The sequence below is a fragment of the Cricetulus griseus genome, chromosome 2 (genome assembly GCF_003668045.3).
Source record: "Cricetulus griseus strain 17A/GY chromosome 2, alternate assembly CriGri-PICRH-1.0, whole genome shotgun sequence".
Taxonomy (NCBI): Eukaryota; Metazoa; Chordata; class Mammalia; order Rodentia; family Cricetidae; genus Cricetulus; species Cricetulus griseus.
In genome coordinates, this window is record NC_048595.1 from 318,536,499 (window position 1) to 318,608,587 (window position 72,089).

General features: G+C 42.7%; 1 long non-coding RNA gene across 1 annotated transcript; it reads right to left on the reverse strand.

Annotated features, from left to right (window-relative positions):
* Positions 1–16,005: 16,005 nt before the first annotated feature.
* On the reverse strand, positions 16,006–39,830 carry LOC103161543. The gene is made up of 3 exons (XR_003482525.2): positions 39,741–39,830; positions 39,535–39,620; positions 16,006–16,378 (listed from the first exon to the last, which is right to left on the reverse strand). It is a non-coding gene; the product is annotated as an uncharacterized LOC103161543 (long non-coding RNA).
* Positions 39,831–72,089: the final 32,259 nt, after the last annotated feature.

Genomic DNA, 72,089 nt, shown 5'->3' on the forward strand with positions numbered 1-72,089 from the left:
CAAGCCCATTGTCTGCAGCCACCAAAGAACTGGGGACCCAAGTCTAAGCATCACAAGGAAATGAACTCAGCCCAGAGCCTGGCTGTTGAGAAATAGACCTACCCCAGCACTCCCAGAAAGAAAGCACAGCCTACCCACATCAGAGACTCCACCGAGGACCCGACTGTAGAGCAGCGTGCCCAGGCTTCTGACTTCTAGAGCGGGAGGAAATTACTTGGAGCTGGTTTAAATCACTAAATTTGTGATGATTAATTTGCCAGAGCAGCAGAGAAAACGGATGCACAGATGTCCCTGACAACCACATTACATTAGCACGAGAAGCTCATCCTTCAGGAACATCCTTCGCATCTGGCCACAGAATGGCAGAGTCTGGCCTGGGGATGTGCTCTGTTTCTGGTCACTTCTGTTTCTCTTTTGGCAGCCAGTATATATGAAAAGCACAACAAAAGGAAGACATCAGCAATGACAGTAGGGAAACAGGAAGAAAGAAAGGAAAACTGGGCAGGAAAAGCAGGGCAAGGAAGAAGGAATGGCAAGAGTAGTGCCTGGTGTTGTCACCCTGCTTTCATAGGCATCTGATCCCAGGCCCCATGAAACCCTCTTCAGAATGAAGAAATGTTAGGCTTCTGCCTGGCCATATGGAAGACTAGGGGACAGGAATGCCCCAGGACATTTTTTTAATCCATGCCCTGGGACATTTTCTAATCCAGCAATTTAAATGTCTGCATAGAACATCCTGTGAGCTGCCCCTTGGCTGTGAAAATGCTAATGAGCCAAGCTTGCTGCCAAGTGCCACTTGGGAGGCCCAGGTGGTGAAGGAGGGGCTGAACTCTCACTCCCGCATGGGAGAGGAACCCAGAGCTTCTTCGGATGCCTCCTCTCTCCTTCTCCCCATCCTCTTGTCTCACCTGTCTTTCAAATCCCATTGTATATCCTGTCCAGGATGACAGGAGACCCTCCTCTCCCCATCTCCTTCTAACCTTGTGTAGTAAGATTACACCGTTGTTTTTTATTCCTCGTGAATAGGAAAAAGAATGAAGACAGAATTTAAGCTTCACCCAGTTCTGAAATCCTCCCATGTGTACACAGAGCCCTTGCCTCACCCTTCTACTCCACTTCTAACACCTTTTGGCAAGCTCTTGTTTGCAGTCTAGGTTCCAAAGAGGCAGAGTCCTGGGGGAGCAGAGGTGACCAGGATGATCACCCACCATGGAGAAGCACATTTGTGGTCAAGAGAGCCTTTAGGCTCCCAAAGATGGTTCTTTCGTTGGGTAAAATAACGATAATGAGTGAACTCATTCTCCAAATGGCACAAGCACCCAGCAGGGACCTGCACGCCACTTTAAACTCAAAAAAACGGAAAGCTTGGGAATGGTAGCTTGCCTGAGCATCAGTGGATGACTCATTCATGGACTTCACAGAGGAGAGAGTAATGCATAGGTGCTTGAGAGCTAAAAGAGTTTGTGTTTCTAGTTGCTCCCCTGTCCACTTCATCCATCCACTTTGGAACTAGTACTGTGTCTAACACCCCACTTTACTCCTACAGCCTAAATGCTATCTCAGCCACCAACTTTAGCATCTGGGACTGCCATATGAAAGACAGCCCTGTTTAAAGAATCTGCATTCTCAGCACCAGCTAGAGAAGGAAAAAGGCACCCACCTCCAAGACTCCAGAACCAGGCTAAAAGCAGATGTTTGAAAAAGGGAAAGAAACAGGAAGCTAAACCAGGCCCTGCTGGCCAGTCCCATCTATCCGGAAGCATACCCCTTAGCTTCAATGTACTCTTCAGGATCCATGGAGTCCCATCTCTGCCCCACCGAGATGCTACCACCCAGCCAAGCTGATCCCAGAACTCAACCTTCCGATGAGATTTTACCCTTGATCCTGGAGCAGGGAGCCTGGGCTAGCACAGAGAAAAGCCTGTCCTTTAATGCAATCATTTTTCTATCTCCAATACCTTCTGTTGAAAATTACTATTTTTCAGAACACAATCTGTCATGGTATTATTTTCTTTTTCTCTCTTTCTTCCAAGCTTTATTATATGTATGTGTAAAATTCTTCAAAAAAGAGAATTTAGCAACTGAGTCCTGGCCTCACCAAAATCAGCAGTATAAGTGAATATTTAGCATCATCATGTGTCAAGCTCTATAAACACTTGGCATGACTGAATTCATCCAATCTTCCCCTCAAACCTCTGAGAAATATCCTCTTATTGTCTTTATCTTACCGTGAGGATACTGAGGCAAAGGTCATTAAAGGACTTACCCAGAGCCTTAGTTTTTATGCAACAAATCTGTTTCAAATCCTGAGTGCATAGGTTTGCTTGAGTCTCAGTCACTGTGCTGGCAAGGCTCTCCACAGCATGTGCTGGGTCAGTCCCATCACACAGTGGATTTTAACCTTGACTTCGTGTTCCCCTGGCTGTGTGGGTACAGACATGGGGCTCCACTCCTTACCTGATCCTTATGTTCTTGAGTATCTACTAGCAAAGAAGGCGATGGAGCATTTCCTTGCTGTGCTTTGGAAAACAACCATAGACGGTATGGAGAAAAGAGGCAACCTGATCTCAACACATCCCCTCATTATATTAAATGTAGACAAGAGAACCTTTTGACTTTCAACATTTGGGACACCATGCTAAGGAAGGGCTGTATATTTTCTTTATGTGGTTTTAAAAAGTGTTTTTTTAAATCATTTTTAAAAATTATGATTTGTCTTTTGGGGTCCTATTAGAAGATCAAAGAAATATGAGGGTGCTGGTGAAATGTTTTATATCTAATTGAGAACCATGTATCTCACCAGCACCCACACTGCTGTGACCACAATTCAGTTGTAGTGCTATTATCCATACCAGCACCAGTCAGTATTTATTTCTCCACTGACAACCACATACTCAGGAGCTTAACAACTAGCAACTCCAAGATGTCAATAGTGGGATCTTTGGTGCCCACCCTATGGGTCTATGGGTCAGCTGGCTGAGCCCTAAGCCATAGGTTGTATTTAGGTCTAGTCTGTGAGCCTCAGCCTCACCGACTGGAACGTTTCTGGAATATTCTTTACATGGATGATTGCAAAAGCCCAAACAATCAAGTTCAATGATGAAACACAACTATAAATGCAAAGATCCTTTTGTCACCTCTCTTAGCCCTCCTTTGACCAAAATCATATAAATTCCAGCTTCAGTGTGACGGAGAACACACTGGTCCTGCTCAGTTGGGAGGAACACAGAGTTACATGGAGTGGAGTGTGGGTGTGCAATTATACACCCTGAAGTAGTAGAGACTGGGAATAACACAGACTAGCTCACTAACTTTACAGCTCCATATGAATTTTCTCCCCAGAGTCTTCGTCAGCTACCACATTTCAAAACCTCAAAAATTAAAAATTAAAAAATATTAAATGGAAGTTGGCAACACAGAGAGCACTGGGTGGAGTAGAAGTATGGACACATCTCAGGGACTCAAAACATTGGCTGTGGTTTAGCAAAATCAGAGCTGGACTTTTGGCAAAGTAGCAATATAGTGTGGCACAGGAAGAGAAGGGAGAGGGAAAGAGTGAAGGGAGTGAGGGCTGGTACATTAGCCTGCAATTAAAAATGGACGAGAAGGGCTAGAACCAAAAATATCCTTTGAAAAAGAAAGGAGATTTATAATGGGACATAGTAACCCTGATCAACATTATTACTAATTACAATGAAACCAAGCAGATCTGAAAGTCCTCTGTTCTGTTTCTATAAGCAACCACAGAAAATTGAATAAAAAGAGATGAACCAAAAGATAGCTCCCCTGTCAAGATACTGTATTCTGTGATTTGAACCAAAATTTTTATTATGCAAATAATAATATTCCTATAAATATTTTATACATATAAGCTGGAATAGTGACTATTATCCTGTCGGTGAGGAATAAATACAATTATCATTTTAATATTCATCTTGCATTCATTTTCTGTATGTATTTCTTAAATTATAATCCTACTGTATACACTAAAGCAGATAGCTGTTTTTCTACTTCAGAGACAACATTCAAGTGTTTAGTGATGCTTAGTATTCTACCATTCAGTAACCATGGGGCATTCCATTTTTATTGTGTCCCAAATTAAATCTGACAATTTATGATTAGACATTTGTGACTTTTAAGCATCTCACTGTTATGAAGAAGGGGCCAAAAGCATCCTAGATTGTAAATCTTTGTGCATGCTCCCTTATCATTCTTTAGGATGAGTCAGTTGTTAAAATGGCTCCAGAAAAGGAGGATATTTCATGTCATGTGGTGGCATGGGTGGGAGAGAGAGATCTCCACCCACCACCCACCCCCACCCATCAAGGCCTGAGGCAGGTGGAAGAGCTGGTTCTAAGGTCATAAGAGCGGAAGAGCTGGTTCTGTACCTCATCAGCTGCCACAATCTGGAGAAGTCCTGGAAACACAGTGGAGCTGGCCCTGGTGGTGTAGGTTTGGGAGAACCAACCTTGAGGATGTGAAAAACTAGCCCCGCCCCTTGCTCATCAATGCCAGGGGTGAACTATTCAGGACAATGTTGAAGAACTAACCCTGTTGGTGAAGACAAAAAGACCTGGCCGACTGACCAACCCTACAACTACCCAGACGCAGAACAAGAAAGGAGGGGGGAATCAGTCCTGTGGGCCCAGGCCTGCATGATCTCCCAGACACAGGGAAGCAATGGGATGTCCAGGAAGAATCCCAGTTAGGGTCCATCGTAAATAGTACAGCAGAGACCCTGGACTTTGAACCAGACCAGTGATTCTTTTCAATAAACATCTGCATGCAAAATGTGTGGGTAGAGTTAAATTAAGTCAGTGAAAATGAGAAATATTATAAGGTCTTGAGAAGAAAAGGCAAAAGAGAGGTGAGGTCAGCCATGTCTAGTCAAAAGGAGAACCCAAACAAGAAGGCAGAAACAGATAAAATAAAAAAGAGTCAACTTATAATTTTATACCCAGCAAAACACTTTTCTAATAAAGGTGAATAAGACTAGCTATAATGTAATCCAGGAATTCATTAATTCCTTAGATTCTTATTAGATACATGTCAAAGGGAACAAAAAAGCATACATCAATTCAAAATGTGGACATAGGTGTTCATACTAACAAAAATAGAAGTGCCCCCAAATGTCCATATTGAATAACAAACACCATCTGACATATTTGTACCATGAAACATTGTTCGATCACAGAAAGAAATAAAGTGCTAATGTACATGACAATGTGGCTGAATCCCAGAAACAGAAAGCTAAGCTAAAGAAGCCGGTTACAAAAGATTATATTGGAAAAGACGTTGTATTGCCCAATTTTGTTTGCATGAAGCTTCTAGAGGAAGAAAAGGCACTGGCAGGGTATAAATGTGTGGCTTCCTGGGGCTTGGAAAGCTTTCAGAGAACAAGAGAGGGTTGCTAATGGGTACAGGGTTTCTTTGGGGGAATGATGAAAATGCTTTAGATCCAATTGCAGGGGTGATTACTTAACTGTGAATATCCTAAAACCACAGAATTGTACATTTTTAAAAGGCAAAGAGGAGGAACAAAAGCAAGAAAGTAAATTGCATAGCATACGATATACACTTCATGAAAGTTGTGAATCAAGTAAAATAACAATGCTTCAGATATAACAAAGCTGTAAAAAGAGAGAGATCAGTGATAGATCAACGTAATAACTGCTAAAGGGAGTTCTTAAAAAAAAAAAAAGCAAACCTGCAAACCTCCATCTATGGGTTGGAATGGACATCATGAGAAATGTAGCCATTTGGGTAATTGTAAGGCTTTTTACTTATTACCTGGGCCATTTCAAAAGATGATGTACTGTACTGTTTATATTTACTTACTGAGAAAGAGAGAGAGAGAGAGAGAGAGAGAGAGGTGGGAACAGATGGAGGAAAATGTTTTCCTGTCTGGAACTTTCATACAAATAATTTTTGTACAATACAGTCTCTCTTCCAATATGAAAAAGTGGTTTCTTTTGCTTATCTTTCTGCTTTTGAGAGTCATCATGCTGTACTGTGGCCTCGAAGTCTATTTCCTCTGTAACCAATTGTGTGTGTGCATGTCCCACAGTACAGGTGTGGGGATTGGAGAACAGCTTGTAGCAGCTGGTTCTCTCTTTCCACTATGTGGGTCCCACATATACTCAGGTTGCAGAACTTGTTGAAAGTGCCTTTACCCACTGAGCCATCTGACCAGCCCATGACTTACTATTAAACAATAAAACAGTAGGCAAATTTTTGATGTTTACAAAGATAGCCCTATAATAGCACAGAGGTCAGAGGGTGAGAAGCTGGAGTGTGCTCTAGTGAGGTTGGCACGTATAGTGAAGTGTCACACTGTCGCTGACAATATAAAAACTAAAATAATTACATATGCACACTCGTGTGTACACACACACAAACAGGGTGGGGGAATTTTAACTAATAAGACAACAAAACAAGTAGATGAGAATCAAAAAAGGGAAGGAGGCAGGAAAAAGAAGAGACCTAAAAGGTAAACAAAACAAATGAGACCAGAGTGGTGGTGCTTGCTTATAATCCTGAGACTTGGAGAGAGGAGTCAGGAGCATCCCAGGTGTAAGTGAAACCTGGATTACAGAGTGAGACCCTATATCAAACACATGGGAGGGGAGGAAGAAGAGAGAGAGAGAGGGAGAGGGGGAAGGGAGAGAGAAGGTGGGAATGGAGAAAGGGAGGGCAAAAGGGGGAGTTGAAAGTGAAGAAATTTTTCAAATAAGCAAACAAGGACAAAATGAAAGCTTTAAATTCAACTGTATAAATAACTACATTGAATATAAAAAGATGTAAATATACTAATTAAGGTGTGGGCGGGGATATCTCACTACAGGGGAAAGGCTCAGACACAGAGAGTGGTTTCGTTTTTTTGTGTTTTAAATAAAGGTTACCATATTTGGGACTCACTTACAAGCCAAAAGGGGAAGGACTGAACTGTGTGCAGTGAGTCTAATTGGAAAAGAATGATGACTCTCTTGAAGACCAAATGTAGGTGGTATGACTAGTTCCACTGAGGTTCCCGCCAACAGCCATTGTCATCTGCTGCACACAAGAGTGATTTCGACTTTAGTCCGTGGCTTGTGGAGAACCAAGTGTGGCATAAATACACCATCCCTAGCAAACGAATGTTCTGTCACCCCGTTCTGGCTAGTGGGGTCATTTGGGAGCAGGGAATCTCAACTGAGAAAACACACCCACCAGACTGACCTGTACTGCTTTTTCTTGATTGGTAGTTGATGTAGGCGGGCCCAACTCATTGTGGGTGGTGCCACCCCTGGGCTGCTGGTCCCAGGGTGCTTTAAGAAAGCAAACTGAGCAAGGTAAGAAGACAGAAGTCAGTAAACAATATTCCTTGGGACCTCTTCATCAGCTCCTGCCTCCAGGGATCTACCTTTGAGTTCCTGCTTTGATTTCCTTTGATAGTGAACTGTGATGTGGAAGTGTAAACAAAATAAACCCTTTACTCCCCAAGTTGAGTTTGTTCGTGGTGCTTTATCACAGCAATAGAAACCTAACTAAGACATCTACCACACCATACCCTGCCCACAGCACAGATTCACAATGTTATAGCTTTAAGCCACTGAGTTGTGGGGGTGACTTGTGACACTATAATAGATAAGTCCAGCAATGTTCCTCAATATTTCCCCACCAAAGTCGTTATATAATTAAAATTGGAAAAAAAATTTGCAATATGCTCTAATTACCTTCTTTAGACACCAGGCTACAGACTATAGTGTGGTAAGACTGCCTGGGAATAAATCCCAAGGGGGTGGCTTCTTGTTCTTGGGGGACAAGCAACTTCCTCCTGATACCAAACAATAATAAATGCACAAGTTATTGTCATAGCTCCTGGTACCTAGTAAATAAGTGTTACATTTAGTGTTATCACAGTTCTCATTGTACTTAGACACCAGAGCCAATGTCCTGGCCTTGTGACCCATGCATTCATTTACTCTAATTATTCTGCCATGCATATCTGTCACCACTCCTTGCCACCCCATTCACACATGTCATGGATGACACAATTTTAACACAGAAACCAGAAACCAAAGTGGAGCCGAAGACAGGTGCATTCAACTAGACTTACAGTGAGTTCAAGATGAGTGTGTCATCTGGACAGCCCAGTGCAAGAAGGAACCACAGCCCTGAAGGGCATCTGTTCTCTCAAATGGGGACTTGCTGCAAATGTAGAAGGCCAGTGCTGGCATTCCAAATAGCACACATCACCAGACAGCCCTGTTGTTCCCTTCCTTACCTACGGTTACTCTCTTGTACTTGCCAGTTTGTTACTCTAAAAATGGCTGTGTGGATGAGAAGTTTTCAAGGCATCCTGATCTGTGGTGGCATACATTGTTAGTTCCAGCAATGACAAGCAGAGGCAGGTAGATTTCTGTGAGGTTGAAGCCAGCCTTCTCTATGTCGAGAGTTCCAGGCTAGCCAGGACTACAGAGCCTGAAAAAAAAAAAAAAAAGCAAAGATGAGTCCATGATCATTTTCTTCCTTCCAAATCTTTCCTGCTCACTGATCAGCCCAAGGGGTGTGGAGACAGGATGTGTGTGTGCCAGGAAGGGAAAATGGTGGGTTTTGTTTCTCGGTGCAGCTCTATTGTTCTAGAAAGCACAAACTAGATATACATTTAGATAAAACATGAAATCTAATCCGAGTGATCTTAATGCCTCTGCATGTGGAGCTAATGCTCTTGTATTTGCATGTATAACCAGCATTGCACCACATAAAGATGAGCTGCACAACTCATGCCAACAACTGAAGGCCTTAATCTTTCTCTACTTAAATGGAATCAAACAGAATTTTTTCAAAGTGCTATGACAAGTCAAGGGAAATGCTGGAACAAAGGAAAAAATGGTATTTTAGTATCTACCTTTGAAGATATGGTTCTTCTGCTCTTTGAACAAAGAGTCCCACATAATATTTTATCCTGGCTCCCAGACATTATGCAACTGGCCCTGAGAAATGAAGTCTATTCTATAATTGCCATTACTGTAATTCTTAAGAAACCACACATTCAAAGAATGTATTAGTGGCTGGAGAGATGGCTCAGAGATTAAGAGCACTGGCTGTTCTTCCAGAGGTCCTGAGTTCAATTCCCAGCAATCACATGGTGGCTCCCAGCCATCTAGAATGAGATCTAGTGCCCTCTTGTGGTGTGCAGGCAGACATGCAGACAGAACACTGTACATATAATGAATAAATAAATCTTTAAAAATAGAATGTATTATAGAAATAGTTGCCCTGACTCAAATGAAAAGCTACAGACTAGAGAACTTCAGAATCACCTAAGACAGTTTCCTGTGAGATTTCCCCTAATATGGAGGGGATTTAAAGAGATAAGTAGATTGGGTGTGGTCATGCACACCTTTAAGCCCAGCACTCAGGAAGCAGAGGCAGGCAAGTCTCTTGAGAATTGGAGGTTAGCCTAGCATACATAGCAAGGTCCAGGCCAGCCACAGTTACATAATGAGACCTGTCTCAAATTTTAGTCAATTAATTAAAAAAATTTTAAACTACAAGTATATGACTATAGTATCTGGATATCATCCAGCAAGCCATGAATGATGGCACACACATTAGCCCCGTGCTTTGAAGGCAGAGACAGTCAGAGCTTTGCACTTGCTCACCAGTCAGCCCACCCCAAACAGTGAGCTTCATGTCCCAGTGAAAGACCCCATGTCAAAATTAAAAATATATGAAAACCACCAAAGTGTACAACTACCAAGGAAAGACTCAAGGTTGACCACACAGGTACACACACACACACACACACACACACACACAGAGAGAGAGAGAGAGAGAGAGAGAGAGAGAGAGAGAGAGAGAGAGAGAGAGCGCAAATTCAGTGTTTGAACATAAAGGAGACTCCACACCCCTGCGCAGTGGCACCTCCCTCCTGCACCCCCAGATTAGGCACAAACCAAACCCTGACACCTGTTTTCACTGAGAGATCATTTATTAATTAGGAAGAAAAGTTAAAGTGACTGCTTTCTAACTCAGGCAGAAAACAGCAGCAAATGACCTTGCAGGTGTAATTTTTAAGAGGATAAATGGGAAGGTCTATGTTAGAAGGGACTACGGCGAGGTGGTATATTTTGGTTGGGCATATTAAGTAGATAAACCAAACGGTGCTTTTGATTGCTGTACTTGAGTAGCTGGGCCTTGGTAGTCAAGACTCAGAAAGAGGAGTGGCCAAATAAGGGACCTTGGTGGCTAGCTTTTGGAATGTAATCTAATGGTTTAGCAAGGCAGAGGGAACAGGAGACAAGGGCAAGGTCTGCCAGAGCCATGCTCGCCACACTCTAGCTGCCAGCATCCCTTCAGAATATGTGACTTTTGCTCAGAAGTGGTGGGCTTTCTGTTGCCACAGGCACCATCTGATCCAGACAAAGCCTATTAGCGTTTGGTCTGTTGTCAGAGGAGGCAAAGTCGGAAACCATACCAATGCAGCAACTGTCTCCTTTGAGCCTTGCTTCCTTGCTCTGTGGGTGCTACTTCCTCTCTGTTATGCATTCCCTCTCATGACAGCTTTGTCATCTGCCTCTCTGTGGAGTGCAATCCTTGCTCCCAAAATAACATACCACTTCCATCCAGTTTTTATCATACAACACTGAAGGAAATGTCTATAATTATGATGCTATGCTTCGGAATCTTGACAGGTTGAAATCATTAAGAACTGAGAACCTGGAAATCAAGGTGCTACAGGGGGAACAGCAACCTCCAAACTCAAAGGAGCTACAATCTGCTTCCCCCAAGTTAAAAATCAGAAGGTACTTTGCCAAGTCAAGTAAACGTACCCAGCAGTTTAGCTGTGGTGACTAGAGTCTGAGGTTTTGATCAATTCCTACAAGGCTCTGAACTCATGGAGGTAGAATTAAGCCATGTATACAAATACCTTGGTTCCTGGTTGAGAGCCCTTCTACCACACCCCAATAAAACACTATTTGCCAAAGGATTCCTCAGGTTAATATTTCCAAAGGAGAGTTCAGGTCACTGAAAGGAAAGTTCTGGAGTCTCTCTCTTATTAACTGTATGCGAAATGAGGGAGATATTTGCATCGGAAGAAGCAACTTGTATGGCTAGCCACAGAAAATATCAGTGAGAACTGGGCATGGTAGCACACACCTGTAATCCCAGCACTAGGAAGTGGAGATCAGGAATTCACTGTCATCCTTGGCTGCATGCCAAGTCCTAGTCTGTATAAACAAACAAACAAACAAAAATTTGGTGCTAGAGAGATGGCTCAGCAGTTAAGAACACCAGGTGCTCTTCAAGAGGACCCAAGTTCTATTCCTAACACCAACACACCCCTGCATTTTAAATAAAAGGCATAGAATTGTAGGTATCTAGTATATTGGAAGACTATTTGAGATTTGGAGCTTTGTGTACACCCTCAGATATGTACCCCAAAATGAAGCCAAGCTCAGCACTACTGCCCCCCTTCGTCCCATCTCTAGCTTCCTTAGCTTTGGCCTGGGGTAAGAATTCCTAGGAACAATTGCAGAAGATCCCAGGCTCCAGGGCTAACTAATGACTTCGATGGGGAAAATCCCTCCCTGGAGTGAGATCTGGGCCCACATCTGCTCTGAGGTCTGCCCTGCCAGCCCACTTGGGGAGTGCCATTTAAAATCTGTCCATCTCAGAAGACAGCATCTCCTCGCTAGACAGCTGAGCCTGAGGAAGAAGGATATTAAAGACAGAAGTGTCCTTTCTCCTGACACATGCAGAGCAGCGGGAAATGCTTGCCTTCGGGGAAAAGGCCATGGAAGTGAACAGTGAATAAAGTGCTGGCCTGGAGAGCACCAGCTCGGTGACAACATGTCACTAAGGACACCCTGCATGGGCGTTGCCGAGAGCTGCACTGTTATTGCATCGACTGGGACCTAATTTCCCCCAGTGCTTTGTTCTATAATTTGTTCAAACTTTTTTTTTTTTGTACAAAAGGAAAGTAATTCTGCATTCAGGAAGCACTATCGATCCAGGCTAATTTGGTCCATAAGGGGCAATTTCAACAGACTGTCAGGTTGCCATGGTAACATCCTGCTTTATTTATAGTAACAAATTCAAGGTATGGCTAGGAGACAGCACATCTCAGTGCTGTGGTTTATGAGCTGTGTTCTGAGAAGATAGGTGTTTGGGGGAAATCTTGGAAGGTAGGAGGTGAATTGGGGGCTCTAGCTTCCACACCCATTTCAACTGGAACAGACTTGCCTTGACCTCTTACATTTCAGGATCCAGCTGTAATAAAACAAACACACACAAAAAATAGAAAGACCAGAGAAAGAACTGTCTTTAAAAGAAAAGCATCAGGAATGAGAAAACTGGGTCCTAATACCCCCTCCTATCCCAAACAGGCAAACTCTAAAGTTCACAGAGGTTCCTGGACTTAACAGGATCCTATTGCCTTCATATGCCCACCTAGGGAAGGCCCCTGCAGCATCCTAAATGACAGTTCTGGCCGCCCTTGACCATATTGTTGATCTTCAGTTGCATCTAGACTTGGCTTTCTGCCCTAACCTGATCCCTAGCCTTCTCCCAGTAGAATATACATGGTAAATCCCAAGACTCCTCGTGACCAGTACCCTCTCTTTTTCAAGAACCTGGGGAACTTTTTCTGCCATCTCTGTCTATTGTGAAGCTTCTTGAGACTGCAGGGTGAACTCATACAAAATTTTGCTTTAGTCATATATGATAGTTCACGCCATTGGGTAAGGTAACAAGAATTGCATCTAGGAATGGAAGGTCTGCCTGGGAAATGGAGCAAGATTTCATTGCTTGAAAACAGCAAAAACTGGGCTGGAGAGATGGCTCATCAATTAAGTGTCGGGTCCTGCAGCAGGTAGAGCTGGGGAAGGGCCAGTCCAGCTGGTCTCTTCCTGGGCTAAGCAGGATGGAGAGTGTCAAGGACCCAGACCTCTCCCCACTTAGTCACCGGAGAGAAACACACTGAGTCAGGATATTTGTTGAAGCAGGATCTCTCTTTATTGTATCAGGCAGGTGTTTATATAGGGCTGAGGGAAGAGACAGGAGACTAAGGATGGGATGACGTGGGGTTCAGGGGCCAATAATGCCTCACCACGGTGGCAGTAGCTATGTAGAGGCAGTTCTAAGCCAGAGCATGCTGAGTCATTCCCATGAGGAAGTCACAGGCCAGAGACAGGTTGCCAAATTCTAGTCAGGCTCAGGAAGTTACACTGGACTTCGAGTCTAAGCCCCATTAGGCCCAACAATTAAGAGCCCCGGCTGCTCTTCCAGAAGTCTTGAGTTCAGTTCCCAGTACCCACATAGTGGCTCACAAATCATCTATAATGGGACCTGATGCCCTCTTCTGTCTTGTGGGCATACATGTAGATCCAGCACTCACCTACAAAAATAAACAAATCTTTAAAATAACAGCAACAAAGCTGTGATGTTGAACAGTTCCTTGTGTGTCCTTGATGCCAGGAAAGAAGAGAAAGGGGAGAAAAGGAAGACAGTGAAAAGTAAGGTGAACCAAGCCTTTCGCCCTGCACAAAACTTAAAATGGATCAAAGACCTCAACATAAACCCAGCCACACTGAACCTATTAGAAGATAAAGTGGGAAATACCCTTGAATTAATTGGTACAGGAGACTGCTTCCTGAACATAACACCAGTAGCTCAAACACCGAGATCAACAATTGATAAATGGGACCTCCTGAAACTGAGAAGCTTCTGTAAGGCAAAGGACACAGTCAGCAAGACAAAATGGCAGCCCACAGACTGGGAAAAGATATTCACCAACCCCACATCTGACAGAGGGATGATCTCCAAAATTTACAAAGAACTCAAGAAGCTAGTCTCCAAAACACCAAACAATCCAATTAAAAAGTGGGGTACAGAACTAAATAGAGAATTCTCAATAGAGGAATCTAAAATGGCTGAAAGACACATAAGAAAGTGTTCAACATCCTTAGCCATCAGGGAAATGCAAATCAAAACAACTCTGAGATACCATCTTACTTCTGTTAGAATGGCTAAAATCAAAAACACCAATGACAGTTTATGCTGGAGAGGATGTGGAGAAAAGGGAACACTCCTCCACTGCTGGTGGGAGTGCCAACTTGTACAGCCACTTTGGAAATCAGTATGGTGACTCCTCAGAAAAATGGGAATCAGTCTACCACAAGATCCAATAATTCCACTCCTAGGCATAAACCCAAAAGAAGCACATTCATACAACAAGGACATCTGTTCAACAATGTTCATAGCAGCACTATTTGTAATAGCCAGAAACTGGAAGCAGCCTAGATGCCCTTCTACCGAAGAATGGATAGAGAAAATGTGGTACATTTACACAATGGAGTACTACTCAGCAGAAAAAAAAACAATGGAATCTTGAAATTTGCAGGAAAATGGATGGAACTACAAGAAACCATTCTGAGTGCGGTAACCCAATCACAAAAAGATAAACACGATATGCACTTACTCTTATGTGGATTTTAGACATAGAGTGAGGGATTACCAGCCTACAATCCACACTGCCAGAGAAGCTAGTAAACAAGGGGGACCCTAAAAGAGACAAACATTGTCCCCTGGAGAAGAAGAAAGGGTCACGATCCCCTGAGCAAATTGAGAGCATGGGAAGAGGGGGGATGGAGCTACGAGAATGAGAAGGGAAGAAGAGGAAGGATGCAGAGGTCTTGAGGGGGCAGAAAGGCTGAGTCAGGTGAAGAACAGAAGAAAGGGTATGAGATAGGTAGGCTTTTAGTTGGGGGGGTGGTAGGGGAGGATGGGAGGGAGAAGGGAACTGGCATTGTCATGTAAATCAATCTTGTTTCTAATTCAAATTAAAAAATGATAAAAAAAAATAGAGGACACAAAGTTGGGGTTGGGTAGGGAGGTGAAGATGGACCTGGAAGGAGTTAGTGAGGAGAGTGGAGGGTAACTATGATCAAAATACATTGTATGGAATTCTTCCAAAATTAATAAAAATGTTAGAAAAGAAAAAAAGCCAAAAACAAACAAAACAAAACAAAGTAGGATGACAAGGGTACAAAATATAACTACAACTGTCTGGACTTGGATTTGACCACAGACCACATCCACAGGGATAACCCATTGGGTTCTTGTCTCCTTTGTTTCTCCTCTATATGCTACCTGACATTACAGACTCAGGGGAAATGTAGGGGAAGACAGGAGAATGCATGGGACCTCGATTTCACTATTAACCTAAAGCCTGTCCCCTGAAATAAGGTTATCAACTTTTCTTAGCGCATACTTAAGAGCCCAAAGCAAGGAGAGAGCCCACCCAGGACAGAGTGAAATCCTAGAATTGATTTGTGAATAGTTTATGAGATAGGCCTTAAACAAATAGGATGTTCAAAAGAAAGAAGTGAGAGGGAAAGTGGTTGCAAAGAGAGGCAGTGTGGACAAATGTGTAGCAAAGGCCAAGGATAGATAGCGGGAATGGTAAGCAGCTAGTTTCACAGAAGTGTAGAGGCAGACACTTATCCACTTGCTAATAGGTATTAAAACTTGTCAAAGTCCAGGCACAGAAACAAGGATGGGGCAATGAAAGCCTTTATCAGCAAGGGTATTACATTCTAGTGACTCTAACACATGAGTCTTGAATACTAGTTGAGATGTTGGTATTTAATCCATCATGCAACAGGGTGCCAGAGAAGGTTTTGAACCAAAGAACTGATATATAATCTTGTCTTTGCAGTTTCCATGGCAACCTAAGAGCAACATCATTTATTTATTCTACCGTAACCTAACCTCATGTGTATTGACCCCTAAAGATTGTGAACTCTTACAGAGAAACCTCATCCTGACTCTCGGTTGAATGAATTATAATAGCCACAAGTTGTTCTGTGGTCCTCAACTGTCACTGAGGGACAAGGCATGTCCCCACTGCTCAGTAATCTGAGAGAGGTCTCCGGCAGGTCAGATTTTAAACAACATATCTTTAAAAGTTCTCAGATATCACTCTAGGAGGACATGGCAATCCCTCCTCAGAGAAACAGGCACCACTCAAGAGTTTTCAAAGGAGGGATTTATTCCAGACACTGTTAAAACTGTTAGAAGGACCAAAGAAGAAAAGACCAAGGAAAGATACCGTATGCTTCCAAGAAGTGTAGAACTGTAAAATGATGGCTAATGATCTCAGCTTCCTTCAACAGTAAAAGAGGCAAGTGCAGGAGGGCACATAGAAGTTATTACGGTGATCCCACATCTGCCATTGATCAAAGCCTGCATGCTTGGTGTTGCTCCCATGGGAGCAAGAACTTCTATTTTCTTCTTCCTTTGTTGCACAAGTTTCTTTCATTGGGAAACTGCAAAGCAGAGCTCTGATGCTAAGGGATTCTGGAGGACATAATTCCAAGGTTTCTAGTCTCTACAGTGAAAGAGAAAAAACAGATGGAACTTGAGGTCAATGGCTGCCAAAACCATAATTCCTATTTAAAGTTGAATTATATGCTCCTAGAGGACATGTTCAACTTCTAAGCCCCTGCGAATTCGATATTATTTGGAAATAAGTATCTTGAAGATATGATCAAGTTTAAATGAAATCATAATGATTTGGGGTGGACTCAGATCCAATGATTGGTGGTGTTATAAAAAAGAAGAAGTCCAAAGATAGACCCAGAAGGAAATGATAAGTGTTTACAGAGGCAAGGGGTAGGTGATTAATCTACACGGCCCCAAAGGCCAAAGATCAGAAGCAAATACCAGGAACTAGAAAATCAAGGAAGGATTCTCTTTTAGACCCTTCAGTGGGAGCATGGCCCTGTTGACACCTTGATTTTAGATGTGTAGCCTCCAGAGCTGTTGTTTTAAGTCTCTGGTATATGGTAGATTGTCATAACAGTCCTGGGAAACTGCTCTACCACGACCACATTCATACACAAACATATGCATGCCCATGGGCACACACATGCATATCTTTTGTAGCCTAAAGCCCTGTCAGCCACTGTTTTGAATATGAGTGTATTTGGGAACAGAGTTTGGCAATTGGGAAATGAAGACTTGAATAGCTATGGGTTTGAATGGAGTATCTCTGCATGTAGAAGAAGGCAGTTACATATAAACAAATCAGCACAGGATAAAAACTCTCCCAGTACAGTTGTTGCCCAAGCTGGACACAGCTACCTACAGATAAACCTGAATTCACCAGGTATGGAAAGTGTGTGACCTTATCAACCTTGCCGGTATGGAAAGTGTTTGACCTTCTCAGTCTTGGTAATCACTTAAGGAGCCGTGGCTCTCCAGCACAAATTGGCACACAGTATTTTTCATTGATTTGCTTGGTGAATAGCTATGCTGATTTTACATAGCAGCTACAAAATCCATTTCTAAAATAGCAAGATTGGCTTCTAAAAGCATATCCAATTACCAAGTTCATAGTGTTCTTGGCTCAAAATGGCATTGTCGGGGTAAGAAGAGTCCCTATCTCCTTTCTCATCTTTTCTGCAAGTTGTGGGTCTGTAAGCCATTTTCACCCACTCAGACAGCTCCTACCCAGAATATTTGGACCTATTATTTGCTTCAAGGGCCACACTTTTCTTAGACAGGGTTCCTAAAATCCAATAGAAAGACTTGGGAGTGGATAAGCAGGCAAAAAGAGATGATGTTTGTCTGGACATACGGAAGGGTGTAAGAGGTCACTTGTAACTCGTAGGTTACAAGCCTACAAGTACTGTGAGCATTGTTGTAGTGGTGAGAATTGAACTCACGGTTTTCTGTTTGCCGAGTAACTGTTCTAGCACTGGGCTATGCCCCCAGCCAAGGCCCTATAATTCTTAAAACCCTGATACTAAACAAACCTGTGCCCCTGAGCTGTAGTCAAAAAGCTAGAGTGTCTTCACTTCCCTAAGCAGCACTCCTCCAATAAAGTGAATTTCAGAAATTACAAAGTGCAAAAAGAATAGCTCCCATCCTGGTTGTCAGAGCCTTAAAAAATGGCTCTGACTTTTTAAAAAATTTTCCTCCATTTTCTTAAATTCAATACTAGTTCTCTCTCTCTCCTCTCCTCCCCTGCCCCCAACTAACACCCTACCTATCCCATTTTTGTTTGACCATCAGAGGGGCACCAAGAAGCAGAACTACAAGCTGTCAGTCTGGCCTGCTCCAAGGTAAACCTGCTTAGATGTGGAGGACTCGAAGTACTGGTGCAAAGCTTCTTTTGTGATGACTAGGACTGTGTTGAGTAATGATAACTTTTTTTTTTTTTTTTTTTTTTTTTTTGCCTCTAGCAGCAAGGAAGTCTGCACACTTGCCAGCACTCCCTCCAAAGTCACGTGGCTAGTCCACGCAAAGGCCTTCATGTCACCTCAGAAAATTTCACTGCCTCTTCCAATGATATAACTTCACGTCAAAAGACTGTCAGAGGCAAAGCTTTTAGATGCAGAATTTCTCTACTAAAGTCTTGCAAGGCCAAGCACATACTTATTTTTTACCCACGTCAACCTGTCTCCTGAGGCCTGGCCAAGAAAGGAAGAGTAACCGTGAGTTCAATGTCACTGACAAGGTCTGCCCTAGGCCTGCCTCTTAGATGGTACAGCTTTAGGGCTTATCTTTGCATTTCTGTCCCTGGGTCTCGTTTCTAACACCAGCCCAGGAAAAGGCAGAGGCAGTAACCAGGCAGCAACTGCACATTTGCTGGTTCTGCCAGCGGTGATTTCTTCTCCCTCATCAAAATTCATTACCATGAAGATGGTAGCTCTTCTCATTAATAACTGGGACAGTGACCAGCCTTCCTCATTTATCAACTTATTGCTCATGCAAAAAATGTCAAGTGATCTAATATGATTAGGAGCTGTATGCAAGCATTCCCTATCTCAGCCACCTTCCGGACAATCCAGGAGACAGTCTGGCTTTCCCTTTACATGAAACTGAATAATTGTTACAGAATCTTCATAGGCATGAGGAACCAGAAGGCACAATGGGATCTCAAGATGTCTGTTGGCTCATTCTGACTCTATACACAAGTAAATGCAAGCCATTTAGGATGGCAATCATCTCTACTCCACACCCACCAGTGTGGGGGGGGTTATACAGACGTAACTAATAGAGCCATGCCATGGTACCTTAAGTGTTGAAGGGGTATAATAACTACTCAAAGAAGAAGTATTACTCCCAACTCACAGACAGATAAATCAAGGTCAGAGAAATTGAAAAACCCAAATAAGTGTCAACAGGGAGATTTAACCACACACTGTTATTGCTAGAGGGTCTTAGAGACTAAAAAAATTGTAGGGATGGGGTGTTATTTTTCTATTTGTTGTTTCTTGAGACAGAAGTCTCTCTATGTAGCTCTCATTGGTCTCCAACTTACTATGTAGCCCAGGCTGGCCTTGAACTCACCATCCTCCTGAGTGCTAGGATTGTAGATATATTCCCTCACACCCAAGAAGCATAATCCATATTGTTCTGTCCACATGAACTCATGCTATGCTTCTTACAACACATCAAATATTGTGAGTACCTATAAACCATACATTCTGTAGTGATGCTTACAAAGAGTTACAGCCTACAGGAACATTCAAACGATCAAAAACAAAATTTAAAATCCTGATCTCCCAATAGCATAATGTAGTGATATATTTATGATTTATTAAAGCTTGACTGAGGATTCAGAAAAGTAAAGTCAGCCTCAATCTACAGAGATCAGGCAATGGTGATACACACCTTTAATTCTTAGGACTCAGGATTAAGAGATAGATGGATTTCTGTGAGTCCAAGGCCACCCAGATCTACACAAGAATCAATCAGTCTAAAAGAGAATTATAACTCACACCTTAATCCCAACATTAGGGAAGTCTATAAGACAGAAGCAAGGTCTCAGAGCATCATTCATTCTCCAGCCACACTGAGGAGAGGTTACAGTCTAAGGCTTGGTGAGAGCTCATGCAGACAGGATCAGCCCTTTCAGCCTGAGGTAGAGATGAGAGCTAGTGGCCAGCTGCTTTGCTTTTCTGATATTCAGCTTGAAGTCTGAACCCCAATATCAGTCTCTAGGTCATTTACTTTTGTGTTACAAATAATAACCTCTCATGGAATCACAAATGAACACCTACCAATTAAGGACTTAATTTGCATTGACAACCTGTTACACTTCAAGAGATCATTTGAAAGATTTGTACTAAGTATACTGTATGTGTGAGAACTCACCAGCGTATTTCATCTTTTTGTTATCCTATCTTGTTCTCCTTCCTAAATGCTACTGTGAAATTTAGCAATCCAAGTAACAGTGTGAGGAGTTTTTAGAAGTTTGTTTAAAATAAGAATTTTGAAATCTCTGAGAAATCCTGGAAACACTCATTTATTGTCCCTAAATCTCTAAGAGTAGTCCTTTGCCAGGAATTTGAAAACATGAGCAACTTGTTTTTTTTCCCACTGTATAATTCTAAAATGTATCGTTGTTGCTGAATAAATGTACTTTAGACAAATTAACACAAACACTCCCCCATTTATTTTAATCAATTAGATGTCTTTGTTGGGTATCCCTGGTTTTCTCTACCCCTTCCTATGAGAATGTTCTTCCTCAGAAGTTTAACTTTGATGCCTCTCACTGCAGGCATGCCCCATGCCCTTTCTCCCTTGTTTGGTCTCCAGAGAAAGAACAGATGCTTCATTTTTTTTTACATGGTTGAAAATCACTGACTCTGTGTGTGCGCACACATGTGCACTCACGAGCACTAGTGTGTGTGAGAGATGAGAGAGAGACGGAGACAAACCAGGTTTCTGGCCACAGAAAGGCAGTTCATCTTCCTATCAGCAGCCCAGAACAGATCTGTCAGCTTCTCTTCATACTCAGGCTGCTCTGGTTGCATGAAGTGTCACCGGCAAAACTGGAAGACTTCAAATGACACTTATACCTCCATGAGGTACCAGTAACCCTTCTTGCCTTACAAATAAACGTTTTCTACTCCTTGTGGTCTATGATTCATAGTCCAGACTAATCAAAGCAGAGAATTTTGACATAGAATCCAAGCACTGAGTAATGAAGACTTAAGGAAACCTCAGAGATTGTCTCTGAAAACGTCTTCCAGGAATGATCTGAATTAACTGGCTTTGAGGGCAGGTGATTCCTAAATAGAGGACTCATTTCTTAACTCCTGATTTAAAGTAAAAGGAGAACATGGCTCTGGGTGATGGCAGGGAAGTGTTGTTTTGTTTTATTATTTTTTTGTGTTTGTTCTTGTGTGAGTGTGTGTGTGTGTGTGTGTGTGTGTGTGTGTGTGTGTGTGTGTGTGTGTGTGTGCACCTGCCATACACCTGTGTGAAGGTCAGAGGACAAGTTGTAGGACTCAGTTCTTTTCTTCTACCATGTAGATCCCAACGATCAAACTCTAGTTGTCAGACTTCGTAGCAAGTGCCTTTACTCAGCGAGTCATCTCACCACCCCCAGATTCTGTATTTCTTTTAATTGGCATATTTTAAATGACATATATTTACAGTGTGGGGTATGATGTTTTGATGTATGGATTCATTGTGAATTTATTAAACCAAGCCAGTAATACAGCCATCACCTCTCATGATTATTTCTTATAGTGTGAATGTTTAAAGTCTACACTCTTAGCCACTTTCAAATACACAGTACATCTTTCCTAACTGTAGCTACCACACTGTGCAATAGCATAGGACATATTCCTTCTGAGATGTTTCTGATCTTCAAACATTGTTTAAATTATTTGGTTAACTGGGTGTTTTGATAGAGGCCCCTAGAGTACTAGCTAATTAAGTGTTTATGACTTCTAACAGCTCTACATCATTAGCAGTGGCAAATCCACTAAGTCCTATTACAGGTTCCAATTTTCCTTCACAACACTGACACATCAGAGAAGACCTCACAGGCCAGGAGTGTGCTCATACTCTGGGATGCAGGACATTGGATGCTTTTCCCATCAGTGTACTGAAGTTGGCCCTTTTCAATATCTGCTGTTTTCTATGGCCCAGAGGCTCATGCAGGAGGTGGCCTTTCATCTTCAGGGACCCATTCCCCAGGTATTTAAAGGGTTTTCCCCTCCCGATAATTGCTAGTACTCATCAGAAGAGTGGCCACCATGTCTGGAAGCACAGTGACATCTGCTAAGGCATTCGAAGCTCTAGGCCTTAGAATCTGTATCCCACCCCCCCTTGGTGATTTTGATGACCAACTAGGTGTGGGCAACTTTGGCAAATGATGGTCTAAACTTTGCAGGTCCTAGACAGATTGCAACCTGGGCTGAGAGAGACAGGAGATGAACAAGAAAAAAGAAGAAAGCCAGCACTGGTGTGGTCTTAACTCAGATGAGAACTACTCATCCTAGAGCAGATTGGGAGGTGGGGCATGGACCCACCCAGGTGGTCAGGAAGTGTTATGTAGTAGTCGAGTTGGTATGGAGCACTGGCTGGACATCCTGGCTCTGCCTCTTGGAAGATGTAGGAATTACATAGCCACAATCAGCCTCACTTTCCTTATTCCTCCAAAGTGGATAAAACAGCTGCTGCACAGGGATGTTGGGAAGTACAGCCTTAGTACAGTGCCTGGTTTTTTTTTGTCTTTTCACTGTGACCAAGGGCAGAATAGGTATGTATAAACTGTTGAATTATTGAAGAGGAAAACATTTCTCTAAGCTCTTGGCTTTAGTAAATAGAAGTCTGCAAAATTAAGTGTCAAGAGACAGATTAAAAGAGAAAGGGACTACAAATGTATTATTAGTATAGCTATGTATTGTACTGGCTGAGTGTGATTTATGTCACTTAGGTCCCTGAAGATGAAAAGTCTCCTCCTTCATTGAGTCTCTAGGTTGTAGAAAACAGAATGTGTTCCAAAGGACCACACGCTTTTACACATTTAATGATATTATGTGAGTGTGAGTAAGTGTGTATGTGTGTGTGTGTGTGTGTGTGTGCGTGCGTGAAAGAGAGAGAGAGAGAGAGAGAGAGAGAGAGAGAGAGAGAGAGAGAGAGTCAGGTTTCAACAGAGGAGAGATGGTTTGGGTTCCAATAAGGATCAACTGTATGGAAATGCTGAGAAAACATCAGGGCAGGAATGGAAAGTGAGTGTTAGTTCAGTGAAGTTTGTCCACTGCAGACTCATCTCAGTGCACATTGTGCCCCGAGTGACAAGCTGCACCTGGTTCCAAAGAGCCATGCCATAAGCTGTCTAAGTCAGAAACATGGATGATCACATTTGTGTCTTTCTGCAGTGTCAGAATGTATTGAAGATAATGCATTCAAAGGCAGCAGTTTGCCTGCTACTTCTGCTTTCCTAGGCAATCCTGTCTGAGGCAAACACGGGTTGTTTTATTATAAAATTAACTACTAGTATTAACTCTCAGACCATTATACATCACATGGTAAAAATATCCATACGCCTATTTATCTTCAGGTTACCCAATGGCAAAACAGAGTTAAGAGGCCACAGTAGACTTCAAGCGGCTTCAGAAGTAGGTTGATGGAAATGTCAATGGAGTCTGTATAGGCAGTAAAAATCAAACTGAGATGCAGGAGAAACGCTGGAGAGCTGTGGAGGCTGCAGTTATCATAGGTTTTCAAGTGAAACTGAAGAATTGTATCCAGCTAGAGGTGAAAATGCAGGACTAGAGCTACATGAAGGAATGTGGACAGATGGATGACAGGGCCAGACAAGCAAACAGGAGGGCATGTGACAGTTTCAATTGTCCTGAGCTGCGAGTCCCCTGTATCTAACTCCTTGATGAACACTCTGGGCTGTCAGATGACAGGTCAGTTTGGAGGCCTTCACCCTCACAGCACTGTATGTCCATCTCTTTATAGGCTCCACATGAGGGATTTTATAAGACTTTAATATGCCATGTGCCTTTACAGTCTCAATTTACAGAGCATCATCCTTTCTGCTCTCGGGAACAAGTCATTTATTAGTCTGTGCTGCGTAGCTGGTTCCAGATGAAGCCATTCATGTGCCCCCCCCCATCTTAAAATGGAGTCAAAGGCTGCTTGTTTTACACAATATGGAGTGGCCTCGGCCTAACCTCAACAAAGGGAATTGATGTCACCTTCCCAAAGGGAAATCATGCCTGGGCAGGCAGAAGGAACCCTTCCTGTCTGCCCATCCCAAGTACCTTCACCTGAAAATCTTCTTATGCTAAAGTGGCACATTTGGGGTTGCAAAGCCCAACATCTTTCAACATGAGTGACTTGGGCCTCAAAGTCAGCTCTCTCGCAGTGACCCAATGAACCAAGCAGTCACCTGGATAAGAAGTGGTTGAGTCATAATGAAGGGAAATTTTGAAAGTCGCTGTGCTCTAGATGAACTGGGACAATTTCTCTGTAAACAATTTGGGATCCACCTTGCATGAGAACAAAATACAGGAGGAGGTCTGCAGCTGTTACTGTGGACTGAGTTTCTAGAAAGAAAAAAATCCACAGGGTTCTAAAGGCTGGTTAACTGGCTGATTAGAACTTGGTGATTACCGAGATTGGAATGTTATATACTGTGGTAGTTTGAATGTACCTGGCCCCCATAATCTCATAGGAAGTGGCACTATTAGGAGGTGTGGTTTTGTTGGGGTGAGTATGGCCTTGCTGGAGGAAGTGTCACTGTGGGTTTTGAGGTTTCCTATGCTCAGGATGCTGACCAGTGTCCCAGTCAACTTCTTGTTGCTTGAAAGATGTGGGGGGTCTCAGCAACTTCACCAGCACCCTGTCTGCCTGCCATGATGATAATGGGCTGAACCCCTGAAACTGTAAGCCACCCACCCACCCAACTAAATGTTTCCTTTGTAAGAGTTGCCATGGTCATGGCGTCTCCACAGACACAGAGCCTAATCTTCTTGGGATGTCTTTAGCCCCCTTAGTAGCCATTCATTGCCTACCTCAGTGTCTGAACTAGCTTTGCTGTGACTATCATATAAAACCTGGTCGGATATATTAGCTCAACAGGTCACAAACTTCCACCAACCCACAGGCTGAGACTGCAATCATGACATCTGAGGCCCAGAGAAGAGAGTCCCCTTTCTTTGTGGTGATATTTGGCTATGATATGATATTTGAGTTAAACTGAATCCATGTTCCTAGGCTACTGTCATTCATATTCGGCCCCAGAATAAACCCTCTCTTCTTGCATTTGAGGTAAAAGGTATATTTTGTGTCCATATCACTGACAGACCCCTGCCACAGAGGAAGACTCATCTGAGTCACATGACTGGGGCCTGTAATTATAAGACCTGCACAGTCTTGCCTGTCTGTCACAAAGGCACCTCAATACCTTCCGAGGAGTGCTGTGAGGGCCTGATAAAATCCCAGAGAAACATGGGACGTTCCATGTGTCAACACACCATTGTTTCATCTCATTGCCTCGAATGAATCCCTGAAACAAGACCTTCAGATGCCAGGAAGTAAGCTGTGTATCTCTAGTGCCTCATAACTAACACAAGAAAGGGACCAGTTAAACTGTGCCTTAGTTACTGGTGCACTGGGAATTTTATCTGTGCTGTGTTTCATATGGAAGAGGAAAAGAAAAGGAGAGATGAAAAATTCACAAATAGCAAATGGGCTTTTCCTGAGAGGATAGAGTGACCAGGGAAGCAGCAGGCAGATGCCCAGATTCCATGCTGCCTCTCTTCTCCATCCCTGCCCTCCCAAGGAAGGGTCTAGGCCCTGGGCCAACCCTGCAACCAGAGGGCCTGCTCTGCACTATTTATAGTGCTGAGCCATGGGCAGACCTCTTCTGATGTTGATATTTCTAGCTCTTTCTAATTCAAAGCAGCCCTTGACAGCCCTGGGCCATAACAGTGTGTGTTTAAGTGCTTTTACATATCAATATCCCAGGTCTCAAAGGATGCATAGATTAAAACAGTATTAGTAACCCTGGTTTACTCCACTGAGTGAAATGAATTAGTCAGTGCCTGTATGTTCTTTGTTTTGCTGGATGCCTGGGCTTTCCCATCCTAGGAACACATAAAATCCTTATACTTTGGCTGGATATAGTTTAATCATGTTTTCAGATTCCTCTTCTGCCATATATGGATTCTAAGATCACAGTGTCCTGTCTTCCCCATTTGCTCAGCATTGTAGACACCCCATCCACTGAGGTCACCATTCACGGATCGTGAACAGTCAGCTTAAACAGTATCCCAGAGACTTAAATCATTGATGAATCAGCTCCAGGGCTGCACTGTTTCTGGTGAGACAGTATAGGCTTGCTACCATATGCGTAGGCTATCACCAAAGACAAAGAAGAAAGTGAAAGCTAATGGGATCAAGAATGTGTGGCCCTTAAATCTTTAGGGGATGCAGAGGAGATGATACAAATATGTTTTGTGCTCATACATGCATCTAACAAAATAGAATTACTCCTCTATGTTTTGATATTAGCCTATTATAAACCTTTGCCTTGGAACTATAGAATTGTGTAGAAGTAGAGTAAGTTAGTTTTACTTAGCTGTGCTGTTTCTGCCCACCACTAAAAACCCCTTCCTTTTATTTTAGAAAGACAAACCCCAGGAAAAAAAAAAAAAAAAAAAAAAAAACACCTTAAGGAACAATTACTACAGCCCTCAGGTCAAGGGTCATATTGAAGAAATTTTTTTGCTGGAAACTGTATACACTACTTAACTATGGCCACTGGGGAGACTTGCCTGGAAGAGGATATTGGGACTCTGTCTAACCTGTCTTCCTTCTTTTTTCTCTCTGCCCCTCTTTTACGGCCACCATGAGGTGGACAATTTCTTTTGTCACATTCTCCCCCGCCTTGACTCCCCCACTATGGTGTTCTGCCTTGACAAAAAGCCAAAGACAACAGAGCCAACAGACCATGGGCTGCAGCCTCTGCAGTTCTGAGCCAAGATAGCTTTTCTTAGGTGTCCCTTCAGAGATGGGAAGCTGGCTGTGGGGTCATGTGCCTGTGTTCAATGATGTCCTGCTCAGAACTCAATTAGGAGTAAGTCATGAAGAAGAGAAGTTCCTTTACTGTTTCCCAGCTAGTTTCCATCCCTCAAATTCACTGATGGGATTAGCTCTCTTTTCCAGTGTAATTTGTAAAGATTATTTTGTTACATACTAACTTTTAAATATACATGTAAGATCCATTTATGAACACTTAACACCTCTCTCTCTCCTCTCTCTCTCTCTCTCTCTCTCTCTCTCTCTCTCTCTCTCTCTCTTGTCTTTTTCCACCAGTAGAAGTATGTAAGCTCTGTTGACTTTTTAAATGTGTTTGACATCTGGTGGTGACAGGCAGCCCACTATAATCATCTCAACAACTTATTTTCTCTGCTCCCATTGTTTATTTGCCCAGATAAACCACAGGGTCATTTTTAAATTAAAAATAACTTTGGGTTTTGATTAAAATTGTGTGATGAAATTTAAATTAATTTAGGAAGAACTATTATCACACCAACAGCAAGACTTATCACCCAGAGACACATTTTCCTGTGTAGTGTTTTGAATGCTTCACAGTTCCACAATTGAAGCCCTCTGGCTCTCCTCACCTTCCCTCCACCCCCAAGTGTCTTATATTTTCAATGACTATTGTAAAATGTTAGGGAAAGTATTGATAGGGAGCATTTGACTGAATTCTCATTTTGATTTTGAAGAGGTTTTTGTCGTGTTGTGTTTTGTTTTTAGCTCCCCTCAGCTAGCCAACTATGTAATCCACAGATATGATAATTTTGTCTCTTGCTCTTCTTTCCCAATATTTGGTTAGATTTATTTTTTCATGTCTAATAACTTTTTATTATTTTTAAAATGATGCTACTTTCATGCTAGTTTTTTTCCCATTTTAATAGAAATGCTCCTAGCAAGGGGTGTTAAAAAGTTTGTGATGTGTGAGTCACCACCAGTCCCAGCAGACTAGAATTTTAACCCTGTGAATCTACATAGTTTCTGCTATTATTTTCTCTATTTTATATAGAAAGAAACTAAGACACAAAGTCATTGAGTAATCATGACAAGGTTGAGCTGGAAGTAACTGACAAAGTCAAGATTTTAATCTGTCAATCTTTGTGGCCTGATGACTTTTTCTGGTCATGGATTTAGCTAGAATGTGGTTTAAAGGGCTTCAGTGGCCTCAGCAATATCACTAGCCTCTCATACTGTTGATGATAGCCAACAGATGAGAGCCACTACAGGGTCCTCCAGTACCCGTGGAGATGGTGACTTTCCAGAAGAACAAAAGCCAGGTACCAATAGTTAACCATTAGTGGCAAGAGGGAGAAGCATAATTGTCATAAGGAGAAACCAGGTTATAGTAGTTGCTGGGACTGGCTTTGTATTCCTAAGGATGAACAAACAATATGTATATTGCTCAGAACATATGATCTCAGACATTATAAGTGAGTGAGCAGAATGTTGGCATCAGTTACCACAATGGATAGCCATAATAACCCTCCCAGCTTCTGTCTCATGAGAACTCTCTAAGACCACAGCAAACTGTCCCCAAGTGGAAATTACACCCATCCTTCCCAAAGTGGCAGAGCTAATTACCTGAGTAATTGCACATAAAATGAAAAGACTGCTCATGGGATTTTTCAAGGACTATTGGATAAGGGACCTGAGTCAACACAGACCTTCCTATTATAAAGAGGACATTGGGCCAGGCAGTGGTGTAGCATGCACCTTTAATCTCAGTACTCAGGAGGCAAAGGCAGGTGAATCTCTGTGAGTTTGAAGCCATTCTGGTCTACAAAGTGAGTTCCAGTACAACCAAGGCTATACAAGATGCTGTCTCAAAAAAACAAACATCAAAAAAAAAAAAAACACAAAACAAAACAAAAAGGACATTAGAAGCCATGTGACCAGTGGAGTCTGGACTCAAGTTTATGACAGATTTAATGTGTTTGTAGATGCACCCTGTGCTCATTTCCCCAGCTCTTAGAGTATAATCTGGAGAAATACTGGCTAATAGGATTTCATACTGATTGTCTGGTTTCTGGACTCAGAGTTCTATTCTGATCATTAAGCTGTTGTGTCTCGGCTTCAACTTGTCCTGCCTCTGACTCCACCCCACCCTGATCCTGCCACCCATCACCACCACCCTCCTTCTTGTTGATGCTCTGCTCAATGATGCTGGAGATGGATACAGGCACTTGGGCTTCCTCTTTGCTGTGTGATACTGTGAGCATTGCCTGGGCCTCACTTCTCACCCAGGGCTGGGCAATTTGTTGCAGTCATAGCACCAGCTCCTGCAAGACCTAACTCACAATAACTCTGGAAACACCAGCAACAACTAGCCAGACCTCCTTAGAGTTCTCACAATCTATGGTCCCCCTGTTCTGCTGAGAGTCACCAGAATAAGTTGAGGAGTGACTCCCTTTTAGAAGTGAGAGATTTGGCTCCTATCGGATGCTTTTACCTACCAGTAGTTCCAACTTCTTCCCTGTTCTTCCATACCCACCTGTGGCTGTCACTATCTTCAGTTCCCGTCTCTGAGGTACCGTAGCATTCTCTCCCTGCTTTTTCCAGTTTAGGAACTAACAAATCTTTGTGTTAAGCTTTCTCTTTAGATAACATGTGTAGCATTTGCCCCCTGACATATACATTAGAGGAGAAGATCAGAAATCAGGAAGAAAGGCAGAAGTGATAGCCAAATCGATATCCTTAAGGAGCTCAGACGGTGGTCCCTACCATGCTGGTATTAGGTCACTAGCCTGCCAAGAAAGCAAGTATGCTATATTCTGTGGATGCAAAGCTTGGTCTCCGCCTACAGAGCAAGGAGCAGAAGCTATATTGTCACCCCACTCTTTCACATGCCACTCTTATATAATCTAAAAAAAAAAACGGGATGCACTGTAAAGTAATCCTCCTGTCGGCTTCTTAGCATTCGAGCGGCAGTTCTGCCAGGATTTACATGTGTTGTCCGTTAGTCTTTCTCACATGTCATCATAAACTTCCACATCAGCTCTGCTTTTGTCTTTCATATCATCAGAGTTGTTTTAACTATGGCTGAATGAGGCTGCATGGCCGAGGCTGTGGGCCACAGGATACTTTGATCTGAACTCTGCAGTATTCCATCTTAAGCAGTGGAAGATAAGGTTCCCAGGGGCTACATGGGCTCTCTTCTGGGAATAAGGCCATCTTCTCATGTAGAACCACAGTGGAGGTGATGAGCAAGAAGTAATGAGTTTCACCACTGACAGAAGTCTTCATTAGTGCAGCCCTTCCAATGAGTATAACAGAGAGAGAGGAGGGATAAACAGGAGGAAGGGAAAAGGATGGAGAGGTGAGAGAGGAGGAGGAGGAGGAGGGAGAGATTTCAGAGGCCTTAAGTCATAATTATTTCTCCAGAGACCGAATAAACTAGCCATTCAATAATGCTTGCACTATTTTGAGAAGAATTTAAAAAACGATTTCCTTTTATAGTCAGCATTACAAGCTATTTCATTCTGCAAGTGACGTTTTAATGGCTAAACAATCACTGGGCTGCCATAAATCCTGGAAGGCTAGGGGGTGATTTTCCTTTTTGAGTTAGGTCATGATTTAAGGGATTTTTCACGGGTTAAATTCCATTATGATCTGGGTGACACTTCTTGTAATAATAACCTCACTGTGTGCCCCCTCTTGTCATATTTATCTTCCCTGACCAGCTGCCATTCACACCATGACCCTGGGGTGGTGGCAGTCTGCGCTGACCTTTGCACTTAGTAAAGCAGAAAGCATTAATGAGCTACCAAGCCACCCCAGCCCTAATTAGCTGTCTCCTGCAGCTGCAGGGTAATCTTTCTACAATGAGATTTGAGAGGAAGTGAGTCTCTGCAGAGAAAAAACAAGACAAATAAACAAGGAAGGAATGGTGAAAAGCCCAAGGAGCTTCCCAGCCAAGCTGAACTTGAAGCAAACCACCCCCCCACACACACACACACTGATGCCTCCAGCCTGAGTCTGAACACTTACTGTGGGATGGTGACACTGGAAAAGGGTTCAAGCACACATTCTGGGCAACATCCCTCAAGATGTTCTCAGAAGCAAGGAACTATGTGACCAAATAAAAGAGCCTGCCTAGCAAATCGTACGTAGTATATGTGTAAATATAAAACCTTTGGGTCACCCAGATATCTAACACTGAGGCTTCCTTTGTACTGTCTGGGACTATGCCTTGAAAACATGTCAGAATTGCACCAGCAAGATGTCTCAACCAGCAAAGGCACTTACATCCAAGCCTAAACACTTGAGTTTAATCCTCAGGTCCACATGATGAAAAGAATTAGTTCCTGCAAAATTGCCCTCTGAATTCTGTATGTGTGCCATGGTATACACACAAATGCACACACACACATGTGAGCACACAAACAAATGTAATGAAAACACGTCATAATCAACAATAAAAAATCCTATGGAACTCTGTGTGTGTGTGTGTGTGTGTGTGTGTGTGTGTGTGTGAATGCTCACATGTGTACGCTTGCATGTGGAGGTCAGATAAGTCAAGGTCTTTCACTGAATCTGAACCCAGTACCAGGGTCATAGACACATTCTCCTGTACCCAGCTTTTTACATGGGCATTGGTAAGGCAAACTCAAGCCTTCATATGTGCAAAGCAGGCACATTACCCACAGAGCCTTCTCCCCAGACAAGCTATAATGAATACTAACATGAAAGAGGTCATCTCAAGCCCAGCCTGAGATCCTCACTCAGATATTTTGAGTCATGACCTGAGAATCTACGCTATAAACAAATGCAGACCAGGTTTATCCTGGATTCTGACGTTCAAAAATCACTCTGATTTACTTCAATGATGATCCAAGCACAGCACATTCTAGGCGCCATGAAGATGAAGCAGGTTAGTACAGCCCAGAAGTCCTGTGGCTGCTGCAGTTCGTATCGCATTCCTCAGTCAGCCTTTTCACATCCAAGTAGTTTGTGATCCCTAGCGTGAAAAAAGGCTGGCTTTCTCGGTGAGTACCCATTTGCTTAGAAATGGCCTAGTAATTATAGGGAAGTCAGAAGTAGGAGCCATGGCCTTTATTCTCAGAGAAATAAAAGAGATTATTTACATCAATGCTGTGGAATCAGAAGCAAACACATTCTAAATTGGTCTCTGATCTTGAGAAGAAAGAGATCTGAGCAAGTTGCAGTGCCTGGAGAAGGCTGCATGGAGGGTGTGGGTATTACACTGAAACTTGCCTTAGAAAAAGAATTGGACTGGACTAGGAAAAAAGAAAAGGAGTTGGAGCAATGGTATGATATCTGGGAGGAACAAGCATGTTCTAAGTCAGAGCCAAAGGTTCCCATCCACCAGAATATAAGATTTCTATGTGGACCTTGGGTTTTACTTAGCTTAGAAATAAGAGTTGGGAAATGGGCCCAGACTGCAACCTTTTGGGTGATTTTTGTAGGAAAAACAAGTAGAGGTTGAATAAAGACTGGGTCAGGGTAGTCCTGGGTTCCATGCTTGGGTCTGCTGTTTCTTGCCATGACAGGAGAGTCCTATTAACGCACACTCTGTGCCTCACTGTCATCTCCCCTTTTCCTCCAAGATGGGACCAATATTGCTCACCTCAGCAGGGTCTCCTGAGAGAAGTACAAGGCCCACCAATTAGAAGGAAGTTTGAGAATTTACAAAAACAAATTCGAGCAGTGAAAGCAGTGGGTACCTGAGGAACTGCTCAGACTGGCCCAACTGTGATCACAGGAGCAGCTTGCAGGGGTGAAACTTAAAGCCTCATTCTGAACTAACCAGAGAAAGAAAGCACCCTGGGGACCCAGAGCCATGACTGCAGTGTTCACAGGAGAGATCAAATCTTGCTTGAACATAAGAAGCCTGGGGATCACCTCCAGCTAAGGAAAGAGGAGATGGGATGTGTTTGGTTGCAGGAAGTTAAGAAAATCTTCCACTCCATTGTCAGCGTCCAATTTCCACAAAGCCAGGGAGAACCCAGAGAGGAGGCTCACACGACACCCCACCAATGCCAGTAGGTTTTATCCCTTCTTCACTCTCTCCCTGGAAAATGAAAAGAGCCCAAAGGGAGGAGTGTGGATGGAAGGACAAAGCAGAGCATACTAGACTATGTGAGGGGAGAGAGGGCTCCCCCTCTGCACATCCCAGAAGGAACATTTCAGAGATGTTCTCATCTCACACCCATTTTTCCTTTGAGTTGAAAGCCTCGTTTTCAAGCCTTTCTGTTTTTCATTTTTTAAAATGTGAGCGGGAACATCACAGGCATCGAGTGACACCACGGCATCTGCATCACTCCAAAGCTGCTGACTTCTTTGAGTCACTATGCTTGCAATGGAGTGATTTTCACCAGCTGAACAGTAGTATCTGAGCTCGTGATATTTTATGAAAAGGCTCAATAGATGTAGACATAAGCCTCCACTAATGTCTACAAGTCTCAGCTGTATGGAGACCCATCAGTGGTAGCTTGACAGGCTCTTGAAATGTATGGACCCTCAACTCTCTATCTGTTTTAGGCTGGAGCCAGAACAATGAGCCACCCACAGATTGTCAATTAGCTGGCTGCTAAGCCCAGACTCAGAGTGCTTGATGCTTTTAAACTTTCACCCAACAGTAGTGAACCAGTTTGTCCATTTCAGGGTCAAGAAGAGAGGTCTCCACATCGATGACTAGCGTCAACTCACTCATTTCCTTGGTCTTTTATTTGATCATGCCAGGGCAGTGCATAGTATCTGGTGTTAAATTACAGTGAGAAATCCACATATTCTAAACACTTCCAGGTTATGAGGGATTATGAAAGGATGTCAGTCTGAGGGTCCGTTTCTTATGTCTGATTTTATTTAACTTTTGAGATGGGGTTTCATATATCCTAGACTGGCCTCTCACTCACTTTGTAGCAGAGAATGAACTTGAATTTCTGATCCTCCTGCCTCTGCCTCCAGAGTGTTAGGGTTTTAGGCATGCTAACATCGTGACCAGTATTGAGGACTAAGCCAGGGATTCCCACATGCTAGGCAAACTACCTACTGAGCTACATCCTCAGCCTCTGGATCAGCATTTAAAATTTTCACCCGAAAGGAGTGTGGATACAGGATGGTGGGAGAGAGCTGTTCTCCGTACTTAGCACATGGGAAGAGATGAGGCCTAAGAGTGACAAAGTTTCCAGCCACTGTTACTGCTAACCTTCATATCCTCCCCAGAGTCCCTTGATTTTGCAATGTATACTGCAGCCAAATACACTAACATGTCAGTGAATAGCAACCTTAATACTAAATAACAACTATTTCAATTATACAAAATAGTTGTGATAGAGTAAATTGCATCATTTACAAACCCCTCCATTGAGATCTCAACTGTCAATACAACTGTCCATATATAGATGCTAATGTAAACACACACACACACACACACACACACACACTAAAAAACTAAAAACAAACTCACAACAGTAGGGTCTTAATCTGGTATGACCCATGTGCTTGTAGGAAGTCTTGTAGGAAGTGGGCTTGGAGAGATGCTCAACAGTTAAGAGCATTTACACTCTTGTAGATGATCTGGATTCAGTACCTACATGGTGGCTCACAACCATCTGTAACTCCAATTCCAAGGGACCTGACACCCTCTTCTAGCCTCTGTGGCCTCTTACATCCATGTAGTGCACATAAACTCATGAGGACACACGTATGCAAAACAAATAAATCTTTTTTAAGGAAAGTAAGGGATGTTCAAGAAGCACACGCATATGTACGGAGGCGCCCCCTCACTCCTTCTATGCACAGAAGAAAAGTCTTGTGAGAATGCAGAAAAGGCAGCCATGTACACGCAAAGAAGACTCGTTAAGCAACAAACCAGGCCACATCCTGATCTTGAATTTCAGCCTCTAGAACTGTGAGAAAATGCATTTGTCATTTAAGTCATCCAAACTGGGTTACAGTCATCCCTGGGTATCCACAGGCATTGCTTCTGGGATCTCCTCAGACCCCAAAGTCCTCAGATGCTCAAATCCCTCGTATTTAAATATCACCTATTTGCTTACAACAATGAGCATCCTTCCAAATGCAGTTAGTCATCTCTAGATTACTTATAATACCTTAATTTGATGTAAATGCTGGGCAAATAGTTATTGGGTTGTATGATTCAAGGAGTTGTGGCAAAAGAAAAGCCCATGTGTGCACAGCACAGATGCAACCTTTAAAAAAAAAGTATTTTCAATACTCAGTGGGTTGAATTAGTATGTGTCAAACTGGCAGATACAGAATAGCAGCTGCATTTTGCCATGGTGGCCATGGGACATTAGCATGGTTCTCCTCTGAGAAAATTGTAAAAGCCTTCTATTATCCGTTTTCCATAGTTACAAATACTGTCCCCGAGTTCCCCTTATGATAAAAAGGCTGGAAGGGCTAGAGGCTGTTTACTTTTCAGAGCTGTGGGGTCCTTTCTAAAGATTGTCATGGTAATTTTGGTCATGGAAATCTCTTATGAGATTACCCATGACCCACAGAAACTGAATCCTTCCTCTGACAGAGAACTTCAGATATTGTTATAGTGAATCTGAATTAAGAAAATTCAGCATTTTCATAGAATTAGACAGATGTGTCTGAAACAAATATATTTCCTTTTATTTTCTATTTATTTTTCTTGTCTTAGGCAGTTGTCTTAGTTTGCTTTTTATTGCTATGATAAAAACTGTCACCAAAGCAACTTGGGGAGAAAAGAGTTTATTTCATCTTAAAACTCCCAGGTCACAATCCATCATGAAGAGAAGTCAGGGCAGGAATGTAGGCAGAAACTGAATCAGAGCCCATGGAGAAATGCTGCTTACTGGCTTGTTATCCATGGCTTGCTTTTGGGGTTTACACAACACAGGACTATATGACAAGGGATAATACCGCCCACAGTGGACTGGGTCCTCCCACATTAATCATTATTCAAGAAACTCCCCCATGGACTTTCTTACAGGCCAATATGATGGAGGCATTATCTGAATTGAAGTTTGGTCTTCCCAGACGACACTGGTTGTGTCAAGTTTACAAAACCCTAACCAGAACAACAATGGGACATTTACTTCCATCCACTAAGTTTCTAAAAGTTCAGGGATAAAAGAAATTAACAAGAAGCAGTGAGAAAAAGGCTGAAGCATCATAAGTTCCAGCTATAGAAATCTTAGCTGTGGGCCAGTGAGGTGGCTCAGCAGGTAAAGACCATTGCTGCCAAGCCTGATGACCTTGAGTTTGACCCCCAGACCCACAAAGTAGGAGAGAATGGACCACACTTATGACACAGTGCAAGTGTACACACACACACACACACACACACACACACACACACCATGCACAAATGCACACATGCACACTAAAAGTTTTAAAAAAGAAGTCCTTGTGAAAAGCAGTAGGAACCATGACAATGGAAAGTAGGAGGTAATATTGGCACATAAGATTTCTGTATTTGTCAGAATTAGTTAGATTATGATGCAATAACAAAAATCGCAGTGAAGTATCCCAACAATATTGGTTACTTTTCTTCTTGGTAAGTCCAAATAACTGACAAAAGCAATTTCTGGAAAGGAGGGTTTGTTTGTTTGTGTTTTGGGAGATCACTGCTTAAGAAGATATACAGGCAATCACAGTGGGCAAAGCATAGCATTGGAATGAGTTGGCCACACTGCACCCACAGCCAGCAAACAGATATCAGAACAGGAAGTGGAGTCATGCTATAAAGCCTCAAGACCTACCCCCCACTGAGCCATTTCTCCAGCAAGGTGACCAAATATTCAAACACATAGTCTATGAGAGGCATGTCACATTCAAATCACAACACCAGCCACAGTTTACTTCTTATTCACAGAGTTCTCTGTAGCTAATCAGCTCCATGAATCTCCCTTCCAAGACATACTAGAGGTCCATCATCTGGAAGAGGTCTACACAGTCACTAAAAGAGAGACAGAGAAACAGGTGAATCAGAATGGATTTCCTCACCACCTCAGGCAGGCTGGGTGACCAACACTAGCCACAGGCCAGCAGATTTCACTGGGGTTAAGAAATCGTTTTCCATGTGCCCAGAGGAGTCTGCCTGAAAATAGACTTGACAAAAACATCACCTTTTCTCTGTCACAGTCACCCAACAGTGAAAACTATCAGATGAAAAATAAACATTCCTGATTATCTGACCCCAAAATTGAGTCTCAAGTGTGTGGTTACTGAGATGGAGTGCAACTTGCCCTCCTCCCCCTGACAATGTGGCAGATGGACACTCTACACAGAAACCACTAGACGAGCAAAATACAAGCTATTAAACTCCACAAGATTTGGAGAGAAAACATACTTAGGCTGAAATGGCCTTCCATCTTCCTGACCCTTCTTTCCTTATCTTAGATCTTGGGAAAGACAGAATGGTCCAACCCAAGAGCAGCATGGATGATGACAGCAGGCCTGACTCACCCATTTGGATAAAGGCCCTACAAAAAGAACTGGGAAGATGGCCAAACTCTACAGGAGAGGATGTCATAGGGCAGGAATGGAGGGGAACATCCTGCACTGCCACAGATGGCAGCAAGTCAGTGTGGGATGGGACCATGCCTTAAGGCACACTGACCCTGCCCCATAGGTAAATACAGCTCAGAGAAAAAACCCCAGGCACTGACCAGCCAGGTTGGTAGCTAGGAGGATCAACTAAAGGGGAGGGGGTCCCAAGAAGCACTCTCTACATCACTTCTGTAAGGAAAGGGGCAAAAGTGTACTCTCTTTTGAGAAAAAGCATGAAGGCAGAGAGAGAGAGAGAGAGAGAGAGAGAGAGAGAGAGAGAGAGAGAGAGAGAGAGATTGTGTTATTTAAACTGCAGGGTCCCGGTGCTCATTGCTAAAGTCCAAGGCTCCTCAATGCTCCCCCTCTCTCTGCCATCAGTGTAGCAAACTTGATCTTGAAAGTCCGGACCTATAGAGACTGACACCGTTGCGTCCATCTGCAATCCAAGGACTGCGTACTTAGTTGTCCAAAGAAAGAAGATGAAGATGAAGATGGTTCTCAAGCCTTTTCATCTCTCTGTCTCCAGCACTTAGAATCTATGTTGGGTGTTCAGTAACATGGGATCTGAATGAATGAATGCTCAAAGATGGAATTAGTTCTCTCTCAGCTGAGCAAGCAGTCACAGAGGAAGGCTGCACCGTCTGGCGGGAGATGAATGTGTAGCTGACAGCTGGGCCAATAGCAAAATAACCCAAGAATTACATCCTAAGATTATCCTCCTGGATTGTACTTATGGTCCTCCAGAGTCTCTCTCAGCCAACCTTTGTGATCAGGGTGATTAGGGTTGGGGACACGATTGAAAGAGGAGAATTCTAAATCCCACATCATCCCACTGCATCTTATGCCTCCCTTTCCCAGGAAGCCTTTTGTGACTAAGTCCCAGTGATCTTTGAACTTCTTGTTATCCGCTGCTCTCTCCTCTGAGTTCTAATTGTATTTTGCCTATGACCATTGGCATGAGTGAGATGCACTCACATCGTCACGTTCCTACTTTTCTCTGAAACTACATTTAGGATTTTGGGGGTATCTTTCATAATACACAACATATGGCAGACATTTTCTACATGTTAGTTGACTAATACTACCAACATTAACCTGTATTGTTTATTACATGTCAAGCCAGGAAAACATACATTTATTCTACAACTTCATTCCCACAATAAGGTTGGTATGGTTGCCCCCATTTTGAAGGTAGGGAAACTGAGAATCAAAGATGAGTCTCACCAAGGTGGGACTAGGATTTAAACCATACCTGTGGGACCAGAGCTCACAGTCCTAGCACTCTCTGATGGGTGGCTGGGAAGAAAGATGGCCTCCCCAACATATTCTTACATGTTTTGCTTTTCCTTTCAAGGCGAGCATCAGTTCTTGTGGTTCCATAAGAGATCATGGTCGGGCCCATATGTCATGAGAAGATGTCCACAGACACAAGAAGAGCCATGCTGAGTGACAGTTGATACAACAGCCACTGGCTTCCATTGTGGCATAAGCCACTTGGGTACTCAGACCACCCAAAGGTCAGCCTGAGCCAATAACACTCAGAAAGGTGGCTGCTCATTCCCAAAGCAGCAGTCAAGGGTAATTACTTCCAAAGCCCCAACTCTTTGTAATCAGCAGAACCATTATCTGATAGGAACTGTGAAACCAAATACTGTCAGAAGAGACATTTCAGCTCGGTCTCCCTTTGCAGCTAATTTTAACCTGTTTCCTGCCCTTCTGATTTACTCACCCCTCTGCTTCCAGAGTTAATTGACAGGAGGCTGGAGATTGAGGTAGACATCGCCCACATCAATGACAAGCCCTCACTCAACGGTGATGGATGGATCTGTCCCTTCAGTAGCCAGGAAGGGCAATTTCAGAGTTCCCTTTCCCAAGGACAAATGAAATCACCTAAGAAACAAGAGCTTCCAGCTGAGGGAGCTGGCTACACTGCCTGACCTCTGGCTGAGCATCTCCTGGGCCTAGGTCACAAACAAAGGCTGCATCTCTTCCTACTGAGGCCTCTTGGTAAAAGGTGGCACTGTTTTTGCACTAAAATGCCTGTTTACATGGGGACAGCTTTTCAATGGCATTCATTCGCCTGCTTCAAAACCAACCAGGCCCTAACCTTGTATAGGAAAATCTGCAAGAATTCAGAAGCCAGAGTAAAAGAATCTCCACATCTCACTGGCCTACCTCTGAGCTGCTTTTCAAATGGATTCCTAGCAAAATCAAATTAGCCCAGGATTCGTCATCCACGTGGCTAGACACTTCTATTCAACCTGAAAAGAGAGAGAATTCTTTTTTAAAATGGCAAGAGAGGTGGGTTGTTTTGGTTTCCTGAGCAATTACTCTTTAAAGAGAAAAATCTCCGTCTGTACCCGGAAATATAATATGCTTACCCAGAGCAGCAGGTCTGATGACTCATCAGATCCAGGCAGACCAGAGGTGACTAACAAAATGTGTAATTCTCCCTTAGAGGCACTGAGTGCTGGTCCAATGGGATCATGATTGGAGGAACTTGGACATTTATTACATGACAAAATTCAGCTCAGTGCCAAGCTGGATTTTTTTTTATTTTTTTTTTTTAGAAGCAGCTTTCGGCAAAGCTTATGCCATTACCTACCATTCATTCCAAATTCAAAAGGTCTGCTCAGCTTTTAATCAAGGAGGGAACAGTTGCTATTTATCATGATAAGAAGCTAGCATCAAAACTCCACTTTTTTTTCCAATAAGAATTTAAGTAAAAGGATATGGCCAAAGTCAAATGAAAAGGAGTGAGTCTGTGGAGGACTCGGGCCTTTCCCACTTCTTCAATTCTTTTATATTTGAAATGCTCTGTGTACCGACCCTCTCTTATCTCTCCTAGCCCCTCAAACAGGCTTTCACCTGCTTGGCCCTATGTGTAACCTCTGATCTCACTTTAAACATCATCCCTTTATTATATTTATTATATGCTTTCATACAACGGCATACCTATTTTTCATAGCACTCGCCAAACTTTGTACGTGTATTGTTGTGGTGTTTGATCAACATCTGCTGCTTCCATAGGCTGTGAACTGTGGCAGGACTGAGATTCAGTCTGCTCTTGCTCATCACTGCATCCAAAATGCCCATCTTGCTGTGTAACTGTCTCTTAAAAAATTCGATGAGTGTGCATTGCATGGATGGATGACAGACTGGTTCTCTGTGAAGCCCACGTTTTTGCATGGGAGACCACTGTATTTAACATTGCTATAATACTTATAAAGAAGTTAAGCTCAGTTGTCTAACCTTGATGTGGAAGTGAAAACAAGGATCTCAGAAATAAAAGCCAAGAGCACCTCCCTTAGCAACACCTACTGAAGCTTGCCACTTTGTCACCACTATCATGAAAGAGCCTTTTGTTAAAGGGAAAGGATTGCTTTTTTATCCAAACATGAACTCATGGTGTTTATCCACACAGAGTGTCACTGTAACATCAAATCATAAAAGTTAATTGGCTAAGTTTCCAATTCTTCAGCATTATCTACAATCACAATCTCTAGTGACAGAACAGCCAAACTCTGCCAAGACATGACAGGTTCCCCATGTGACTTCTTAAATAAGTGAACATCTCTGAGGCTGTCTGATTCCTTACAGACATTAAGCATACCCTGACACTGCAATTTTTAATTACAAAATCCAAAGATCGCCAGTGACAATATATGTCCACCAGGTAAACAAGGCCTCAGGAGGAAATCCCCACGAAGAATTTGCAGTGAAATCAGAAATACGAATGCACGTATTAATCTTTTGTGTTCCCCTTCGATACAGAACATCCTACACAAATTCTAAGCAAGCAAGAAAAGCACATGAAATTTGACATAGATCCTCTCTCATCCTTTTCAGCAACTGTTTTCTTTCTTTTTTAATGTTTTGCATTTATTTATTTTATTATTTTTATGTGTATGACTATTTTGCTGTCATGTATGTGTACATATCATGTAGGTGCTTGATGCCTTGAGGTGTTAGATTCCCTACAATTGGAGTTACAGACAGGTGTGAGCTGCCATGTGAGTGCTGGGAATTGAATCTGGGTCCTCTTTAAGAGCAACAAGAGCTCTTAATTGCTTAGTCAACTCTCTAGCCCTGCAACTGTTTTCTGTATTATCTTATTTATTTATCTGGCTCCATGCACAGCCTCTCAGTCCCTTGCCCATCTCACTCACCCTCCCATCTGGCTCCCACCCATGGCCATTAAGTAGGACATGCTCTCTCCATCAATGCCCATTAGTATTTTAATCAAGAGCAGTATCACCCTCAAAGGGAGATTTTATGAATGATGGGATACCAGGCATTCACTTTGAGATGCAATATAGCCCAAAATTAGAACAAGACTTATGGATATGGAGATGGCTCAGTGGGCAAAGTGCTTGATACACAGATGTGAAAACCTACATATATATCTCTGGCATCCATGTAAAACCCTGGCATAGCAGTATGTGTCTGGAATTCTAGCACTGTGGAGGCAGGGACAGGCAAATCCCCAGGTCTTGAGACCAGTCAGCCTAGCCAATTTATAAACTCCAGATATAGTGAGAAATCCTGGCTCAAAAATATAAGATGAAGAGTGACTGAAGAAGACACTAGACATCAGTCTTAGGCCTCTGATCGAATATGTACACACTCACAAATACAGCACATATCTACACCACATACAACACACACATACACACACACACATACACACACACAAAGATGTGACCTCATCTTCCTTTTCATAAGACAACTTCATTTCCCAGGGAAAATTTAGTCTGGCTTAGCAAAGGACCCAAGAGGCTAGAATTGCATCATTGTTTTACTTCTGCAATTCCCATGTGTCTTTTTATAGCTCTGGATACCCTGAGACGACCTAGCCAAAAAATAAGGAAAAGGAACAATAAACTCCGTGTCCTCAGTAAACTCCTGACACTGGCATTTATCAGCTTACACTATTCAACATCGAAGTGGGGCTTTTCATTTTTATCACCTTAATATGCCCCTTGGCTGAAAGGGTACAACACAGCAAAACAAATGCATCCAATAATTCAGTGTGTAACCGGTCAGCAGTCAGCATTATGCCTTCTGGAAAAGCAAGTCACTGCTGCTATTTGCCGAATGCAGTTCTTCATTAGCTCATGACATCTTTGACGGTGAAGGTCATTCCAGACCACAGCTAACAGGTTCATGCAAGGTGCAAGGTCAAACACCTTCTCCTCGAGCCTGCCAGTGGTGGCAGAACAGAGAGTCCCAGCTATCTCCATCAGAGGGGCAGCTAGGAAGCCTATTGTTCTTCCTGTCCTCTGTTCCATTGGTCAAGATGACTGCATTGCAACAGCCACATCCATATTGATAGGAGGCATGGAAACCATGCTAACACCACTGCCAAAAATCACATGCCAAGCTGAGAAGCTTCCCAACAGCTAACCACCAAAATGAGTGGCCTACATACAATGGTGATCATGGCCAGCAAAGCAGCCAGAATATTAAAGCAAGTATCTACTTGCCAGTTGAATGAATACATGTGAGTGTAGACATCTTGCACCAAACCCTCAGAGTTTTCTTAGTCTACTTAGTTTTATTTTTCACACCTCTTTTGAGCTGGTCCTGGGGCAGCGGGTAGCATTTTGAACTACCTATTCATACTAACTACATCAGGTCTTAAATCACCAAAATAGCACACAAAAACAGGCATCTTTTCACAGCAGGGTAAGGCTCAGACAAGTTTATATGGGCTGGGGAAATGTTGGTTACCAGGTAAGGATCTGAGATGGGGTGAAGACATCTGTTATAGATAACACATGGACAGAAGGAAGGAAGGAAGGGGGGAGGAGAAAGAAATGGAGAGAGGGGAAGGAGGAGGAAGAAAAGAAAAAAAAGGAAAGAACAAATTAACAGCCAGCCCACACTGGGGAAGCTAAAGCAAGAGAACTGTTGAGTTTGAACCCAGCCTGAGCTACACAGCAAGTTTTGAGTTAGCCTGGACTATAGCAAGACTCTCCAGGAACAAAAACTAAAATAGGCCATTCATTCTTGTTGCTGAAATTTCCCTTGAATCAGAACAACTCCACAGTGAGAAGCCTTCTCATCCCAGTCTCCTCTCCAACTGCTTTCCACCACTCGCCACTCGGGGAGCTGCTGCTGTTGTTTTCTCAGCATTATTTCCTGCTATTTTACCTCTCCCCCTCCCCCTCCCTCCTCCCCCCTCTCTCTCACACACACACATCATTTTTAAAGAAAAATATAGATGAATATTATGTAATTTGCTTTGCTCTCCTCTCCCCACCCAACCCCAGCCCACCTTTGGTTTTTCAAAACAGGGTTTCTCTATGTAGTCTTGGCTATCCTGGAACTTGCTTTTTAGACCAGACTAGCCTCAAACTCACAGAGATTTGCCTACCTCTGCCTCCCAAATGTTGGGATTAAAGTGTGCGCCATCACCACCCGTCTTGTGTGTGTGTGTGTCTGTGTGTGTGTCTGTGCACAAGAGCATGTGTGCACGAGTGCTTTCCTCTTTTACAGTCACATGATATTTTGGGCAGACTATGTAGCCAGCTCTGTATTAAAACACCTGTGTTTCTCAACTCTTCCCTTAATACAATGGTTCTGCAGTGAATGCGTGTGTACAAAATTCTTTTTATACCTGCGCTAGTGTTTCTAAAGTATGTGTTCATAGAAGTGTAATAGCTGTGTCCTTGTTTATGACACAAGATAAACCATTCACTTTTAGTGGACATGGAAACATCCCTGGGTCAAGATGATTACATCAAAACAATGTCACCAACACCGTGATGAGAAACACAAAGCACTGACTGACCAGGGCTGGACATGAGACTGGCCAAGTTGTAGCTCCTATACCAACCATTTCTGCAGTGTTATAGACATTGACTGGGTTTGGGTCACTCAGAATTAAAACTTTTTTAATATAATAAAATAGAATCAAATAAATAAATAAATGAATAAATAAAGGCCTAGATGCCAAACTTTAAATAGTGTCTCCCTGTTTACATTTCCCAGAAATAGATGCCCTTAGGCAAAAACCAGCACTGACTCACAGACAGGACTTAATGGTTCCACAGAACAGGCAGTCACGTGGCAGGAAGGAGGGAGGATGGTGCCGAAGAAGTACTGAGAAAGGAGTGCGCTTAGGATGAAATGCCTAGATAAATGCTTCAGACACTGCTCCATAAATAAGACTCTGTGTGTGTGTGTGTGTGTGTGTGTGTGTGTGTGTGTGTGTGTGTGTGTGCATCTCACCAGAGGCAGGGGTGTGAGAGATGCCTTTAATAACCCATGTGCTCTGTGTATGCCCCAAAAGTCAATGCAAGCATATATAAGAACCAATCAGTAGAGAGATCGAGGCTGTGTTAAGTAGAATCAACCTTATCAAGATGCCAGCTATCCTAGATTAATCCAGAAAGATTGGCGCCTTTTAAAATCCTACTGTGGGGGCAATTTGGAACATTTTGGATTGGGTTTTTGAAGGAAGCACATGTGTTAGAACTACAAAGGGAAGGGAAGGGAAGGGAAGGGAAGGGAAGGGAAGGGAAAAGGGAAGGGAAGGAGGGAAGGGAAGGGAAGGAAGGGAAGGGAGGGAAGGGAAGGGAAGGGAAGGGAAGGAAGGGAAGGGAAGGGAAGGGAAGGGAAGGGAAGGGAAGGGAAGGGAAGGGAAGGGAAGGGAAGAGGAGGTTGTATACTCCTTTAATTTCAATGTTCTATAGGCAAAAGCTGGCCAAAGCCTACATGTTCAAGGCCACAAGTTCCTACATAGAGTTCCAAGTTATCACATGTCATATAGTGAAGCACCATCATGGATTATTTTGTGACTGGAGAGAAGCCAAGGGGGTTAAGAGCAGACTGGTTTTACTGAGGGCACAAGGCCCAGCACCCATGCCACATGGCTTACAAACCACCTATATTTAACTTAAGATCCAGAAGGGTTTGTAAGAAATCCAACTGCTCTTTCATTTCTTTTTAGGAACCAAGTTAAAAAAAAAAATAGCATGGCACAATATCTTTTCTCTGCTTGAGCCATTGCATGAAGTGACTATTGTAGTCCTTGAGAGTGTGGAACACCAGGGTATATTCAGCTAGCACCTTCAATGTCTGCTTCTTTCCCTCTGTTGTGGGATCTTTCTTTAATGGTTCCTTCTTCTGTTGAAAGAAACCTTTCTGTGTTCTAACACATCTAACACATTCTCGGAAGTCACTCTTGATGTGGTACAGATTGAGCACTTATAGTCCATACCGCCTGGGCCAAACAGTCTGGTTAATCAGCCAATCCATTCCATCCAGCACAGCCTAGAAGTTATCCACATGGACATATTGTATCAGGGACCCAAGAGGAAGGCAGGGGAAGGGCCAAGATATTACCATGGCCTTCACTACCTTTGTTGATTAATGAAGGCCTGCTCGAACAGTGGTGGGAAGAATAGGTGTGAAGGCTCACCAGAGCAGAGATGGTCAAGTCTTCATCTCTCAGCAGCCTTTGAATGGCCAGCTGCTGGAGGGAGGGCACAGCCTGGAAGCTCATCCTGGGGGATTCAGTTAAGGGGATCCAGAAAAATCATCCACCATGATCAAGTAGGTTTCATCCCCGGGATGCAGGGTTGGTTCAACATACGAAAATCCATCAATGTCCACCATATAAACAAACAGATGCAGGCACTGGTGACAGGTCTCCTAGTCCCAGCAGGGTCAGGAGGTGACTCCAAGATCCCAAGAAGGAAAGGAAAAGAAAAAGGAATTATTTAACTCAGGACTCTCCCTAGTGATGTCCTCAGGTGGGGACTGTGGGAAGGATCCTCAAAAGTGCTGGCGATCCTGGATCCATTGTTGGCTGAGGGAAACCTGGGCAGGCAGCTCTAGACCTGTGTGTCCATATGTAGACACTATTCTACAAATTTTAAAATGTAAAAGGAGCCAAAAAGTTAGAACAGGAATAATGAGCAGTCGCTTGACTTCCTAGATAGGATCTATGACTTATAAAAATATTTTGATAATGATATAAGAAGAAAGAGGCAGAAAAGTAAAACATAAAACCTAGATAAAGACTCCAAAAATGAATTTAAATGAGGAATTGGGACATAATAAAGACGGCATTTCAGATCACTAAGGAAAATACAGATTATTCAATGATGTGTTAAGACGGGCAAGAAAACAAATAAATGGACCTCTGACTCATTCTTATGCCAAAGTAAATTCTAAATGAATCACAGACTTAGCTATAATCAAATGATTGCATAAAAAAACAAAAGTGTAACCATCCTAAAATAAAGTTTAGACGCAGAAATGGAGTAGGAAAGAAAGCCTTTGCAAAAAAAGAGGCAAAGAAGACTATAAAGAAAAATAGCAGCTAATTGATTATACTATTAAAACTTAAAGAATTGTTGGGGGATGGCTGGAGAGATGGTTTAGCAGTTAAAGTGCACACTGCTCTTCCAGAGGACCCAGCCTCAGTTTCTAGTACCCACTGGGTGGCTCATCCTGTATCTGCAGTTCCAGGGGACATATCTGGCCTCTTCTGGCACCAGCATGTCACACAGATATACACACATACAAGTTAATTCATTGCTTGCCCAAGGTATCACCCAATCAACCAAATTCTGTGAGAATTAATTTTTGTAGAAAAAGGATTTTACTGACCTTAGAAGATGCTGAGTTGGGAAGAACATGCTGTATTATTCAAGTCACCTTGATCACAGGAGTACGAAGGGTATATATAACAGGAAGGCAGGGAGCAGGTCAAAGGAGGAAGTAGGAGATGGGCAAATAGATGTTTGATGCCACATGAGGAAGGGGTTCTAAGTCAGAGGATGCAAAAGCAACCTGCAAAAGCCAGAAGAGAGGTGAGAGAGACTCTTTTTTAAATTTATATAATGTATATGAGCATTTTATTTGCATGTATACCTGCAAGACAGAACAAGGCATCAGAAGAGAGCATTATAAGTGGTTATGAACCATCATGGGGGTGCTGGGGATTGAACTTTGGACCTCTGGAAGGGTGGCCAGTGCTCTTAACCTCTGAGCCATCTCTCCAGCACAGGAGAGAGATTTCTTACCTGGAGTTCCCAGGGCAAACCAGCAATGCAAACTTTGTTAGCCTAGCAGATACACTTATGGGACTCCAGGTCTCCAAAATAGGAAAAGAATAAGTCCATACTTAAACTTAAAGCCACTATGTTTGTGACCTTTGGCTCTAATACTAATAATAATAGGAAATGAATGCATCCTACAATTCTAAAACAATGGAAATATGTTAATAGCCTTGGTAGGGTCATAGTCCTTTTCTTAAGCCAATGGTGGAAAAATAGAGATGCTACCCTGATAGAAATACAAGCATCACTAGCAATTTGCAAAGAAGAAATATCAATTGGTGCTTACACATGTAAAAAAGGATTTGTCTTTACTAATCGATTATTCATCAATTGACACAGAGAAAAAGAAATGCTAACACTACATTTGCAAGAGTGGGGTGGAAAATGGGTACCAGTGTGCTCTGTGGGTGGGAAGAGAAGCACTCACAATATCTGTGAATAATATTTATTTACTCAACATATTTCAATATTTATGCCTTTTATGCTTTGACCCTTTTATGTTTGACTCTGCTTTCAGAGATTGATCCTGAACTGAAACTTGCAAAAATTGTTTGAAGATATGTTCATTTCAGTATTACTTGTCAAAATGCAAAATCACGAAAAATCAAAATGCCCATAAATAGGAGATTCATTAAATAAATTATTGTATGTCTATAAACTAGAATCTATTGCAGGCATTAAAACATATGCACATATACACATGAAAAATATATATTTTGAGTAAGTTGGTGTATAAAGCAGTGTACATAGTATCATACCATCATCCAAATCTATACTTTAAATAAAAATCTAGGTTTTGAATTTTGTAATGATACATTGTTTATATTGGCTCCTACTGTAGTTTTCCACTTCCCCTTGCCATGTGACCTTGCAGTACACTGAGGTAGGACGAGTATTCTTCCCATAACCACTAATCATGGGTTTGGCCACTGGACTTGTTTGGTCAAGGAAGCATAGGCGAAAGTGACAGTCCGTCAGCTCCAAACCAGACCTTGAGAGGCATCATGTGGGTCTTCTTACACCCTGGCATTCCTGCCAACACCACAAGAAAAATATGTCCTTGGAAGCTGCTGACCCAAGAGGAATGTAAAGACAAGTGGGGTGGAATGAAACCAAGTGAGACCTTCAACCGAGCCAGTCAAACCACAATCTAAGAGAAGACATTTCAGCCAAGTCACAAACCCGTGAGAAAGAAAGGCAAATGTGTGTTAGATGCCAGTGAATGGTAGTGGGCTTATGAAGCATTACTGTGTCAGAAGCTAAGACGTGTGTTCTTTAATTATATACTACGTGTGTTCTTTAATTATATACTAACAAGCAAAATCTGGAGAAGAAAGTACTAGACTGTTAACCTTGGCTAACTCTAGGTGGTAGGATTTGGTGCTGTTTATTATTCTTTGGATACCCCCATCAAGTCCCTGTCCACATGCAATGACAACCCAGCCTCACTCCCACATGCCAGTTCCACACATCCAACTACCCACTCAACATCTGCATTTCAAGCTCTTGATCTCAACATGTACACCTGAACCTGAACCTCTGAGACCTCCCTCAATGACACTCTGTCATCCCCCTCCCTGTTGGTGGCAAACTCATTCTCCCAGTTGCTCTGTCTAAAAGACTTGGGGTCCTTTTTTCTCTCCCCTTTATATCCCCCATCAAATCTGCAGCAATCCTGCCAGCTCTGAAATAGTCAAAGACACTAGGACCTCTCACCTTCTGTCTATACTGCTGCCAACCTAGTACAAACCCCCATCTTCTCTCTCTTGACTTACTGTGAATCCTTTCTGGTCTCACTACTTTTCCCCTTCCCCCCAACAATTTAATCTTTATACTTATTAGTCTTTAAAATGTCAGATTAGGCATTTTATAATGTAAAGTTAGGTTCTCTGGTATCCTGCACGCTCTTACTGTCATTGCCTCTCTGACCTTATCAGTGTGTGCTCTCTCCCAGGCTCACCTAATTCTCAGGTATGGAAGAGTTTCCTTACCCTGGAGCTGGTATGTTGGTCAGACTCTGACACATCCTGCCCAACTATATGCAAAGCCTCTTCCTGTTCAGGTGCCATCTTTCTAAAGAGATCTATGCTAACCACCCTTTCCACTTAGACATCAGCCCTTTCCACGTTGTCTCAACTCTCTTTCCTCCTTATCTTGTGCCACTTTTTTTCCACAGTACTTATAATGCTCTCACATATTAGTTGTATGCTTTATATAATTGTTATATTACTCCCTACCTTGCTGCCAAAACTTAAGCATCTGAAGGGCAGCTGATCATCTGTCTTGTTCTTATTGAATCCCAAGTGCCTAAATCATATCTAACACACAATAAGCACTTAAATTATATTTGTGGGATAATGATGGAATTTATTTGTAAAGTTTTTTATATAACTAACATGTATTATTTTAATAGTTAAAATTTTTCCCAAATGATTGAGTGTTTTTCTCTTTAATCAACTCTTTTCATAGCCTGTTTAATCCAACAACAAAAAAATCTCTCCTTGAACTTGAGTAGGATTAAATCCCTGTAATTCCTAATTGGCATTCACCCTCAAAATTGACCTGCAGCACGGTGCCCACCAGCTGTCCTGGTGTTGAAATCTCATTAGCTGATTTTATTTCAGCCATTGATGATTTCTTTTCAGGGTACAAATAGTCTCTTCGGTCTAGTTAAACTATTAGGACAAGAAGAGGGATAACTTTAATTGGCCTTTCTAATATTTTTAAGCAAGGGAACTCTTGGGTCCTCTGAATCCTTTATAGATCTTATTTTGTGACAAAAAGAAAGGAAATTGTGTAATTATTTACATACTAGGAGTCAACACCACAGCATGAGCACACTCTCAGGACCCTCTCTACCATGGCTCCCTTGCAGCTAGCCTTCACTGCTCTGGTAGACCGGGTCTGTTCTAGTATTCAAACACTAGACAATAGAGAATAGGCACTTACTTACCTCTTCTCCCTGCTTTTATCAGCCCTGGCAAATTTGTTTGAATTCATTCTGTCTCCAGCTACACACTAAACTTTCTGCAGTAATTACTGAAGGCTAAAAGCTTTTTGCAAGTGTCTTAGCTATGGTTTCTATTGCTGTGATAAGACACCATCACAAAATCAATTTAGGAAGGAAAAGGTTTGTTTCAGCTTATTCTCCATCATCCAGAGTAGTCAGGGCAGGAACCTGGATGCAGGAACTGATGTAGACCATGGAGGAGTACTGCTTACTAGCTTGCTCATCGTGGGTTGCTCAGCCTGCTGTCTTAAAGCACTCAGGGCCACCAGCCCCAGGGTGGCACTGCCTACGATGAGTTGTACCCTCCCATGACACTCATCAACCAGGAAAATGCACCATATCTGCTTGCCCATAGGCTAGTCTGGTGGGGGCATTTTCTCAATTGAAGTTCCCTCTTCTAAAATGATTCTAGCTTGTGTTGAGCTGACATAAAAAAAAAAAAAAAAAAAAAAAAAAAAAAAAAAAAACTAGCCAGCATCAGTAACATTACTGCTCAGAGTTACACCAGCTTCCCCAGAGAGGTACAAAATCTAAATGACAGACAGTATAGTCGCACCTGAGAGGCAGGGACATCCCATGGTCAAGCACACGGATTATGAGTCAGACTATGTTTATTCCAACTCTATTTCTGCATGGCCTGAGCAAAGTCACAGTGTCTGAGCTGAAACTTAAGCCAGTGAAGTTCACAGAGCAACTAACTACTGCAGGGCTTTCTTCGGACTAAATGACTCAGGCTTCCAACAAACTAAATCTCTAAGAAGTTTATTATGCAAGCTCAGCCACTCCCCTTTGAATGAGATTAGCAGCCCAGTTCCCTTCTACCCAGAAAAAAGAGTTCCTGGTTTAGACTTCATCTGTGGAGCATTCCCTGGCTTTCCATGTGTATCAATTCACCAACTCCAAAAACAGTGTGTTGTAAGAGTGTTTTCCCAGGCACGCCATCTGCTCAGTACTCACAGCGAGCAGGCAGGAAGCAAAGAAGCAGAACCCAGGTCATGCTACCCCGAAGAGAGGCTGTCTTCCAGCGCTCTTGAAGGAAAAACCTAGTGTTTTCAGAACTAGTCTGGGGCCAATTAGAAGTCAGTTGCTTTCAGGTCTAAATGTCCATGATCACTTCCATCCCACACTTCTGCAATCCAAACATGACTCGATGTTGTGATTTGATAAAATATGTCAAAGCATACAATTGTAACTAAGACTTAAAATGTCTCCCATTTCCACGTGAGTTAAAGGTACCAGTACCAAGCAACTTCTTGAAGAAAAAAATAAAAATCAGTTTCCAGAACTCCATGACCGAGATTCATACCAAGGGTTACAAACTGAAGGAAACCTCAGAAAATCCTAACTCCACACAACCTATTCAGATTCCCAACACTTAATGCAAGTGGTCTCTTTTGGATAGAAAGAAAATTCCAGTCCTTGAAGAATTAGATTATATCCAAATGGATTAAAAGAGAATTGTGACCTGGTTGGGGAAATAACATTTTATCTGTGCCACAAAGAATCCTCCTTGTGCCGTGAGAATTTGTCTTAGGAAGAGAAAGTGAAATGTGAGGCTGAGGTTGGGATGGCTTTGGGAAGGTACCTGAAGGGCCAATGAAGCAATTCTTCTTAGAAATACACTACAGCTTGCCAATTAAAAACCATTTCTTGAGATAGTCAGGCTCAGAATAGAGAATGTAATATAGGAAAATTTATAGACACCTGTGTAGCTAGTGAGAAGATTCCCTCCATCAACTTACGATGAGGGATTGAAGTGCCCCTCCTAACGACACTGGGCAGGAGGAAAGGTGGCTCAGCCAATAAAAGAGCTTGCTGAAGACATCTAATGATCTGGGTCTCATCCTCAGAACCCATGTAGAAGGTAGAAAATGAAATGACTCCATAAAATGGTCCTCTGACCTCCACATGTACCATAGTACCGTGCTCACACACACACACACACCACCACCACCACCACCAACAACAACAACAACTACTACTACTACTACTACTACTACTAGTGACCTGGTTGGGGTAGTAGTAGTAGTAGTAGTAGTAGTAGTAGTAATTAATAAATAAGAATTTAATTAAAACGAAATACTGGGGCTCAGTGGGGAATGAAGAATGTCAATCTAGAATTTAGATTACCCAAGTTATTTTATGAAATTCTGTCCCTGTATCTCTGCACACCTTCTGGACAGTGAGAGATTTGAACCAGGGCATCTCCAGGCCCAGGAAATAGAGGCTGCCCTCTCACAAAGGCTCTTTGTTGTGGAACTCCTCGCCACTGACCCTGTGAGCTCCCTGTAAGTACAATCTTTAGAAATTAGCATTTTATTGATTTTGACACGTGCTGTCACTGATGCTCTGTTTTATGTGTTTTAATTAAATGTTATTAGTTGCTGCTGTGTCCTGCGGCAAGTCCTGGAGGGGAGTGAGGTTTCATAAATCAGACCTGGAGCTCAAGTTAGGAGTCCATCAACCTTCTTGCCATGTCACCGGAATGATTTGCCCCAGATCGATAGAGAATCTTTGATGCTCTGGTTACTTCGGAGGAAAGGCATCTTCCATTAATCCCCCACCACGTCATAAATTCACAAAGCCCTTCTCCAAATCGCACCTCCCATGACATAAAACCGAGCTTTCTGTTGTGCACAGGGCCAGTTATTGCCACCCTGCCAAAGCCACCTCACCTGGGGAACCTTAGGCTGCCTTCATGACCCTCTGTGTTGGAACCAATTTTTGTCTGGTTTGCTCCACCCCACCCACCCCCTTGTTTTTGTTCCTTTTGTTGCTTCCACTACGCTATAGCTCTGTATCCCTGTTACTTCTAAGCTCCTTCTCCATGCATGTGTTGTCGAGGCTGCCATTTTTATTGTCCTCTCTATCCCACATGTCTGCCTGATGTACAGTGCATGTTAGCTGAATCTAACTGAAGAGTATGAGGAAATTGTACAGTCTCTCAACCAAAAATACCCTAGAGCCAACTGAAATCCATCCCAGGACCTGCACCCCATTTGGGACATCAAAGACCGCAACTAGAGGAAAAAGAGACTGTATTTTTTTCAAAGCATCACCCTGCATGTCAAGTCCAACCAGTACTGATGTGTTAAATACAAGAATCTGTTATAGAGAGTAAATTCCTAGAATACTTTGGAGACCATGATGATAAAGATCATTTATTAGCTACTCTTTGCTCATACTCAATAAATATTTTTCTTTTAAAATTTTACTAATTTTTCATTAGCATAAAAATGATAGGTTGTATAATGATATTGTCATATGGGTATCATCCCATTGCTGTTCCTTGTATCCCCAGTGGTCTCCTTCCTGCCCAAAATTGTCCCCTTTTTGCTTTCATGTCTTAAATGTAATAAATACACAGAGTTAAATCTAGATTCTGAGAGAAATGATGGATTTGTCTTTCCCCATTGGCCTCCTTTGCTTCCCTTTCCCTTTACAGATCCTTTCTTCCCCTTACATGCAGTCTCTTCTATTTCCATGGTGTGTGTGTGTGTGTGTGTGTGTGTGTGTGAGAGAGAGAGAGAGAGAGAGAGAGAGAGAGAGAGAGAGAGAGATTCTGAAAAGCATTTGAATCAAGATACTGGAAAGAGATTTAGTGGTTTGAATAAGTATGAACCCTTTGAGGTTTCATAAGCCAAGCCAGGCCAATGGTTCTCTCTCTTCTTGCTGCCTGTGGATCCGGAACACTCAGCTACCATGTCTGCCTGTATACCGCCATGCTCCCTACCATGTTCCCCATCATGCTAGTAATAGACTAAACCTCTGAAACTGTAAGTTAGCCCCAAATAAATGTTTTCCTTTAGAAGAGTTGTCATGGTCATGGTGTCTCGTCACGGCAACAGAATACTGACTAAGATGGGGTGAGCTCTGTGTGATGGTAGACACTCCAGAAATCCCAGCACTGGCTACATAGTGAGGTCTTATCTCAGAAAGGAAAAAAAATAATTTTTAAAAAACAAATAGGAAAAAGGAACATCTCCCTCACAAAAGAAAGGAAGAATATTTAAATGTATAAGTGACAAGAATTTGTTATTATTTATCATTTTATTGCTATATTTCAGGCACTGACATAACAAGCAACTAGCTGTTGTATAGAAAAGTAGATAAGCATTTCTTGGACAAACACAGAGTATTTGGGCCCCGAGCAAAGGTCCCCTTGGACTTGCCTGTCACCTTAACCCAAATCCACCTTCCTCCTAGAAGCAGCCTTTCCCTGCTAGCATTTTCATTTTTCTGAATTTCAAAAGTTTCTGGGGGCTGCTTGATTACTTAGCAAACATTCATGGAGCCCTGTGAGTCAGGCTCCATCCCAAGCATGCCACACAACCGTCTAGTCCTCATAGCAAGTATTGCTATGTCTTCATAGTGGCTATTACTACTGAAGTATCATCCCCAACTACTGATAAGGAAATTCTGGTATGAAAGAAATGACTACATTGCCTAGTACACATAGTGGGAGCCAGAGTCAGTACTTAAAGCCCCAGAGCCCCCTCAACCACACTTTTTTGGGGAGGCTCGGGGGTTGAGACAGGGTTCCTCTGTGTAGTCCTGGCTCTCCTGGAACTCAGTGTGTAGACCAAGCTGGCTTCTAACCCAGAGATCTGCCTGCCTCTGTCTCCAGTTCTGGCATTAAAGCTATGTGCCATGACCCCCTAGCCAGAGCCTGCCTCTTTAAGCACTAGACTACCTGTCTTCGTTCTAGATCAGTGGTTCTCAGCCTGTGGGTCACGCCCCTGTGGCGTGGCAAATGACCCTTTTACAGGGGTCACCTAAGGCCATCAGAAAACACAGATCTTTACATTAAGATTCATAACAGCAGCAAACTTATAGTTATAAAGAAGCAGTGAATACGCGTGGGGGTCACCACAACATGAGGAACTGTGTTAAAGGGTTGTATCATTAGGAAGCTTGAGAAGCCCTGCCATAGACAGGTCTTTGATGGCTCTCTTGTGAGAAACTTTATAGATTAGGTTACTTGAGGTAGAAAGACCCACCCTAAATGTGAGCAATACCATTCCATGGGCTGTGGTTCTAGACTGAATAGAAAGGATAGAGTGGGCTGGATCCAAACTATTATCTTTCTCAGCTTATTGACTATGGGTACAATGTAAGCAGACACCACTTGCTCTGCCACCGTGACTTCTCCATTGTGGTGATCTGTATCCCTCTGGAAATGTAGGTCAACATAAACCTTCCTTAGGCTGATTTTTTTTTTCAGGTCCTGTCATAACAACAAGTAACAAACATGATGACTTACATGAGATCCCATTCCTGTGCCAGCACAGCCCAGGGCTGGAGAAAGTAAGTACATGTAGGCAGCTCTCATGAAATGGTGAGTATTTTTATTACTTGTACCAGGAATTGATCCCTCCGGTTTAAATTCTTCCTAGCAGAATGTACCAGAAACTCTGGCACCAGCTATGTTGTTTTCAGGGCTGATAACAATAGATTACTGGTAAGAGTCTGAAAGACAATAGAAGTAGCATGATCTGAAAGGTCTACTGCTTCCCAAATAATATTATCTCTTTTGTTTATTTTTTTATGCAGCATACTGGAAATTTCTAATCTTATTCATTCAAAGTCCCTCTCCACTCTATTCTGTTTCGTGTCAGCTTAAGCAGGAAGTCATCAGCAACATGGCCTTCTGATGGAGAATCAATAACTCACAGTGTAGAGTACATGACCAGAAACTCAATTCTCGGCCAGACGAAAAGAGAAGACTATTTAACCCAAGGAATGCCACGAGAGGATTTCTACCCGACTCCAGAGAAAGAGACTCTGAGGGCTGCGCGGGAGGCCTCCACCCGGTCTATCTCAGTGCTTTCAGCTGGCCGCTAAAGGGCTTTGTTAAGGACCAAGCCCTAGCGCCATCTCCTGGCGGAACTGAAAACTGGATAAGAGTCATTTCATGCAAGGACCCTCCCTTGCCTTGATAGGAATTAAGTTCAGGAGAAAAACCTGGTAATTTTGTCAGAACCGCTGTGTTTTCAACCTCCTGTTAAGTATCAAAATGGAGAAGAGCAGATGGTAAGAATCTCGGCCACTTACAGTCCCCACGGGGTTGGCCCCTGCTATGCCATCACTTCCTTTGTTTCAGCAAGAGCTCATCACTCATCACTCCGCAAAGCCACCAGCCACCCGAGGCAGCTTGTGACAGACAGCCTCACTCCCACTCACATACCTACCTGTGGACTCTCCTCTGCCCAAATTAGCATCTTCAAACACTTCTGCTTTTTGGAGATGCTTTAACGAAGAAATCGTATTGGAATCTGTGTCCAGAGTCAGACTTCTGCCCACTGCAAAGCTGCAAGGCCACGTTCACCCCCAATGCAGAATTCCACGGAAAGGATCCATTTGGTATCTTGCGCTTCCTAGGGCAGATCCCCTGCCCTCGTGGCCCCTTTCACTTTCTAAGTCCTAGGGAGACTGGGTGGTCTAAATCAAGCTGCCTCCCCATTCAGCTCTTTATACACCTTCAAGCCAGGTGGCCTGACATCATCAGGCAGAGATCCCAAAAGAGTAAGAAAAGTGAATCTGCAGACTTTGTTAACTAAGGTTCAAACCACATTCCAAGAAATCCTGGCTTATTATTCCTCAGGAGAAATGTGCAGGCCAGTTTAACACAGTAGAGCCACTGGCTGGCTAGCTCCCTCAAGCTCTGCTGGATGTTACATGTGAACTTGGGTTAGATACCGTGTCTGTGCCTTTTCTGTCTGCTAGGCAATGTGTTCAGCCCTTTGCCAGTGGTTCCTCCGCATCTTGGTAATGCCCCATGCAATCTGTGCATGTGTGTCTTCACTTAAGAGACAAGGAAAAAAAAAAAAAACAGGGTCAGGGAGAACGTAAGTAATTTGCCCAAATTTGATCTTACAGCAAATACAAGGAAGAGACAGAACTCAAATGTATAATCCCTAGTTCCTCTCCATCACTATGAAGTGTCTTTCAGAAGCCGGGGATTCGGGGTTTCCTCCGGCAATGCTGGCAAGAGCACTCCTCATAGTCGCAGGATAAATGAAATGGAGATAATTGTCTCTAAATGGAGGTACTGTGAATGCGTGTGGAAAGTAAGAGCCTGGAGCTGCTGCAACATCAGGCTCATCTCATCCCTTCTCGGACAGGATGCAGCCAGTCAGATTCTTCTCCAGTCCTCTCTCACTTGGTACAGCTGCTGAACCATGGCCATTACCCGAAGCCTGCTTTTCAGGGCCCTGTTAGTAGTTTTCTCACAGTGTCTGTTTCTGACGATTGATTTCTCGTGGCTATTTGCAAAAGCACAAATACAAATGCTATTAACTGGCAATAAAACCAGCCAGCCGATTCTAAAAGCCGGTGCTGGCAAGTGTCCGTGGTCTTCGGGGACCTTTGGTTTGCCAAGTCCTGCTAATGCAAACATTTCTTTTGATGTCAAGATGCCAAGGGTGGTAACCTTGTCTCTTGCTCAGCATTTATAGAATGATGACGTCTGGCTGGATGGAGAGAAGACACTGCTAATAATCAGAGTCTTCGAAGTACCTAATGCCAGAACCACCCATCCTGGTTCAACTTAGAGATTTCTTTCTTTATTCGAGTAACATTACTTTTTTATTTTTAGTAGGAAAAATTAAGAAATTCAATCAGCATTCTTAAACCATGAGTTGGATTCCTGCACTGGACACTGGACATCAAAAATGTGCAGATACACTGACAATCTTGTTCCAGGCGGTCACAATCTAGTGAGAGGACACAGCTTATACTTGACGCAACCAGAGAAGCAGAGCCAGCAGCCATAGCTAGCGTGAGAGGGAGGGCTGCAGACAACAGCAGTTACCCATGCTCAGAAGGGAAAATGTCCACGTGGGAAATAGGAAGCCCACAGCTACGTGGTTGCTGCACCTGCTTTCCCTGCACCTCGCCTTGCCTTTTAGCTGATCTGTAAAATGACAAAGTAAAACCCCTTTTCGCTTTGTTTTTTTAAAAAACCACACACATTTCAGTTGCCGTATTTTCCTCCTACAGGGGACTGGGTTTCAGAGAACATTTCATGCAAGTCCATAACCACTTTAAGCAGAGCTGCCCTTGCCCCTCTAGCTTCTTTCTCCCTCCTTTGCCCTCTCATTAGTCCCCTTTGTTCTCCTAGACAGTTGGATTTATGTATCTAGATAAAATCTAGGACACAAAAATGAGAGAGGACACACAACGTTTGTCTTTCTGACTCTGACTTAATTCACTTAACCATTATCTCTTGCTGTATCCGTTTTCCTACAAATGACATAATTTTATTCTCTGGGACTGAAAGTTTTCCATTATGAGCACATGCATACCACATCTTTATTTCTTCCTCTGCTGCAGGACATCTAAGCGGGCTCCATAACTTGACTACTTTTTTTTTTTTTTTAGATTCTAATACAATTACATCATCTCTTTCTTCTTCCAGACCTTCCCATATCCCTCCCCCTTGCTCTCTCAAGACCAAGGCCTCTTTTTCTTTAATTTTTGTCACAAGTACACACATACTCTGCTCAGTCTGTATAATGTTGCTTATATGTATATGCTTGCAGGGATGACCATTTAACTGTTCTTTTAACACAGGTTTTGAGTGCTGTGAATCAGGTAACACCGTGGTTGCAAGGATACCTTGCATTGGCCTTGTCTGATGGATGCTACAGTGTGGTGGGAAAGGAAAGCGGGACAGACAACAAAAAATGAATGGACAAATATATCCCATGTTAGGTAACTACAATATCAAAGAAGAAAAGCCAATCAAGGTATTATAATCAGATGACGGGTAGTTTAAGGAATGCCGTTGGTCAGATGATATAAAACTAGGGTGTGGAGTAAGTGAAATCACCCAAACTAAAACCTAAAGGAAGGACACTCCTGGAATGAGGAACAGCAACACAAAGACCCTGAGATAAGGAGACGTTACAAGAGCAGGGAAGAGATGGGTGTGGTTGATAGCTGTGGGTGTGGGCATTGGAGGGGAATACAAAGGAGGGAGGAAGCATGAAGATTTGGTTGGTAGTTTCATATGTGAGAACTAAAGTTATGTTTTAAGTTTAAATTACTGTGCTTAAGAGATCTATAAAACAAAAATGCCTCTAACCTGTAAGTCCTACTTGCCAAAGGACAGATAACTGCCTGGAATGCTGGGGGCTGTGGCTCCTGTAAGATGACAAGCCATGTGTCTTCACATCTGTAAACAATGCTGGTTGCCCCAACTGCACAGGATGTGGTGACCACACTTAGGTGAGAGGTACTCAGGCAGGAAGTATATCAGGATGTATGCTTGCCCCAGTTGGACGAAGGTAGGAAGTACATAGCCTTTTGGGTTTGCCTTTATAAGCACCAGACTAATGTAATTCTCTGGGAATCCTTGATATAGTCCTGGCCAGTAATAAAGCTTGCTTCAAATTGGGCTAAAAATTGTGGTAGTGGTCTCAATCTTGCCTGGTAGTGTTAACAAAATAAGAAATTCAGATGGGGAGGCATTGAAGACTGAGTATGTCCCCTTAGTGCCCATTGTAGGACTGGGACTTCAGCAAGATGATCCTGTTGTAGAATATTAACTAGGCAGAGATGTGTTACATTTGTTTATGCTGCATTCGTTTAACAATGTAAAGATGTGTGTTCATTATATCAAGATGTGTTGCATCTGCTTCACCTTGCCTGCCTAAGGCACCTGATTGGTCTAATAAAAAGCTGAACAGCCCAAAACTAGGCAGGAGAGGGATAAGCAGGGCTGCCAGGCAGAGAGAAAAAATAGGAGAAGAAATCTAGGCTCAGGGGAAAAGGAAACAATGAGAGGAAGAAGGAGGAGGAGAGAAGGAGGGAGACACCAGGGCAAGAGGCCAGGCAGACGCCTTCCAGCAGACATAAGAAGCAGTGAAAGTAAGGTATACAGAAGAAAGGGAAAAAGCCCAGAGAAAAAAGGTAGATAAAGAGAAACAGGTTAATTTAGTTAAAAGAGCTAGCCAGAAACATGACAGCTAGGCCCAGCATTCAAAACTAATAATAAGTCTCTGTGTCATGATTTGGAAGTTCGTACATGGTCCCAAACAACTAGGATCCAAAATGGATGTGAAAGACCTCCGTGGCTTAGTCCCCCAGGATTCCGGTGAAGGGACCAGCTCCCCATTTCAGCAGCCATAACAACAAACACGTGCTTGCCTGACCTTGTCTCGGTCACTAGAAGGTCAGATGCCTGCCTTGTGGCAAGGAACCAATCAGAAGTTAGCTGGTGGTGCTATGCTTTACGGCTCTGGGTGTGCTTTATGAACAAGTGCACATCAATGATTCACAGAGCATAGCAACCACCCTGGGAGGGCCTATGGTCCATAACAACCAGTTGACCAATCAACACAGGGCAAACCCTAGAAGCCTGGAGGCACACCAATCCTGAGCCTGTGTATACCCCTAGACACTCCCCTTACGCTACCCTATAAGATCTCAATGCAGACGGTTCACAGCGTCTTTCCTAGCTATCAGCCATGGTGGATGGATGGGAGGCCCAAGCTAACATGGGGTTAGCTCATTAAAAAACTACAATAAAGCCTCTTGCTGTTTGCATCAAGTTTCCACCTCTGCATGGTGATTGGGGTGGCCGTGGTCCTGGGCTGAGATCCTGGGGGCCTGAGTCTCCAGAGGTCTTTCACCGGCCCAGGACTGAGGCCACCCCAATCACCAGGTGGAGTCAAAAGCTTGATGCAAACAGTAAGAAGTTTTATTGCAGTTGTTTAACAAGCTAACCCCATGTTAGCTCGGGCCTTTCATCCATCCACCATGGCGGATGGCTAGGAAAGACGCCAAGAAACCACGGCATAGAGATCTTATAGGGCAGCGTAAGGGGAGTGTCTAGGGATATACACAGGCTCAAGATTAGTGTGCCTCCAGGCTTCCCCTGTGTTGATTGGTCAACTGGTTGTTATGGCCCATAGGCCTTCCCACGGTGATTGCTATGCTCTGTGCATCATTGCTGTGCACTTGTCCATAAAGCATACCCAGAGCCATAAAGCATAGCACTACCAGCTAACTTCTGATTGGTTCCTTGCCACAAGGCTGACCTCCTGGTGACCAAGGCAAGGTCAAGCAAACACATGCTAGGCTGTCATGACTGCCTAAATGGGGAGCTGGTCCCTTCAGATGAACATAAATGCTCAGTCCTTAGTTAAGATGTCTTGGGCTCCTGAAGTTGGGAAGTAATTTCTTTTTGGAAATTACTACACTTAAGGAGAGGGAAAGGACTAGGGAGAGAAGTTCAGGGACCAAAGAGAGTTTCAGGAATTTCATGACAAACTGGAAAATAGATCCTGCCTTCTTTGGCCTCCCTAAATCCAGTGAGCTGCTTCTATCCATAGACCCCTAGTGTGGTTGCCTATGGGAGCCATAAAAGGTGCTGTGCTCCTGACCATGAACCTGCCTTTCCAGACTCATTTGTCTGTGTTTGATTGACATTCTTATCTCTACCATTTCTCCCAGATGGTCTGTTGAGAATAAGACCATTACCACAGTTTAAAGCCAAATTTGAAGCAAGCTTTAATTAAATACTGTCCAGGTGGATGGTCTCTGGCCAGGTCCATAACTGGGTTCCCAGTAAATGGCCTCAAGTCACGTTTTGCAGGGGCTTAAGACAAAACCCATAATTCATAGCATTTCTCACAAGGTCCAATCAGGGACAAGCATACATCCTGATGTGCTTCCTGCCTACGTACCTCCTGCCTACATCCAATCAGGGGCAAGAGTACGTTCTGACATATCTCCCACCCACGTGTGATCAAGCACATCTGGTGCAATAGGTCAAACAAACTTGTTTAGGGGAGTGAAAACATGTGGCTTGCTACCTCCCATAAACAATTGCCTCCAGCATTTCAGAAACTATCTGTCCTTGAGCAAGGGGCTTGCAGATCAGAGGCATTTTTATTTCATGGATCTCTTAGGCATAGTAATTAAAACTTAAAATGTAACAGGCTCTCACAGTGTCACCAAAGTTAAATAAATGCAAGTTAATTGGATTTCCTAGAAGCCCACTGAGGTAGAACAGAGCAAATAGTGGGAGGTGGGAGGTGAGAAACTTAGCTGAAGACTCGTGTTTTGTCATAAAATTCACATAAATGCTGCTTTCTATTCCAGACCTCTGTGAGAACTTAGCCGCAATGGCTTATCTTATTTGGCGGTGAACATGGTTATCTTGTGAAAACACAAGTCATTGCCAGTATGAACTGGGTTACCACTACAGCTTGGAGATCCTTTGCCTCTTAGCCATCTCTGAGCATCAGCAGACATGACTGTGAGCAGCATGCACAAAATGGAAGATTCAAAGCCATTGCACGTCTCTGGGTAAACTCCCATAGAAGGTGATGTCAAAAAGGAGAAAGCATCCTCAGGAAATGGATATTTCTGTTCCCCAGACAGCATTCCCAGCATCACTGAGCAGCCACGTTCCTGATATTCTGTTTGTTTAACGTCTGACAATTCCTTGGCTTATGCCACAGTGGATTGAATTACTTGGGCATACACAGTTATCCACACAGATTAGAGAATGTGTTTATTTGGGTGAGGATAGAGAGAAATTGAAGGATCCATGCTTCCAAGATAGAAAAAGCATCAATACCACTGTGACTACATAATGCTCTGTTAAAACGTTTGAGGGACTTCACTGTTTTGCCTTCCAATTCAGAGTTGGTACAATCACAGGTTCTTTGGCTGATAGGAGAAGGAAGGGGGGTGTCATAACCAAAGCTAGTGGTACAGAAGGATGAGCGGGCTGCTGCTGCCCTGCAGTGGAGATTGTTGAAACAGCAGCCAGAAAAGAGGATTCATCAGCTGCCAGCCAGGAAGGAAACAGAAAATATTTACTGTCTACAATTCCTGCTTTCCATTAGCTCTCATGAACCACATAGCAAATAGCAAGTTTGGGAAGCCTTCTACTACTCCAGCTGTGCTGTGCAATATAAAGTGTACGGAGAATACGATGAAAAGGGAAAGAAACATTTCACTTTGTTGTTTTACCTCATATTCCTGGATTGCTAGCTTTTGTGGGATTTCTAATAAGAGCAGTCTTTAGAAGCCAAATCTACATATGGCTTTGGTTTGGTTTTCTTATATTGTTTGTTAATTTTTGCAGTCCTAGAGATAGAAGCTCGTACAATGCTAGGTCACATCCACAGACTCCTATATACACTTTTGTACTAGAAACTTAGTATGACAAATCCCAAGATATATTGCTTTGGGATGTAAAAGCTATCTCAATCTGAGATGAATTTTGTTCTTACAGACCCTCCCTTTTTTTATTAAGCTAAGCATAAATTTTAGGCAGAATCCTTCTACCCAAACTCTATCAATAGTTATTATAAATCAAATAGAGGTATTTGTTTAAAGCACAAATTTGGTTTTCAGTTTTATTATTATTCGTTATTATTTATTGTTATTTGTTATTATTATTTACTTATGTATATACGTCTGTGTGTGTCTGTGCTTCTGTCTGTGCATGTGTGTGCCTTTGTGTGTGCCTGTATGTGTGTGGATCTGTGCCTGTGTGTGTGCCTGTGTGTGTCTGTATGTGTGTGCCTGAATGTGTGGGTGTGTATGTCTGTGCCTGTGTGTGTGTGTGTGCCTGTGTGTGTCTGTGTGTGTGTCTGTGTGTGCCTGAATGTGTAGGTGTGTATGCCTGTGCCTCTGTGTGTGTGTGTGTGTGTATGTGTGTGTGTGCTTGTGTATGTGTGTATGCCTGTGCCTGTGTGTGCATGTGTTTGTGTCTGCACCTATGTGTTTGTGTGTGTGTGTGTGTGTGTGTGTATGAGTGTGTGTGTGTGTGTGTGTGTGTGTGTGTGTGTGTGCTTGTGCATGTGTTTGTGCATGTGTTTGTGTCTGCGCCTGTGTGTTTATGGGGTGCATGTGTGTGTGAGCTTGTGGGTACATGCATGTTCATGTGGGTGCTCTCAGAGACCAAAAGAGGGGTCAGATACCCTGGATACTCCAGTTGCACACGGTTGTGAGCTCTCTGACATGGGTTCTGGCAACCAAGCCCCAGTCCTCTGCAAGAGCAGCACATGCTCTTAACTATGGAGCCATGTCCCCAGGCCCACAGATTCATTTTTAACTTGAGTGTTAAATAATCTAACAGTGGACTTCACAAATTGACACAAGGAAACTCAGTGGGGGAGTAGTTGGTCAGTTTTGGGGGAAACTAGTCAATCAGGGATCTGAAAAGATAAAATCTGTTGTGACTATCCAATGAAATACTGAATAATTTAATGAATCCTGTGGATCTACATGGACAGTGCTTAAAGATACACTCAATGAAAAGATCCAGCTACACGGTGTGAGTCACTTGTAAAACTGCAAAGACATGCAGTCCATGGAATGCTTCTCAGAGATTCATGAAGGTATAAATGCATGAACTGGATTTGAGCCCAAACTCTGACAATTCTGCCCCTGGGGAGGACAGGGATGGGGTCTAGAGATCTTTACTTGTAGGTATAATATTTTACTCAGGGAATAAATATAGAGCAAATATGGCCAAATATTAAACATTTGTGTGTGTGGCTTGTGTGTGTACAGGTCATGTGTGTATGCATATGTATGCAGATTCATGTGTATGTAGAGAACAGAGGCCAATGACAGGTGTCCTCTTCTGTCACTCCTCCTCATGTATTTCTGAGACAGAGTCTCTCACTGACCCTGTAGCTCACCGATTCTGCAAGGCTAACTGGTCAGGAAGCTCCGGGGATCCTCCAGTCCTTGAACCCCCAGTGCTAGGACTGAAGGATGTGCCAATCCTGGCCTTTTACCTGGACTCTGAGAACTAGACTCAGGTCTTCACGCTTAGATGAAAAGCCCTTTGCCAGCTGATCCATCCACATATCCCTTTAAACATCTTTTACTTTTGGGTGGTGGTGACAACAATATTTTTCCTTTTGTTCTTTCGTCTTCTACTAAAAAGCAAAGGATGTTGATATAGCCAACAGTGAGGTCTTTGCAAAACTTACTCTGTTTTCTTATGCTCTAACAGAATGTCTGAGGCTGGGTGTCTCAGGGTTTCTCTTGTTGTGAAGAGCATGACCACAGCAACTCTTATAAAGAAAAACATTTAATTGGGGTTGGCTTACAGTTCAGAGGTTCAGTCCTTTATCATCATGGTGGGACAGGGCAGCATGCAGACAGACATGGTGCTGGAAAGGTAGATGAGAGTTCTAAATCTTGTGCAGGCAACAGGAAGTGAACAGAACTAGGCATAACTTGAGCATAGTAGACCTCAGAGCCCACCCCCACAGTAACACACTTCCTCCCAACGAGGCCACACCTACTTCAACAAAGCCACACTTCCTAATAGTGCCATTCCCTATGAGCTTTTAGGGACAATTACATTGAAATAACCACTGAGTAATTGATAAAGGAAAAATGCTTATTTTAACTTACAGTTATGGAAATCCAAGAGTATGTTTCTGGCATCTGCAGGTGTGGCCTCAGGCTATTCTATGCACCACAGAAAAGCAGAGCAAGCACACACATACCAGAAAAAAAATGAGAAGAAATTCCTACAGAAAAACATAAGATCAGCATTAATCCCTCATAAGGACCCTGGCCCCATAACCCAAATGCTTCCCAGTAGGCCCTACCTCCCAGTACCTCAACATTGAGGAATGAGCCCCAAGATGAGTTTTGGTGGAAAACAACCATGTTCAAACCAAGTTCTGTGTTAATTTGTAAGTCTGGAACCAAATCTAAACAAAGGGCCACAGAGCCTTCCTCCATGGAGTGCTCAGTCCTTCCTGACAAGAAATTCAATCTAAACTTCAACAATACTGCTACACAGGTACCTCGGGTCAACTCTTTGTTCAGAGCACCTCCGTGTCTTCTCCAGCCCTTTCACTGAAGCATTCAGTTTGAAAATTTAATGGGAATAACTCACCAGCCCCTTCAATACAGAGAAGTTCTGTCAGCATCCTGAAACTAAATTAACAACTAGAATTTTTCAATGATGCATTCAGGGAAAAAAATTAAAAGTATGATAGTATGGGGACTGGAGAGGACTGGACTGACTGCTCTTCCAGAGGAGGGTTCAGTTCCAGCACACACACACACACACACACACACACACACACACACACACACACACACACAAATACACAGACAGTGGCTCACAACCATTTGTAACTCCAGGTCTAGGATATCTGATGCCTCCGAGGTCATCAAGCTTGCAAGAGGTGAACAGACCAACAGGCAGGCAACATGACCATACTCATGAAAAATAATTGAAAAAAATAAGGTAGCAGGCCAATTATTTTCAGCTAGATAATACTGCCTTCTAATTTCATGTGCATGTACATACACATATAATTCACTCATGCAAATAAAATATGTACTGTGGGAATTTGGAGGGAAAATAACTTCACTTTATTTTTCTTAGGTTGAAAAAAAGCATTCCATGGAAATTGAAGTCTCATTCTGACTTCAGTGGCTGGTCAAAGAAAAAGAGATAGATAGATAGATAGATAGATAGATAGATAGATAGATAGATAGATAGATCTTAGGAGCAGCAAGAAAATAAGAACATGAGACTTTATAGATTTTTTTAATAATGTGAAGTATCACTGTGCATTTTAGCAAATAGGAAAATTCCTAGCTTGTGCTCTTTTTCTATTTCAACTGCAGAAACAAGTCACAGGCTCCTGTCACCCCCCAGACAACAGATCCGCCAGACACAGGAACTTGGCAGGCGCTGATAGAGGTAATTTTAATTTAATCCACCGCCATAAATTATACAAATGTGTCCGAGCCTTAGAAGCTCCCTGGAGGGGATGTTTCTTCAGAAATAAAAGAGAAATGTGATTTGGAAGAAATGTATTTTAGCTGATTATCTCTCTGCATAAGGAAGTTAAGGTTGCCCTGAAATAAATTTTGCATTCTAGACTACAGCCAGGGGAAGAGACACTCCTGTAATCTCTTCATTGCTTTGTCTGTCACAATGGAACTGTTCACAGCCCTGATGAGAATCACCCCAAATTATAAGGCAGGGCCTGGCATCGCCTTGCATGGTATTAATCTATTAGATAGCGCTGCAATTTGCAACCAGGCCCTAGTACAGGAAGTGCTGATTCGGCAAATCCTCTGCTTAAGAGCCATTGGGCTCTCAGAAGTCAGGGCAGCAAATGTTACTAAAGCACTTCTGGAAAGTACTGGGGAAAGAATCTTCTCCTTTGCCCCATTCCAGATCTCCCAGGCCAAAAGCAGCTCTGAGCCAATGTCTTTGCTGTGCTGTCATTTAACCACAAGCAGTTCAATTGTTTCAGAGTGGGAATTTAAAAGGACCCAATAGGTTAGAAATTTTGCAAAATACATTCAGCAAAACTTCACTTAATTGATACTCCTCTAATATAAATTTTTTTTTTAAAAAATTGACTGTGGAGATACCAAATCCAAAATTTGGGCAATTTGACTGACAACAGCATAATGGCAGATGTTTGGAGATTCATCCTGGAGTGACAATCCCAATTCTTAGTGTTTCCTAGATATCCTACAAGTTAGGAGCACTGGTAAGTCTACAAGTTCAATTTGGCAGCCAAAGAAACCAGTCAACTCCTCATTCTTGTATTGACTATTTGGACAGTTGAAAATTCAAATCACCCTCACAAAATTTGTTTACATGGCACTCAATGTGAATGTGTGTGTGTGTGTGTGTGTCCATAAATATACCTGAAATGTCATCATCTCTTCCGGGAAGCTTCCAGTTTCACTCTTCTGCCCTGACCTATTCACCTTTATCATCAAGGTGTCACTGTGTAGACTTCTCTGACTTGGAACTCACTAGGTAGACCAGGCTGGCACCAAGCTCATGAAGATCTGCCTGCCTCTGTGTCCTGAGTGCTGGAAGTAAAAGTATGTGATTCACTTTTAATTTAAGTTTATTTCATCATTATTAGATAGCATGCTGTCATCATAAGAAATCTGTAAAACAAAGAGAAATAGAATAAGGGAAGAAAACTATCCACAGTCTCACCAAGTAAAATAAATCCTAAAGTATTTATTATACTTAATTTTTGCATAATGCTATAATGTGTAAGAAAGCATCCTGAAAAATACACAGAACCATGGTCCAGCTAGAATGGCTGAACACAATAATTACTCAATAATAGCAAATTGAGTATGTGATCCTCAGATTCTCATGGGACATTCTCCAGAGAAGAAAATATATAAAGGGACTGGTAAAGAAATATCTAGCTGAGCCAGAGTTCACTCCCTGGAACCCATGTGGTGGTGTGAGGAGAGAAATGACTCTGCTAAGTTACCCTTTGACCTCTACACGTGTGCCATAGCATGTAGAGCACACAGGTACACAGACATACTGACACAAATAAAGAAGAGTTATTTTTAAAACATAATGTGCAAAGTGCTAGGGAGCTGAGTGAAGTGCTAGCTGTACAAATATAAGGGCTGAGATTGGAACCCATGACACCATAGGTGAGAAACCCTTACAACTGGATGCCAGGTCTCACTAGCAGCCAGCCTGCCCATCAGTGGGCATTTCAGTCTCCATGAGAGACTGTCACAGTGTAAGGCAGAAAGCCATAGAGGAAAATCCTGCCCAGTGCTTCAGATTTCCATTTCCTTACACTCTCTCTCTCTCTCTCTCTCTCTCTCTCTCTCTCTCTCTCTCTCTCTCTCTCTCCTGTGTGATCTCTCATCTCCACACCCATATTTCAGCAAGATTTTTTTGTATTGTAGTTTTAAAGTTCTTTACCTTTTTGTTTGTTATTCTCTTTAATGTGTGACTCTAATGCTATTTACATATTTTTTTCCTCTATTGGGCAATCTTTTTCCTTCTCCTTAGGTTGCTTTTCATCCTTGCCCCCGTGTTACTCTTCTTTTCCTCTTTCTACATGTAATAGCACCTTGCTTTTGTCTAATGGATTTCTTTTCCATACTTTTATGTACCTGTTTGTTATTCTTCCTCTTACATTTATCTATTTTTGTTGTTTTTTTAAACTTTTTCATTATTGGGAATTTTTTAAAGTTTTATTTTATGTGCATGTGTGTGCATGTCTGTGTGAGTGTATGCATGTATGCAGAGCCCATGGAGGCCAAAAGAGGACATCAGATCCCTTGGAGCTGGGATTAGAAGTGGTTGTGATCACATAATTGTGGGTGCTGGGAATTGAACTTCAGTCTTCTGGGATAACAGTAAGTGCTCTTAGCTGTTGAACCATCGCACCAGCTCAGAGAATATTTTATTTTGTTTTCCTTTTTATTCTCTTTCCCCTGCTTTTCCCAAGCCCCACCTATAGCATCCTTCACTTCTCTTCTTCCTTCTCCTGCATACTCTTTAACTTTGTGTTTTCCTTTTCTCCCCTTCCTCTGTCTCCTTCCTCTATCTCACTCATTTGTTAGCTCCATGTTTTCCCCAAATCATGTTTAGCCTCACAGCACATTCTAATAGATTTACCACATCCCGTTCTCTTATGCATCTGTTTTCTGTGATTGATTTTAAGTGTGCTTCTGTTTCTTGTGTGGTTTGCTGCTGCTGATGCTATCGATAATTGTTTCCTTCTTGGTGAGCAGCATTGGGAGTTGAGCCTTCCACAGTAGTTGTTTAGGTAGAAGGCTGCCTCTCCCCAAATCCTGAATAGCCACCCAAGACAGCAGATGCACAAATTACCATTTAAATGCAAGAGATGAAAAATGACAAGGGACAACAACTCCTCAGCAGCTGTACTCAAGATACTGAAAGAAGTAAAATGCTAAATGAAGTTTTGGGGGATTGGTTTGTTCTGTCTGTTTTTGTTTCTGGTGAAAAACGATTGGTCAGGGGATAGAAAGATAGCTCATCAGTTAAGAATTCTCACTACTCTTGTAGAGGCCCGGGGTTCAGTTCCTAGGACACAGACACAGCAGTTTGCCATATCTATCATTCCAGTTCTAGGGTCTCTGATGCCTTTTCTGACCTCTTCAGGCCCCTGCCCACGCATGATGCACAGACGTACACTCCTGCACACATAAATATATACACAAAGTAAAAATGAATAAATAACTTTAAAAGATCAGTGAACTGTAAAAGCACACCAACACAAACAATTGTGTGCACAGAACAGTTCTCTTCTTCCTATGAGATAAAATTCTTCAAACCAAACTTAAAAGATGTGACAAAAACTCTATTTTGTTTGTCAACAAAGAAGGTCTTTATGCTGTATTAAACATCCTGGCTGGGGAAAATATATTTCTGTCTTAGTTCTAAGTTATTACCCTATGACCATCTCTTTGTTTTCAAACATGTAAGCAGAATACAAATTCCAGGGGCTGGAGAGACGGCCCAGAGGTTAAGAGCACTGACTGCTCTTGCAGAGGATGTGGGTGGGTTTGGTTTCCAGCATCCATGTCAGGAGACTCACAGCTGCCTGAAACTCCAGTTCCAGGGCATCCAAAGCTCCGTGGCCTCCACGGGCATCTGCATACATGTAGTGCATGCATATAAACTCACGCAGGCACACATAAGTAAAAATAAAAAATATTTTTGTAAAACTACAACTCTCAAGTATACTTCTCACCAAGCAAAGATTTCTGTTCCACATATCCTGAGGTCAGTATATACACAGATATATTTCTATACAGGAAGTAAGCTCAGAGAAGGAGGCAGATGAGAGGGCACCGCCAGCCACACTTTACCATGTGACTACAAAAGTCCCCTGACAAGAAAGTGTCCCAGCTAGGATCCTCCATCAGAACTCAGACAGAAGTCAGGCTGATTCTGGTGATCTGAAACCAGTTTATTTGAGGGGTGGGTGTTGTAAGAAGAAGGGACTTGAATGGATCCAATGGAGTTATTTCTGAACTTTTACATTGGTTGAGAATAAATTTGTATTGCTCTCATACCAAAAGATAACTCAGTTTATCTTAAATGTTTGGATTAGTCCAGCTCTCTCTCTCTCTCTCTCTCTCTCTCTCTCTCTCTCTCTCTCTCTCTCTCTCTCCTTCCCTATATCCCTCTCTCCCTCCCAATCCTGTAGCTACTTCAGTTTTAAATGATGTCTAGATTCTTGCAACATATAAACATTATAAAAATAACCAACTCTGTTCCTCTACTGGTGCCATAAGCAAGCGTAAGAATTTCCCATCTCATGCGCCATGGGCAATGGGAAAGGCATGTTGTTTAAGCGTGTTTGAACACGAGCATGTGGGACACAAATACAGAAAGGTAGAAATGTGCCCTAGTACCAACATGACTGACAGCTAAAGTGTCGGATCTTATATGCTCCTGGATCATCAAAATGAAAAGACAGAAAGGAAGTCCAGTGAAATAACCCTTCAGCAATATGAGGCCACAGCAAATTAGCCCGCCATGATAATTTACAGATTAGATTACTCTCTTATGCTGTCCATCAGAAGTAGCAATGCTGCTCATTATTCCAGAGTGATGAATGACAAACTAATTTATTATTATTATTATTATTATTATTATTATTATTATTATTATTTTGCCATCCCCCCTACTCAGCTTTTCAGATCGGCCCATTCTGGCACTCAGAGAGAACATAGTAATATTTGTGCTGTTGGGATCCTGTGAAAGGGGACTGAACTGGGCTCCCTCATTCTTGCCAGGTTCCTTCTCAATCCTAAAATCTACCTTTTTCTGGGGGTTTCTTGCCTGCCAGGGAAACTATAGAAAAATA